Source organism: Lepisma saccharinum, chromosome 27, assembly GCF_977018435.1.
Source record: "Lepisma saccharinum chromosome 27, izLepSacc3.1, whole genome shotgun sequence".
Taxonomy (NCBI): domain Eukaryota; kingdom Metazoa; phylum Arthropoda; class Insecta; order Zygentoma; family Lepismatidae; genus Lepisma; species Lepisma saccharinum.
This window is the reverse complement of record NC_139255.1, coordinates 17,428,099-17,500,187: the sequence shown is the minus strand read 5'-3', so window position 1 is coordinate 17,500,187 and position 72,089 is coordinate 17,428,099. Positions and strand designations below refer to the sequence as shown.

General features: G+C 35.8%; 1 protein-coding gene across 1 annotated transcript; it reads left to right on the top strand.

The window, feature by feature from the left end:
• Positions 1 to 30,124: 30,124 nt before the first annotated feature.
• Positions 30,125 to 60,854, top strand: LOC145980175 (protein CFDP2-like). Its single transcript, XM_083113210.1, has 2 exons — positions 30,125 to 31,102; positions 60,723 to 60,854. Exons 1-2 carry the CDS (start codon positions 30,125 to 30,127, stop codon positions 60,852 to 60,854), a joined length of 1,110 nt encoding a protein of 369 aa, XP_082969336.1.
• The last annotated feature ends 11,235 nt before the right edge of the window (positions 60,855 to 72,089 follow it).

Here is a 72,089-nt window from a genome sequence, read left to right as displayed (position 1 = left end):
CACTTAGGACGCCACTGATGCAACATGTTGTTGGGCAAACATGAATATCAACCACAGATAACTCTTGTTGCAAGTGCTAACTTTCACTCCAGCGGCGGCATGTAAATCTGTTACACTCAGGGTTCGGGTGTTAAGAGCATTCACCGAAGGTTCCAGATGTATTGGGCAGATAACACTAGTCTAACAAAAAAAAAGTTTGAAGGACTTTTATATCTAATTTTTATTCTAACAAAATATAATATATATAAATAAAACCAAGAACAACTCTTTTAAGACTTACAGTAAGATGGTACTCAAAAACATTACTCTTTCTGACTATTATCCGTAACTGGTTAACAATTTCAACAGACTTTTGCCTACATCAAAACTATTACCTGAATATACAAATAACAACATTTCTGTATATATGCAGGTGGGATAACCAAAAACACATAACAGATAACATCCTGCAACATAGCTATCAATACCAGTATAATAAGTCCCTACTTAATTACTTTTAAGCAGAAGTTAAGCTATACCTTTATTAATAGTGGTATTAAGATGAAATGTTAATAGGTAACCTTGGAAACGCGGTTTTTTCCCAACGTCGGAGAGACGGGGTGCCACGAGGGATAGGTTCTATGAAGCGAATTTCCCAACATCGATACGACGGGGTATCGCAGTTACTGTCCCAACGTCCAGAAGACGGGGTTATAAATGAAATCATAGCTGCTTCTCTCGCTAACAAGAGGAGTGGATTCTTTCACCCGAAGGTGCAGTAGTTTTCTCTCAGCCGAAGGTGGAGGCCAACGGAGCTGCTAGCCAAGATCTCGCCTTTATAAAGGTTCGGCGACGCTAACGTGACCGAGTGTAAGAATCGCAAACTACAAAAAGTATATCCAACCCAAAATATTAACGATAAACCATATTAAATTTGAATTACTCATATAATATAGGAACTAATGAACATGCAGGTGGATCCGTCTTGACTTGTGATGAGCCGGGGTCGTTACAACTTCAAGAAATGTGTACCCCCCGACACACACTAAAAGAGGCATTAGCCTGCAGCGCGATTTCCCGAAGCTAAACTTTATCTTATTCCATTGTTTCACACTCATTTTAAACAATTTTCATGTCCTCAAAAATGTTACCAAGAGCAAATATCAAGTGAACTAAATAGTGCACAAGAAGTTTTGTTTTCAGCTATCAGACAATATGTTCTTTCAACAGCAGTATCTTGCGTCTGTCAAATTATTTGAGAGGGGTACAAGGGGTACAACTCAAATCTGCTGTTTAGGAGGGTACTATACCCCTCCAAAAATTTAGGGGGTATAATATACCCCTGTACCCCCCCCCCCCCCCCGTTCCTGCACCGCTGCCGGCTCATACCGGCCCAATTCTGTCACTGGAACTAACTCGTATAACGTTGGCCCTAACTTACCCAGGGGTGTTGCCTGCCACCACCTCTTTCTCCGATTTTTTGAACTGTGAATATTTTTATAAAAAAATCAAAATAAATTACATTGTTTCGTAGAGTTATCCGAATATTTCTGTATTGCAGAAAATCATAAAGGTGACGTTCATAGATAAAATGCAAATGGTGCTCCTATAAGTCCCCACTATAGCTCTCGCCACGTAAACAGTCCAGTCAAGGTCGAATCTTCCCTTGCCTCCTCCATGGTTGCCACACTTCTTCTAAGCTGCTCAGTCGACACTTCGCGCCTTGTACTTATGTAGTTGATTTTGTCGGTTGAAATTGTTGCTTATTGGCATGACAAGAGCTCTAGGATGTGTGTTCCAACATGCCACTCGTTGATTGATCGATTGATTGATTGATGTGGTATACTTTACTTCGCATTTCTTCCACCTTTAACTAATAGTGAAGATGAGAATATGTGATGAAATTGAATTGAAGAAGGGATACTCACAAATAGCACACATGTCCAGGCCAGAATTCGTCTAAAATCTACTTCTCGTTGTACAGTTAGTATTTCAGGATGTGTCCCATTTATATTACCGGTGATTGTAAAACTGGTTGGCAGAGGTTTTGGGGGACAAGATTGCCATAAGCAATATTTTATGTGTGTAAGTACCTATGAAATGTGTCCCTCCTGCTCATAATGGTTTTAGGGAAAGCTATTAAATTAAGTAAAACAGCCAAAAATCTGGGCGTAATGTTCAATCAGCATTTCTCATGGTCAGATCACGTAAATTTAACTAGTAAAAGAGCCTTACCCGTTAGCATTAAAATCAAACTGGTGCAAGCACTTGTTTTTCCACATTTCGATTACTGCGATTCTGTCTATTCCGACCTACCAGATGATCTCGCTCAACGTCTTCAACGAGTACAAAACACCTGCGTCCGCTTTATTTTCGATCTGAAATATAGGGACCATTTATCCGTTTTCTTTACAAAGCTAAAATTAATTGATCGGCGAAAGGTACACAACCTCACCCTTCTCTATAGGGCAATCAGTTCAAAGGAACCGGCTTATCTCTCGAGCAGATTCTCAATGCTTTCCGAATCACACAGCCTTGACACCAGATAGAGAGGGAGAACTCAACTACTCATCCCCCTTCATAACTCAAATTTTTATTCAAAATCTTTCACCGTTTCTACTTCTCGTCTTTGGAACTCATCTTCAGCATATGTCTTTAAGACACAATTAAAACATTTTTTTGTTGGGCACAGATAGTTAGCACATTATATTTTAGTGATAAATTGAATACAGTTAAGCGCAGAAAAACGCTGAAAACCCTTATTCACCTTAATATTTTAAATCCCTGACTACTGTCATGAATTGGTTTGGTTTGAGTTGGTGTTTTAAGTCCACTTTATGCACAGTAAGGCTAATCGGGACTGGACCTACAGTTTAAAGTGGGATCCGAACCACTTGTGCCTCCACCAGGTATCGAACCCGGGACCCCTTGATTACAAGGCAATGACGATACCACTGCGCCATGGGGGAGGCCCTACTGTCATGAATATGTGATTGTGTGTGTGTATGTGTATGTGTGTGTTTTGTTGTATGCTCGTGAGTATAGGTTAGGTTTTTATTCCCGTATGTATTTTTTTCTCTTATCCTCTTTTTTGTAGTTTTATATTTTCTTTCTTTATTTTAATATTTACCTTTCTATGTAATGGTTTAAATGCTGTTTTCTAATTTTCATATTATAAAATTTCGATGTAAACATGGTTAAGTGGTAGAAAAGGCTACAAAGCCTTAACTTCGCCATGATAAACAAGACGGAATAAATAAATAAATAAATAAACGTGGAGACGATGACGATGTTCACGTTAGCTTCAATTTCACTGCGTTTTTCACTTCACAATCCATTTGAGGGTCCACTACCACAGACAAATTACGTATATACGGGATCTACTGGGCTTCGAGCGCATACCGATCGTTTGCCTATTCGAGCGTTATTCGCTCAAGCGAAGAAACTCTCAATTCCGTAAGCCATCCGTGCATGTGTGGCCGCGGTGGCTCAGTCGGTAACGCGTCTGACTACCATGCTCAAGGTCCCGGGTTCGATCCCCGGCCGGTTCAAATCCGGGAACTTTTCTAACGGTGAAAGCGGCCCCGGCGCCCACCCAGCGTCGAATAACATGGGTACCTGGGGGAAACCCTGGGGGGTAAAGGCGGTCAGGGGCGTGATGCTGATCACATCACCCCCACTCACGACCGGATCAAGAAAGTGTGGGGCGTTACCCCCACCCCCCCTATACGCCTTCATGGCGTGGTGCTATGCACAGGGGAACACTTTACCTTTTATCCGTGCAAACTATTAGACGATCGAGCAAAAAAGCATCAAAGCAGGACTCTACTCCTCACCTTTTCCTGTGCATATCCCTTTACAACATAGCAATTGTAACCTTTGTCAAGGGGCATTTTACACCCCTTTTAAAAGAACCAGGATACTTTGTAGGGTGCAAAATAGCCATACGTGCCGACTTACCCCCTTCCCAAAAATAATTCATGCATTCATTCACACCTTACAACGTAGCTATCACCGATCGAGAGACATAGTGGGAATGTTTATAATCTCATTGAAAGAATTTAATTAAATACGCTTCATACTTTGTACGTTTAGATTTAGTGGTGACTTTCAACCAGAAAGGTTTCAAAGAGAAGACGTATAGTTGTGCCCCTCCCCGAGTTCTGCTTGTTATTCACTTTGGCTGCCGAGCAGAGCGGCGCCCGGTAACCGGTCAGGCAAGAAACGAGGCTTGAGTGGAGAGAAATTGGGGATGAGATTGGAAGCTGATGTGAACAACAGAAGTAAGGTGAACCACGCCGTGTGCACACAAACAGTTTCAACTCTCCAACAGAGTCCTTCAAAGCAAGGTACTTTAATTAAGGCTATGCTTGTAGGCAGGCACGCATCTAGAAATATATTTCAGGGGGTCTGAATCAAGTGTTTCAAAATAATAATAATAATAATAATAATAATAATAATAATAATAATAATAATAATAATTTTAAATTAAAATAATTATTATTGCATTAAATTAATATAAATAGCATTAATTAAATAAATATTAAAATTAATTAATGTTATTTTTATTACATAAAAAAAGATGGTATAAGGATAGTGATATAATAGCAGGTATTCATTATCTTATGTGTAGTTATGGTCAGCAAAATTTGTAAGAAAAACCCTTGCAAGGAAATTAATGTAAAATAGATAAAGGTTTGAATATTTATTAAATATATAAAAGGATGTTAGATCCAGGTGACGAAAAGTGAAGTTCCTGGTAATTTTTTATGCATATTGTTATAAGTATTAAAAAACTTGCATAAATCTTATTTGGTATACTGTCATTCAAAGTTGTATGACACCAATATGCCTTACAATAAGTTCGGCGGAAATAAATAACCCTCGATTTAACAACAATTATATTTTTATTATTTAATTTTAATTACTACTTTGTAACTTCATAATTTTTCATTATTTAAATATTGTAGTTAGTTAGTAAATCTTTCGGCGGGGGGGGGGTCTGGACCACTTGGACCCCACTTTCTTTGTGGGCTACTTGTTCATTCATGTTCATTGTTCCCTTCAGCGTGCATACATGCAGGGTTATACAATTACGCGTAAAAGGTTTTCTACATGACACGTAAATTACGCGTAAAATACGTACGAAACGTGAAGTGCGTAAACAACTTGAATCAAATTAAAAGAAAACATATTTTCTGCGATGTTTATTGTTAAGTATGATAGTTGGCAGTTTTAGAAAACAAAAGAGGCTTAAACAACTTTCCTTACGAATTGTATGGGTTCTTATATTATATTATATTATATTGTACAAACTGCCAAATTCGCATTCACATCATAATTAGCCTATGCAAGCGTAAAGGAAAAAGGAATTCTAAGCTGTTACTAAAACTTTGACATTCAATCCAAATAAATTGTCATACAAGTACTAATGCGAAACGTATACATTAACGGGTTTCTCAATTTTTAAAAACACTGTATGTGAAAAAACAGTTCTATTCTTAAAAATCTGTAAATCAAGATGAGGGCATGAGAAGGTCGCACACAATCTTCGGAAAATAATGATTTTGTGCTTAAATATGTAAGAATTTTCATGTTTAAAATATAACATAATTAATGTAGTTCTTATATTGCCAATTTACGAGAGAAAATTATTTACATCTGCGTAAAAAAACTAGTTTTCTACGCGATGTAAATTACTAGTAAATTACGTGTAATTTACGTAAAGAAACGTAACGAGTACATAAATTACCTTGCCAATCTTGCATACATTTTACAAAAAAAAATCGATTTTACGAAAGACGCAATATCCTGGTGCCATGCTCTAATTTACACATTTCGTTTATATCAAAAGATTAAGATGCTATCTTGCAAACTTTCACGTTAGTAGATGTTGACCCCGCCAGTGGCTGTTTGTGCCCTCGGGCGTTTAATATTCGCAATTCATTTGCACGTACTTATAACTAATTTGCACGTACTTAGAACTAATTCGCACGTACTTAGAATTCATTAGCAAGTACTTAGAGTACTTTACATTTATGTATTTGCATGTTTATAACTTTTTATGAATATATAATTATTTATTTTATGAAAAATATGTATATAGAAGGTAATTAGAGGTACTAAACGCTATGCATATCTTTTTATATTCATTACTGCAAAGTATGTAATGTATAAATCGATAATAATTAATGTTTATAGTATTGAAAATAAGTTTTCTATGGTTTATGAACCGCTATGAACGCTGGTAATGGTACGAAAGAAGACGGTCCCGGTACTCGAACCCGCGATATGTAATGTTATTAATTAGTACTATGTAATAATGTATGTTATTATTGTATGAAACACGGTGGTGCAACACGCTAGACAGAAGATGGTGAACTCCGCGCTCCGCGCTGAGGGTAGACGAGAAAGGAATTTGGGAGATATGCGGTCAAGGTCAAATGACGTCACAACGTCAGGACAAAGAAGGAACCCGATTGACCAATCAGAGAACGCGTCGGTAGATTTTCAGAACCGGTTTTTTCAAGGTTAACCAGTACGCAAGAACAGGAGAAAGGTATGCAATGCCGTAGGGCAGGGGAGGGATTCAACCAGACAACAAAGGATGTCTGGAAATACGCAGCAAGGGTCAAATCTCTGAAGCTATGCGGTTTCCGCCGCCAATTAATATTCCGCTCAGGTTTGCCTCCAAGGCACAGGACGCTTTAGCGCAGGGTTTTCTTTATCTGTACTATGAAGAAGGGAGAGCTATTAGGGACGGGGCCTACAGTTTTCACCATTTGCTTTTATCACGGGGTAACGAACCTAGGACCTTTTGATTATTGATTTAGGTAGTAAATGTATGTTACTGTGTGCTATTTAACTTAATTTTGAGTTTATTTTTTACCAAACTTTGACTTTATGTCAAATCTTTTACAAGTTTTTATGTATTTTTACAAAAATAACACTATTTATACTATTCAGGAAACATTTTTCATTAAATCTTGGACACACAAAGTGTGTCTTGTCAACTTTTAACTTATTATTTTACCAAAATAACACTATTTATACTATTCAGGCAACATTTTTTCATTAATTTTGGATTCACAAAGACATTTTCTCAACTTTTAACTTATTATTTTACAACTTTATGTTAATTTTTTACCAAAATAACACTATTTATACTATTCAGGCAACATTTTTTCATTAATTTTGGATTCACAAAGACATTTTTTTTCAACTTTTAACTTATTATTTTACAACTTTATGTTAATTTTTTACCAAAATAACACTATTTATACTATTCAGGCAACATTTTTTCATTAATTTTGGATTCACAAAGACATTTTTTTCAACTTTTAACTTATTATTTTACAACTTTATGTTAATTTTTTACCAAAATAACACTATTTATACTATTCAGGCAACATTTTTTCATTAATTTTGGATTCACCAAGACATTTTCTCAACTTTTAACTTATTATTTTACAACTTTATGTTAATTTTTTACCAAAATAACACTATTTATACTATTCATGCAACATTTTTTCATTAATTTTGGATTCACAAAGACATTTTTTCAACTTTTAACTTATTATTTTACAATTTTTATGTTAATTTTTACCAAAATAACACTATTTATACTATTCAGGCAACATTTTTTCATTAATTTTGGATTCACAAAGACATTTTTTCAATTTTTAACTTATTATTTTACAATTTTATGTTAATTTTTTATCAAAATAACATTATTTATACTATTCAGGCAACATTTTTTATTAAATTTTGGACTCAGAAAGATATTTTTACAACTTTTTAACTTATTATTTTACAAGTTTATACCTATTTTTAACCTAAATAACACTATTTACACTATTCAGGAAAGACTTTTAGTGACATTTTCGGCACACAAAGTGTGTGTTCTCAACTTTTATTTGTTTATTTCTCAAGTTTAGCCTAATATTTACTCAAATAGCACGATTTGATCGTGTCTTTTATTACATTTTGGACACACACACACACACACACACACACACACACAGAGAGAGAGAGAGAGAGAGAGAGAGAGAGAGAGAGAGAGATTTCCAAGTTTACAGGATTATTCTCCAAGTTTACTCAAATAACACAATTTAAATGTGTTGTGAATTAGATTTTGTACACACGACGTGTGTTTTGTCAACTTTAACCCTTTCATTTTAAGTTTATTTTACCAAAGTAAGACGGCTTAGTCTATTCAAGAAAGTTTTCAATTATATTTTGGATGCAAAAGTATATTTTGTCAAGTTCTACCCTTTTATTTTACAAGTTTAGGCTTATTTTTACTCAAATAACACAATTTCATCTATTTAGGCAACATTTTGTTTCTTATATTTTACTCACAAAGACATTTTTTCAATTTTTAATGTATTATTTCACAAGTTTATGTAATTTTTTATTCTAATAACACAATTTTAACTATTCAGGCAACATTTTTTATTGCGATTTGGATTTACAAAGAGATTTTTTTAAAATTTTTGTATTAAATTTTCTATTTATTGTATTTCACATTCACTAATTTTTAAAGTTTTACTTTTTATTTTTATCTAAAAACTAAAGAAAAAAGTATTTTTAACTAAAAGTTATTTTATAGTTTTCGGTTTTCAGATTTCCACAATGCTATTTTTGGTTCTGTATTTCTATATTAGGATATTACAGTTCTAAGGTGTGTATAATATTTCAAAGTATTTTCAGGGTGTATTTGTTAATGCATTTGGATGATAACTATTAGGATTTTGGACGAACTAATGTTAAGAATATTTCAACCAATCAGAAAACGCGTCGGTTTTATTTCAACCAATCAGAGTAGGCGTCAGTTTGCTTATGAGGTATAAAAACTGCGTAAAAGCAAGCAGAAGCTATTTTGAGGAGTATTTCTGAAGCATTGCGTCAGAGAAGACATCAAGTTGTGATTATTGTCTGAGATTTGAAGACAAAGAACTCAAAAGAAGCTATAATTAAGGTAAGTGAATTGTTACATATATGTATGGTGCTTTTAAATAATGCGTAAATGCAAATATTGAAACGAAGAAAACGTCAATGCAAACCAAAAAGAATATGCGCAATGTGAACAAGTACTACAACTATTTTTCTATTTTTCAGGTGCTTCTAATTTTGTATGTGTGACTGAAAGGGACCATTAGTAAAAGATGGCGTCTTCAACCTCCACAAACAAGGCTAACCACACTGCGGTGAGTACCTCGCAAGAGATTTTACCACTGGAATGTATATTTCTCCACTAGTTTTTGAAATAATATATAAATCCAGAAAACAAAGAAACGAAAAAAGTAAATACAGAAATGAATATGCGTAATATAAACAAGTACTACAACTATGTTTCTATTTTTCAGGTGTTGTTATTTGTGTACCTGTGAGTGGAAGGATCTATTACTGGAAATAACGCCAACAAAGTAACTAACAAGGACATGAGTCAAATAATTGCATCATGTCCATGTTTTTTCAATTATATCTATAAGGACTGTGTGTTGGAGACTTTGAAGAGGTATACACCTGGCAAGTATATTATATGCTGGGGATGTTATTCTAATCAAGGCAACCAATTAGCCCACGATTGTGTAGTTAACCATTTCTACGAGTGTGAGTGCGTATGCTGTAAAGATGAAGATTTACTCTCTGAACGTTATTTTATTTGCCAAGGAGAACGCTGTTTGAATAAATGCCAACGATGTTTTAAGTGGATGTGCGAGAGAATCCAGTATTATTTACAGGACTTGGATAACACAAAACATATTTTTGATTTTTATATTACTAACCATGAGGATGTTGCGGATGCTTTGACGGCACACGAGGTACAGACAGAATACAAAGCTTTTTATAGTGTATTATGTGAAATTTCAAACAATATCGAACTAGTGAAAACTCTTATAGATCCTATACGCTCAGCAGAGCTTACTTATGGTAGCACAGGATTTTTGTGAGAGTTGAATAGAGACTGACTAATAACACCGAAAATGGTGCAATACATTATTGATGTACAAGGATATATTTATAACAGAAAATTTATATTGCGTGAGATTTGTGTGAGTTCTACAAATTTGGACACTGTGTATTATGCGCTTGTGAGTGTTCCCGATTATTTCAAAGAGAACAAAGAATCGCGCTGGGTTAAAGACAATCTCCATGCATTAATGTATGATATTCCTTGTGGATGTGAAATATACTATGTCCGGAGGGCAGTTAGGAACTTGAACTGTCAAGGTGGTACATTTTTCTGCAAAGGAAAATCCCAAATTATCAAAGATTTGTTTAATATTGATAACATTGTTGATTTACAAACTGTAAACTGTCCATCCCTTAAGAATTTGTATATGTTTCAAGGAGGATTGTGCAAGTATCATTCTGATACTTCTCCCCCAGCTGAACAAGGTTGCGCATTCAGAAATGTTCAAAGACTTGTATGTTGGTACAATAATAAAAATATTAATGTGTAATGTATTTAGTGCAAATAATAAAGATTTGTGAAAAAGAAATGTTTTCTATGTTGTTATTTAGTTTTAAAGCCTTTATTCAAGGTATTTTCAAGTATTACTGGTTTTTTGGCTGCATCAACACATGGGTTATTTCTATTTGGTTTATTATACGAGGCTACAATCACTATATGTCTATGAGGACTAAAATCCACTGATTGAACCTTAAAGCTTAGGTTTACTATGTATATTGATTAAACACAGGACAACACGAATCTTACAGAGGATTGTAGGAGGCATAGGCCCACACACCAGCGCCTTATTAGCCTGCAAGAACAACTTGTATGTTGAATTGTGACTGTTTAGCAATAATATTTATAAAGTTTAAATCATTTTCATTAGATTATATATATATATATATTTTGGATTCAAATAAAACACTCAAGTTAAGTTTTTAAGTTTATTTTTATTTAATATACAAATATAGAATATATCAAATTTACATATATGAAAAGTACTCTACCAAAGAGCAAAAGTCACATAGGGATTACGATTTAGCCGATGCTGAAATTCTTCCATGAGGGATTTGTAGTAAGAGAGAAATTTTTGCCACTGTTTAAAGTTGAGGGTGACTCCACCAGAGATGCTGGTGATTTCCACTTTTATATTTTCTCCACTGCCCTCGAAGGTGAAGTAAGGTTCTCCTATAATGTCTATAGATCTGAATCTGTCTTTTTGTGTGGGGAATCTGTTTTTGTAAGTGTCGAAGATCACATCTGATTTGTAGACGCATGATGGGTACTCTTCTTTATTTAGGACAATGTATTTTTTTCATGTTTCAAAATCAATTCAGTGTCTGCGAAAGTACCTCGAATAATGATATCCATGTTGGCATCGATGATGAATCTGGTTTCTGGTTTTATGTTGTTCATTTGGTGTGTGCCTCTGATAGACTGCATTTTGGTTTGGTATCAATAAAAAGTTTTAAAAATATGCAACTAGTGCTACAAAAGGAACGGAAATTATCGACAATTTCTGGATTATAACTAAAATTCAGTTTGCCTTTTACATATCCAATATTTACATACCAACACTAACTAGACTTCGATTTATATAAATGTAGCAGGAACTATATTTCTGAGAATCAAACTATATTAGGATTATATGTTAAACTTATACAAAACCAGATTATTCTATGTAAGTATATTTATATTGACTGGATTATTTAACAGATCAAACAGAAAGAAGGCAAATTCCACTAAACGTAGGTGATTGCATGAAAATAACTAGGTCAAGGAGTGACCAACAGTGAGCTGAGGTTATATATAGAGGGTCGCTCTTCATAATTCTTACCTTCGCTGGATCGGCGAAGGAACGCACTTGTGGGCGGTAGAACCTGAATGGGCTCCACCAAGACATCGGAGACTCGAAGCAGATGTCTTGGTGGATGAACCGAAGTAGGGTCATAGGCGCTAGGGTCAATTTGGTTATTTCTTCTTGTATGAGGAACCAATTTGGCCAACTCCCCTCATTAACTTACATTGCTTATAACTAATTAAATTTGAAGAAAAATTATAATCTCTTAGACTGTAAACATATTTTATATTTAGGCTGCACAAGATCCAATGATAAAATTAAAAAATGGTAATCACCCAGACAGGGACTCGAACCCTGGACAGATAGGTTAAAACCCATCTGAGCACAAGGTATTCTTTTTTTGAAAAGTTAGTTATGTTAAGAAATATCGTTTGAGAACTCTTTTGGTCTGGGTCGACAGAGAAGGAGACAGCATTTCCAAATTTTTACAGACTGGGTGTATTTTTCCACTATAGAGGTTTTTACTATATGTAATTCGAAACGCTAGAGTTCAGTTAGCTTTCAAAATTGAAGTTACATAGTACAATATGTTGAAGTTTTTGTGTTTGGCACGCATAATAAGTTACACTATATCTAATTACGGACATATAATACTAAAACTTTGCTAGTAGTTGATGAGATGACAGTAAATTTGAGAGTTTTAGCATTATTTGTCCTGAAATGGATATAAGTGTAACTTGTTAAGTGTGCCAAACACAAAAACTTCAACATATTGTACTATGTAACTTCAATTTTGAAAGCTAACTGAACTCTAGCGTTTCGAATTACATATAGTAAAAACCTCTATAGTGGAAAAATACACCCAGTCTGTAAAAATTTGGAAATGCTGTCTCCTTCTCTGTCGACCCAGACCAAAAGAGTTCTCAAACGATATTTCTTAACATAACTAACTTTTCAAAAAAAGAATACCTTGTGCTCAGATGGGTTTTAACCTATCTGTCCAGGGTTCGAGTCCCTGTCTGGGTGATTACCATTTTTTAATTTTATCATTGGATCTTGTGCAGCCTAAATATAAAATATGTTTACAGTCTAAGAGATTATAATTTTTCTTCAAATTTAATTAGTTATAAGCAATGTAAGTTAATGAGGGGAGTTGGCCAAATTGGTTCCTCATACAAGAAGAAATAACCAAATTGACCCTAGCGCCTATGACCCTACTTGGGTTCATCCACCAAGACATCTGCTTCGAGTCTCCGATGTCTTGGTGGAGCCCATTCAGGTTCTACCGCCCACAAGTGCGTTCCTTCGCCGATCCAGCGAAGGTAAGAATTATGAAGAGCGACCCTCTATATATAACCTCAGCTCACTGTTGGTCACTCCTTGACCTAGTTATTTTCATGCAATCACCTACGTTTAGTGGAATTTGCCTTCTTTCTGTTTGATCTGTTAAATAATCCAGTCAATATAAATATACTTACATAGAATAATCTGGTTTTGTATAAGTTTAACATATAATCCTAATATAGTTTGATTCTCAGAAATATAGTTCCTGCTACATTTATATAAATCGAAGTCTAGTTAGTGTTGGTATGTAAATATTGGATATGTAAAAGGCAAACTGAATTTTAGTTATAATCCAGAAATTGTCGATAATTTCCGTTCCTTTTGTAGCACTAGTTGCATATTTTTAAAACTTTTTATTGATACCAAACCAAAATGCAGTCTATCAGAGGCACACACCAAATGAACAACATAAAACCAGAAACCAGATTCATCATCGATGCCAACATGGATATCATTATTCGAGGTACTTTCGCAGACACTGAATTGATTTTGAAACATGAAAAAAATACATTGTCCTAAATAAAGAAGAGTACCCATCATGCGTCTACAAATCAGATGTGATCTTCGACACTTACAAAAACAGATTCCCCACACAAAAAGACAGATTCAGATCTATAGACATTATAGGAGAACCTTACTTCACCTTCGAGGGCAGTGGAGAAAATATAAAAGTGGAAATCACCAGCATCTCTGGTGGAGTCACCCTCAACTTTAAACAGTGGCAAAAATTTCTCTCTTACTACAAATCCCTCATGGAAGAATTTCAGCATCGGCTAAATCGTAATCCCTATGTGACTTTTGCTCTTTGGTAGAGTACTTTTCATATATGTAAATTTGATATATTCTATATTTGTATATTAAATAAAAATAAACTTAAAAAACTTAACTTGAGTGTTTTATTTGAATCCAAAATATATATATATATATAATCTAATGAAAATGATTTAAACTTTATAAATATTATTGCTAAACAGTCACAATTCAACATACAAGTTGTTCTTGCAGGCTAATAAGGCGCTGGTGTGTGGGCCTATGCCTCCTACAATCCTCTGTAAGATTCGTGTTGTCCTGTGTTTAATCAATATACATAGTAAACCTAAGCTTTAAGGTTCAATCAGTGGATTTTAGTCCTCATAGACATATAGTGATTGTAGCCTCGTATAATAAACCAAATAGAAATAACCCATGTGTTGATGCAGCCAAAAAACCAGTAATACTTGAAAATACCTTGAATAAAGGCTTTAAAACTAAATAACAACATAGAAAACATTTCTTTTTCACAAATCTTTATTATTTGCACTAAATACATTACACATTAATATTTTTATTATTGTACCAACATACAAGTCTTTGAACATTTCTGAATGCGCAACCTTGTTCAGCTGGGGGAGAAGTATCAGAATGATACTTGCACAATCCTCCTTGAAACATATACAAATTCTTAAGGGATGGACAGTTTACAGTTTGTAAATCAACAATGTTATCAATATTAAACAAATCTTTGATAATTTGGGATTTTCCTTTGCAGAAAAATGTACCACCTTGACAGTTCAAGTTCCTAACTGCCCTCCGGACATAGTATATTTCACATCCACAAGGAATATCATACATTAATGCATGGAGATTGTCTTTAACCCAGCGCGATTCTTTGTTCTCTTTGAAATAATCGGGAACACTCACAAGCGCATAATACACAGTGTCCAAATTTGTAGAACTCACACAAATCTCACGCAATATAAATTTTCTGTTATAAATATATCCTTGTACATCAATAATGTATTGCACCATTTTCGGTGTTATTAGTCAGTCTCTATTCAACTCTCACAAAAATCCTGTGCTACCATAAGTAAGCTCTGCTGAGCGTATAGGATCTATAAGAGTTTTCACTAGTTCGATATTGTTTGAAATTTCACATAATACACTATAAAAAGCTTTGTATTCTGTCTGTACCTCGTGTGCCGTCAAAGCATCCGCAACATCCTCATGGTTAGTAATATAAAAATCAAAAATATGTTTTGTGTTATCCAAGTCCTGTAAATAATACTGGATTCTCTCGCACATCCACTTAAAACATCGTTGGCATTTATTCAAACAGCGTTCTCCTTGGCAAATAAAATAACGTTCAGAGAGTAAATCTTCATCTTTACAGCATACGCACTCACACTCGTAGAAATGGTTAACTACACAATCGTGGGCTAATTGGTTGCCTTGATTAGAATAACATCCCCAGCATATAATATACTTGCCAGGTGTATACCTCTTCAAAGTCTCCAACACACAGTCCTTATAGATATAATTGAAAAAACATGGACATGATGCAATTATTTGACTCATGTCCTTGTTAGTTACTTTGTTGGCGTTATTTCCAGTAATAGATCCTTCCACTCACAGGTACACAAATAACAACACCTGAAAAATAGAAACATAGTTGTAGTACTTGTTTATATTACGCATATTCATTTCTGTATTTACTTTTTTCGTTTCTTTGTTTTCTGGATTTATATATTATTTCAAAAACTAGTGGAGAAATATACATTCCAGTGGTAAAATCTCTTGCGAGGTACTCACCGCAGTGTGGTTAGCCTTGTTTGTGGAGGTTGAAGACGCCATCTTTTACTAATGGTCCCTTTCAGTCACACATACAAAATTAGAAGCACCTGAAAAATAGAAAAATAGTTGTAGTACTTGTTCACATTGCGCATATTCTTTTTGGTTTGCATTGACGTTTTCTTCGTTTCAATATTTGCATTTACGCATTATTTAAAAGCACCATACATATATGTAACAATTCACTTACCTTAATTATAGCTTCTTTTGAGTTCTTTGTCTTCAAATCTCAGACAATAATCACAACTTGATGTCTTCTCTGACGCAATGCTTCAGAAATACTCCTCAAAATAGCTTCTGCTTGCTTTTACGCAGTTTTTATACCTCATAAGCAAACTGACGCCTACTCTGATTGGTTGAAATAAAACCGACGCGTTTTCTGATTGGTTGAAATATTCTTAACATTAGTTCGTCCAAAATCCTAATAGTTATCATCCAAATGCATTAACAAATACACCCTGAAAATACTTTGAAATATTATACACACCTTAGAACTGTAATATCCTAATATAGAAATACAGAACCAAAAATAGCATTGTGGAAATCTGAAAACCGAAAACTATAAAATAACTTTTAGTTAAAAATACTTTTTTCTTTAGTTTTTAGATAAAAATAAAAAGTAAAACTTTAAAAATTAGTGAATGTGAAATACAATAAATAGAAAATTTAATACAAAAATTTTAAAAAAATCTCTTTGTAAATCCAAATCGCAATAAAAAATGTTGCCTGAATAGTTAAAATTGTGTTATTAGAATAAAAAATTACATAAACTTGTGAAATAATACATTAAAAATTGAAAAAATGTCTTTGTGAGTAAAATATAAGAAACAAAATGTTGCCTAAATAGATGAAATTGTGTTATTTGAGTAAAAATAAGCCTAAACTTGTAAAATAAAAGGGTAGAACTTGACAAAATATACTTTTGCATCCAAAATATAATTGAAAACTTTCTTGAATAGACTAAGCCGTCTTACTTTGGTAAAATAAACTTAAAATGAAAGGGTTAAAGTTGACAAAACACACGTCGTGTGTACAAAATCTAATTCACAACACATTTAAATTGTGTTATTTGAGTAAACTTGGAGAATAATCCTGTAAACTTGGAAATCTCTCTCTCTCTCTCTCTCTCTCTCTCTCTCTCTCTCTCTCTCTCTCTCTCTCTCTCTCTCTCTCTCTCTCTGTGTGTGTGTGTGTGTGTGTGTGTGTGTGTGTGTCCAAAATGTAATAAAAGACACGATCAAATCGTGCTATTTGAGTAAATATTAGGCTAAACTTGAGAAATAAACAAATAAAAGTTGAGAACACACACTTTGTGTGCCGAAAATGTCACTAAAAGTCTTTCCTGAATAGTGTAAATAGTGTTATTTAGGTTAAAAATAGGTATAAACTTGTAAAATAATAAGTTAAAAAGTTGTAAAAATATCTTTCTGAGTCCAAAATTTAATAAAAAATGTTGCCTGAATAGTATAAATAATGTTATTTTGATAAAAAATTAACATAAAATTGTAAAATAATAAGTTAAAAATTGAAAAAATGTCTTTGTGAATCCAAAATTAATGAAAAAATGTTGCCTGAATAGTATAAATAGTGTTATTTTGGTAAAAATTAACATAAAAATTGTAAAATAATAAGTTAAAAGTTGAAAAAATGTCTTTGTGAATCCAAAATTAATGAAAAAATGTTGCATGAATAGTATAAATAGTGTTATTTTGGTAAAAAATTAACATAAAGTTGTAAAATAATAAGTTAAAAGTTGAGAAAATGTCTTGGTGAATCCAAAATTAATGAAAAAATGTTGCCTGAATAGTATAAATAGTGTTATTTTGGTAAAAAAAATTAACATAAAGTTGTAAAATAATAAGTTAAAAGTTGAAAAAAATGTCTTTGTGAATCCAAAATTAATGAAAAAATGTTGCCTGAATAGTATAAATAGTGTTATTTTGGTAAAAAATTAACATAAAGTTGTAAAATAATAAGTTAAAAGTTGAAAAAAAATGTCTTTGTGAATCCAAAATTAATGAAAAAATGTTGCCTGAATAGTATAAATAGTGTTATTTTGGTAAAAAATTAACATAAAGTTGTAAAATAATAAGTTAAAAGTTGAGAAAATGTCTTTGTGAATCCAAAATTAATGAAAAAATGTTGCCTGAATAGTATAAATAGTGTTATTTTGGTAAAATAATAAGTTAAAAGTTGACAAGACACACTTTGTGTGTCCAAGATTTAATGAAAAATGTTTCCTGAATAGTATAAATAGTGTTATTTTTGTAAAAATACATAAAAACTTGTAAAAGATTTGACATAAAGTCAAAGTTTGGTAAAAAATAAACTCAAAATTAAGTTAAATAGCACACAGTAACATACATTTACTACCTAAATCAATAATCAAAAGGTCCTAGGTTCGTTACCCCGTGATAAAAGCAAATGGTGAAAACTGTAGGCCCCGTCCCTAATAGCTCTCCCTTCTTCATAGTACAGATAAAGAAAACCCTGCGCTAAAGCGTCCTGTGCCTTGGAGGCAAACCTGAGCGGAATATTAATTGGCGGCGGAAACCGCATAGCTTCAGAGATTTGACCCTTGCTGCGTATTTCCAGACATCCTTTGTTGTCTGGTTGAATCCCTCCCCTGCCCTACGGCATTGCATACCTTTCTCCTGTTCTTGCGTACTGGTTAACCTTGAAAAAACCGGTTCTGAAAATCTACCGACGCGTTCTCTGATTGGTCAATCGGGTTCCTTCTTTGTCCTGACGTTGTGACGTCATTTGACCTTGACCGCATATCTCCCAAATTCCTTTCTCGTCTACCCTCAGCGCGGAGCGCGGAGTTCACCATCTTCTGTCTAGCGTGTTGCACCACCGTGTTTCATACAATAATAACATACATTATTACATAGTACTAATTAATAACATTACATATCGCGGGTTCGAGTACCGGGACCGTCTTCTTTCGTACCATTACCAGCGTTCATAGCGGTTCATAAACCATAGAAAACTTATTTTCAATACTATAAACATTAATTATTATCGATTTATACATTACATACTTTGCAGTAATGAATATAAAAAGATATGCATAGCGTTTAGTACCTCTAATTACCTTCTATATACATATTTTTCATAAAATAAATAATTATATATTCATAAAAAGTTATAAACATGCAAATACATAAATGTAAAGTACTCTAAGTACTTGCTAATGAATTCTAAGTACGTGCGAATTAGTTCTAAGTACGTGCAAATTAGTTATAAGTACGTGCAAATGAATTGCGAATATTAAACGCCCGAGGGCACAAACAGCCACTGGCGGGGTCAACATCTACTCACGTTAATACCCGAAACTGCTATAAAGAGATAACGATCTAATTTAATGTATATGGGTGGGATATTACCATAGAACTCGTTTCTTTAATTACTCTTCTTCCAATAAATTTCTTTCATGCCTCGTATACGACGTAGTTATCAATAATAGTTAGTTTCAACTTGCACTTGGAACTTCAATTAACTTTCTTACAACAATGATGTTCCAGTTGAGGCAAGGTTAACCTGGGTTTAATTGTCAGAGACAGAACGAGGATAATCTTAATCTAGCTTTACAAGAAAATTACTTAACTGAGGGGGTGGGGGTCAGAGGACCACACATTTTATGTCACTAAAATTAAAGAAACAATTTGGTTATTGAATCACTTCTTCCTTCGTTGTTTTATAGAAGCAGTTATGTGACAATTATAATGTGACACATTATGTGACAGATTTGATGTGAGAGGTGAAACGCGAATCGGAATTTGAGAGAAATTATTGGATTATTATTACTTGATAAGAAGTAAAAACAACAAGTATCTTCAGTTTCTTTAAACACTTTTCATTCGAATAGAGAAAGTTAAATATTCAATAATTGTTTAATAAAATTTTTTAACTTCACATACAAGGTTAATCACTAGGGGGCGGATCTTTGCATATTTGCATGTCTTTTTCCTTAAGGAAAAATCTTATGCTCTCAACGGATTTATCCATTTCACTTAATTTGGATTACTCTGGTAGAGTTTTATAGTGCATATATAGATGGATGTTTGGGACGTTAGTGCATAATTTATCTTAAAACGTGCATATAATTTGCATATATATTGGGAGTAATCATCACGTAATTGTTTGTTTCAAGTTCGTCTGCTTCATTTCCCCCGTTCTTTGTGTCAGCATTAAAAAATAGCCTACTCCATATGATCATGGCACTAGTTGGGTGAAGGACGTTTCAAAACTACTCTTACAGCGTTTCAGGTGGTCTGGTTGCAAAGATAGAGAAAACCCACCCTTTCATCAACCAACTCATTTTCAGAGATGTGTCACATTTCCAAATTCCAGCGACAACACTGGGTTCGCCCTATTTGAGTGACATTGATGTGACATCTTGAAACATCTGAGTGTGTAAGAAGTAACAGCATATTGCTCCAACGGTGGGTAGAAGGTAACGATACGATAACACCTGCATAGTTATTTATTGTCAAGTATGCTCTAAACATGTAATATATTTCAGGTATTTAGAGTAGTTTATGGCAGTTTTAATGGAAATTTGCCGGAATGCAAAAATTTAACATACTCAAACAGAGCTTTCATTTTCGATAACAGAAAACATTTGTTGCCTGCGTAGGCCTGGACACTGTGATTTTCATAAACTTATGTTAATTTTTGCGGACAATGCTGCTGTATAACCTAGTGAAGGATCATTCTGTTATTTGAGTACAAAATAAGAAGTAGTAGAAATTATAGGAATGATGGTCAGATGATGAAAATATGCACTATGAGCATATTTTATTCTTAAATTGGACGTAATGAAATATGTACAATAACTTTTTGCGATTATATCTGTGAATGGATTGCTGCTAAATATTCAAGCAACATACTGGTGAGGATTAAACATGATTTTTAGGTGATTTTCTTCACGAAAGTAGTACTGGTTTGAAGTACTAATTTTACTATTAAAGTAAGGAGAAAGGAGGAAAATGGCAGTCCTATAGAAACTAATATACAGGGTTTGTCCGGAAAGTAATAGGACTGATTTTTTTCGCCGCGACTGTACTTCGGAGCGCGCGCGCACTGACTGTATTCGGTAGAGGGGGTTCCTACCTAACCTACAAGCGGCTAGTCAGTTGTCTTTGAGCACCCGGAGAGTCAGGACAGGCTTTTTCGCGCGACGTGTTTCTGTGAGTGGTGCAAGCCGAAAATGCAGCGTTCGTTAGAGCAGAGGTACGCGATTAAATTCTGTGTGAAACTCGGTAAATCTGCGACAGAGACGTTTGATATGATCAAGCAGGCTTACCCAGATGATACTTTAGCAAGAAGTGGTCGGGAAGAGGCCGGGAAGAGGTCGCCGATGAAGACCGTGCTGGAAGACCTTCGACTTGACAAACACCGACAATGTGACTCGTGTGCGCGAAGTTTTGAACTCAGACCGTCTACTGAGTATTCGCTTAAATGCCCAGATGTTAAATTTACCTAAATCTGTGGTTCATGACATTGTGACGGAGCATTTGAACATGCGTAAGGTGTGCGCGAAGATGGTCCCAAAAGTGCTTACTGACGACCAAGTTGCGGCGAGTGGAAGTGTGCCAAGAAAATTTGAACATGTGTGAAAGTGACCCCCAATTTTTGGATAACGTTATCACAGGTGACGAGTCATGGATCTTGGAGTATGATCCCGAGACAAAGAGGCAATCTTTTGAGACGACAGAGGGGATCCAAGCATCTTGCACCACGGCTCTAAAGGCTATTCCGGAGAATGCCTTCCGAGACGCCTTCAATGATTGGAAATCGCGCTGGCAGCGCTGTATCGACGCAGAAGGAGACTACTTTGAAAGTTTTTAAAGAATTGTAACGATTGGCTCAATAATTATTTTTTTTTAAATCGACTCAGTCCTATTACTTTCCGGACAAACCCTGTAGCGTCCGTGGTATTTGTGTACTTATTGATATAGGGGAGACCGGGGTAATTAGAACATGGGGTTATTGGAACATGTTAATGTAGAATAATTTAAAACGAAAAGACTGGTGTAATAACATTTCATACCTATGTACCTACACTAAACCTACATGCAGAAAATTTGTTATTGGAATAACTACACAAAAGTAAGTTTTATTTTACTTTTATTATACACCTGCAAAAATGATGTGACGCATGCTTGGTGTTTCTCTGCTTCTGCATATACTGGATGTGAATGAAAGAACCCTTTCAAAATTTTCTTCACCCCTATAATAAAACATAAGGGCACACATCATTTCATGTGAGTTTGGTTGTCTATGGGCAATTTGCCTGGTTTTTATAAGCAAAGTTCTTATTACCCCAAAAATTTCTGCAAATGGGTTATTAGAACATTGCGTAATTTCTTGATTTTGCTTGGGTATACTAGATTGTACATGTAACTATTAGAAGTTTTTTCTTTACTACATTGTAGAATGGCCTGTAACCTTTCAAATAAATCATAGAACACTGATTTTCATTCACACATATTTGCTTCACAGCTGGGAAATTGAACTTTATGAAAAAAAATACGTTAACTTGGGATTTTATTTAAACAAACATTGATAACTCCAGAAGAAGTAGAGCTATTGTGTTCAAATTTGCAGGGTAAATGGGACATTTGTATATGATGTTCGTATTACCCCAACAGCAATCTAAAGCTATTCAGTTGAAATTTCTAACTTATGTTCCATTAACCCCAAATGGGGTAATTGGAACAATTTTATGGTGTCATGACAATTTTTTTTTTTTTGACGAGTATTTGCAATGCAGGTATGGTCATTATTTTTTTCAAAAATATACAAAAGATGTCCTTTTAAATGGTAGAAATTTTTAAAAAATCCATCAGTAACTTTCTGAGTAATTTACAGTGGAACTTCTACAGGCTGTTTCCTGTTCTAATTACCCCGGTCTCCCCTATTTAATGCCTTTTTTACAGGCGTATAACACGGTCCCTGGTTTCCATAAGGAAAATTGTGACAATTATATCTCGTATATAACGTGCAGCACAATTTATGTTTAGGGGTGTAAGGGGCGGTCTTCTTCTAAGGCGCCCAAAAGTCAACCTCACTTCCACGTAGTGCACCCTGGACTAAAGACTAACGAGGCTCTGGCGACTGGCATTATGACCAGTATAATTTTGTGTGTGTTGTCCTGTTTATTGTCCTTGTGTGTGCTGAGTGCCCGTTTACAGCCTCAGCTTTTAACAGAAGTCAGAACATTTTAAGATTTTTAGTTATGCAACGTTAGAGTTGTTCTTTGTAATGATAAGGGGCTGGCCCCCGTATAATGTGACGGGAGCAAAATAGCCTAAGTGCTGACGCTCCCAAAATTTTAAATTCAAATTCAAAAAAAATTCAAAACAATTTATGTTTAAAAAATTATGCTCTTCTTATTCTTTGGTCTAAAGCTGTTGTTATGTGGACAAAGACGAAATATCATTGTGCATTATTTTCCATTCAATCTCACGCGTTTGTTCGAATCCCATATTACGGGATTGTTTGAAATCCCAAATTTCAAACGCGGAAACATTTTTTTTGTGAAACTATAATAATAGTTTGGGTTTTCGAAGGATTAATTACTAGCCCATGATTAGCTGACCAAGTACTGATTTTGTTCAGATCATAATTTATATCGCGAATTGAATTTTCAATATTCTTTGGAGGAAAGGACAAATACATCTGAACATCATCTGCATAGATGTGATATTTACAGTGTTCGAGTGCGTCAGGAATATGGTTAATGTACAGAGAGAAGAGGAGTGGACCGAGGACGGTTCCCTGGGGAACACCGGCGCTGATTGATAGCCACGACGATTTCTCACCAGAGTTGAAGACACATTGTTGGCGTTCATTAATATACGAACGGAACCAAGGTACGGTTGGGTCAGAGAAGTTGTACAGGAGTAGTGTATATGCTATGTATTAACTCACCCCCCCCCCCTCCAAATGTAACTATTTTATACTGATCTCTTCAAGTGTAATTTAATCAAAAATAAAAAAGTAGCTGTTTTTCTAAGTGTAAAAAGTGAAAATTTGATTTATGCAAAAGTTCAACATTCAATTTTTATAGAGTAAAATCGTAAGATTTAGATAACTTTCTCTTATTTTTTAAAATTTCACTTTTTTAAAAATTCCAAGTGTAAATAAATAACTATTTCTTTTAAAAATGTTATTTATTTGTTTTGAATATGGTTCAATTTCAAAATCCTCTTTCTATTGCAGATCTTTCTAAGCAAATTAAATATTAACAGAAATGTTGGCAAGGATTCTCATGTAAGCTAGTTTTTACTGAGACAAATCAATAGTCTTGTCACGAGAATTCTTTGCATTCCAAACATTCCTGAGTGTGTGCGTGTGTGTGGAGATCGATGCACTTATGGGAGTGTTTGAGCATTGACCTGTTAAGAATGTCACATCAATAATACTGGCTCGGGAATGTCATGACCCCTACAGGGGGAGTCATGTGACTTGTGCTGATTGGTTGGCTAAGGAGAATTTCCCGACTAGTAAATTGAGCTTATAAATAGAGGTTTGCTATCTTAAATTATTATTTGTGAATTAGAGACTGTAAGCAGAGGTTTGTTAATAATTAATTACCTAAAATTATATAGTTTTGAGAAGAAACATATAAAAAGTAAATATTTATTGCAGTGTATAGTATATTTTTTATAAAATTTTCTCTTTTTCTACAGATTTTTAATAATATAAATTTATAATTATTTTAATTAAATATATTAACCTAATTTTTTATATATATATAAAACATAATTATAAAAAATTAATAACAAACAAATTAAATTAAACCAAAAACAAGAAATTTTACATCATGTTGAATATGATACAACAGATGTAAATAATGAAGCATTAGATATTCCAAATTTTCTAGCTAATCTTAAATCCAAAATTAAAAATGAAATCTGTAAAAAACTTACAGAATTTTCCCTCAAAATATATTTCATTTTATCATCAATGTATAAAAATTCTCGTAATGAAAAAGAAAAGAAATTCCATCCTACCCATGTGTTAATTTTACACTATGATGACATTCTTAAATTAGATGATATTTATGATAAAATTTGTGAAGAACTTAAGTTAAAACAACAAGAGTTCCAAGGGAGAGGTCCGGGTTGGTCACTTTGTGACAAACCATAAACTTGAATTGAAAATAGCAATCCACCCTTGGGGGTGGATCTAGTTATATTAAACTGCCTGAACAGATCAGAAGCAAATTGACTGTATTGAATATTAAAAATAATGATAATAAATGTTTTCTCTGGTGCATCGTAGCATATTTTCATCCAGTTAAAAAAAAATACCGTGTTTCCCAATACAAAAATTTTGAAACAAAATTTTAAAAAGTCATGTCAGGAATAAAATATCCAGTACACATCTCAGCTATCGAGCAGTTTGAAATACAATATAAACAATATAATAATCAATCGATAGCTGTGCATGTTTACTGTTATAATGAAAATCATGATATTAATATACTCAGACACCATTCACTACCATATGGTGCACATATTATTAGCTTATTATATGTTAAAAGGGAAACAAGAAACACTATTGTCTCATACAGAATCTCCCAAAATTAGTACATAAACAAATAACACCACATCGTCATAAAATTACTATATGTGATAGATGCCTGTCAATATTTTATGGAAGGAGTAACAAATCATTCGAACAGCAATTAGAGGAACATGTTGAAAAATGTTATCTTTATCCTCATGTAAATTACAAATTTCCATCCAAAAATATAAAATTTTGTAATTATAATTCATTAATACAACATCCATTTGTAATTTATGCTGATTTTGAAACAATACAGAAACCAATGGCAACATGTATCCCAGATTCGAATGTATCAAGCACAACAAATATAGCTAAGCATGAAGCCTGTCGCTTTGGACTAAAATTAGTAAAAACGTATGAAAAAATAACAGTCCACCTCCATATATTTATCGAGGCAAAGATGCACCTCAAATATTTATTCAAACACTTCGAGAGTGGGGAAAAAATCTTGCTCCAATGTCACATAATGAAAAACCAATGAAGGATCTTACACCACAACAAAAATGGGAACATGATAATAGTTTAAGTTGCAAATACTGTAATAGATATTTTATTTCTGATAGTGAAAAAAGAAACACCACAACAATTTTAATGGAGAATATATTCATACAATTTGTAATTCATGTACTTTGAAAATACAGAAACCTAACTTCATTCCAGTATTCATTCACAATTTGCAAAATTTTGATGTACATTTATTTATCAAAGAATTGGGGTATGATGCAGAGAATATGAATATTATACCACGCAGTAAAGATAAATATATTGCCATAGAGAAAACTATCAAATTAGAAAATGGAAAAAATCAACCTATACTCATCAGACTTGGTTACCTCAGCAGGTTTCATGTGAATAGTTCTGTGTACTGAATTATTATAATTATGAACTAGCTCGGGTGTACAGTTAATGAGATAGTTAAGTATAAATGAAATGTAGTAGCTGTCCAGGAAGTTAGGTGGCCAGGAGAAGGGAATTGTAAAACTAAAAATTATACTTTTTTCTATGGTGGTAATGAAAATCATAATTTTGGAACAGGCTTTTTCATAAATAATAGAATTATCTCGGCTCTTAAAACAGTAGAATTTATTAATGATAAGATATCATATGCAGTTTTACAAGGTAGGTGGTGTAAAATTATTTTAATAAACATACATGCACCAACGGTAGATTAAGATGATAATACTAAAGATGATTTTTATACAGAGTTAGAACAGGTCTTTGATAAATTTTCTCAGTATGATATGAAAATTCTGTTAGGTGACTGTAATGCACAGATTGGCAAAGAAGAGACATTTAAACCCACGATTGGTAAAGAAAGTCTTCATGAATTAAGTAATGATAATGGTATAAGATTGATTACTTTTGCAACCTCAAAGAATTTAATTGTGAAAAGTACTACTTTTAAACATAAAGATATCCATAAATATACCTGGTCTTCTCCAGATGGTAAAACTCATAATCAGATAGATCATATTCTCATTGATAAGAGAAGGCATACTAGTATAATTGACGTTCATACACATAGAGGTGCTTACTGTGCCAGTGACCATTATTTAGTAATTGCTAAATTAAGAGAAAGACTCTCAGTGATAAATCATAAGCAACAAAATCTAAAAGTTCTAAAATTTGATACAGGAAAGTTTACTGATGAAAGAATTAAGAAAGATTACCAAATTAAACTGTCAAATAGATTTGATGTTTTGCAGGATTTAAATGATGATGAAAATATAAATGAAACAGACGTAAATAAGAATTGGGAGCACATACGTAATGCAATAGAATCAGCAGCTAAAGAAAGTATAGGATACCATAAACCGAGAAAAAGTAAGCCATGGTTTGATAATGAATGTCATAATCTAATAGAAAAAAAAAATCAGGCTAGACTTAGGTGGTTAAGTAACTCTGATGATACAAATCTAAACAATTATAATAGAATAAAGCGAGAAGTTAACCGCACGTTTAGAAGTAAGAAAAGAGATTACTTGAAAACCAAAATTAACGAAATTGAAACAAACAGCAAAAAAAAAAATATATATCAGAGATTTATATAAAGGTGTAAATGAGTTTAGAAAGGGGTGGCAACCTAAAGTAAACTTGATAAAAGACTACTTTAATGACCTTTTAAATGTTCATGTAGGAGATAAATCAGAAGTAAATTAAGTACACACAGCAGAACCTTTAGTTCCAGAACCTAACTTGACTGAAGTTAGAGATGCTATTAAAAGGCTAAAGAATAACAAAGCACCTGGCATTGATTTAATACCAGCTGAGTTAATTAAATATGGTGGAAATTCATTAATATGTCAAATTCATAAATTAATTTGTTTAATATTGAATAAAGAAGAAATCCCCCAACAGTGGAAAGAATCCATAACTGTTCCAGTGTTTAAAAAAGGTGATAAAATGAACTGCAATAATTATCGTGAAATTTCACTACTCTCAACAACATATAAAATATTATCTAACATTCTTTTAACAAGACTAACCCCATATGCTAATGAAATTATAGGTGATTATCAATGTGGATTTAAACGTAACAGATCAACTACAGATCAGATTTTTCACATCAGGCAGACACTTGAAAAAAAGTGGGAATATAATCAAAATGTCCATCAGTTATTCATTGATTTCAAAAAAGCATATGATTCGGTCAAAAGAGATAAATTATATAATATATTAGTAGAGTTTGGAATACCTAAGAAGCTTGTTAGTATGGTAAAAATATGCACCAGTGAAACAGAAAGTAAATATTGGTGTGGGTATTAATATGTCTGACAAATTTACAATTCATGATGGGTTAAAACAAGGAGATGCATTATCTCCATTGCTCTTTAATTTTACCTTAGAATATGCTGTAAGGAAGGTAAAAGAAACTAAAGAAGGAATAAAATTAAGTGGTGTGACTCAGTTGTTAGCATATGCAGATGATGTAGACTTACTGGGGGATGATGTGAATACAATTAAGAATAATGCTAAAATATTTTTCAAGGCTGCTAAAGAGATAGGTTTGGAAGTTAACAAAGAGAGAACTAAATATATGCTTACAGGTCGAAACCAAGTGTTAGGTAATAATCAAAATCTAATTATTGATAACAACTCGTTTGAACCAGTTTCCAAATTCAAATACTTAGTAGTAATATTAACAAATGAAAATTATATTAAAGAGGATATAAAAAGTAGGCTTAATTCACGAAATGCATGTTACTTCTCTCTTCATAAACTTTTGTCTTCTCGTTTAATATCTAAGAAACTAAAAGTTAAAATATACAAAACAGTAATTTTGCCTGTAGTATTATATGGATGTGAGACTTGGTCCCTTACATTGAAAGAGGAACATCTTATTTGAAAATAAGATCCTTAGGAAAATCTTTGGACCTAAAAAGGATGAGGAGACAGGTGAGTGGAGAAGGTTACATAATTTAGAACTACATAATTTGTATTCATGTCCAGATATTATTAGAATAATTAAATCAAGAAGAATTAGGTGGGCAGGCCATGTGGCACGAATGGGAGAGGAAAGAGGAGTTTACAGGATTCTTGTTGGGAAACCTGATGGTAAGAGACCTGTAGGAAGGCCAAGACGAAGATGGAGGGACAATGTTGAGATGGACCTAAAGGAAATCGGTAGGGATGGAAAAGAGTATATAGAACTTGCTCAAGATAGGGAAAGATGGAAGGCCTGTGTTGCTGCAGCCATGAACCTTCGGGTTTAAGAAGGCTAGGGAGTTAGTTAGTTAGTTACTAGCTCGAGTAAAATTTGTACCCATTTATAGTTACCCTGTAGAGTAAATTGCCTCCACATTCGATTTTTTAAAGTTCGGTTGAATCGTTCCACTATACTGGTTTCAAATCACTGTATGTAGAATAATGTTTAATATTATGTTGATTCATTAATTTGGTAAATGTGGAATTATAGAATTCTTTTCCTCTATCTGTCTGTAAATATTTTGGTATCCTTCTTCTTCTCTTCCATTCCCTTATGCCGTTAAGCGTCGGGTACCTCGTTCTGTCCATCTCATCCACTCCGTCCGGTCTCGACTCATTCTTCTCATTTCGTTCTTAGTTTTTCCATATTTTAATCCTATCTTTTCTATTCTATCTTCCCATGTATTTCTTGGCCTGCCTCTTCCTACTCTACCCTCAACCCTCATCTCCATCACTTGCTTGGCTTTCCTATCTTCATTCATTCTATTTACATGTCCATACCACTTCAGCTGGCGTTCCTCTACTACGTCAGTCATTGTCTTCTTTTGTTTTACCTCTTCTCTTATTCTTTCATTTCTTATTCTGTCTCTTCGAGTTTTCCCCACTGTTCTTCTAAGATATTTCATCTCTATTGCTTGAAATTTACTTAGATGTTTGTCTTGGAGTGCTAAGCTTTCTGTGCCATAGCCCGGCCTCCTATGGGAGGGGCGAGCCTCAGCAACCGGGCGGGTCGCAGGTGGCGGATAGCGAACGGCCATCAGATATGGTGGTTAGCTGCGAATAAGGCAATGCCAAATAAGCAGTCCCGGACCGAGGCGGCAGTGCTAACAGGGTCTGGGGGTTTGGTTTGTGGCAGGACCATCCTCATTAAAACCCAGAAAAGCCCATTGACAGCACTGTGACATGGCGAGGAAGTGCCGCCATTAAATAAGCACTGCCCCTGCTGCCTTGCAGGGAGGGGAGGGATCCCCAAAGGCTAAGAGAAGGATACCCTGACAGAAAACCAAGGGTGGGGCAGACTCAAAAGGCACGGTAAAGCCAACTGCCCTAGGGGAGTAAACCCTAATTAAATCCACCCTGCGTTGGGCCAATCCCCCACGCAAGGGTATTAACGGATTCAGAGAAAAAACAGGAGCGTCGGAATGGACAGATCAACACAGCAACGACCGGACTGGAAAAGGAAAACTAGAATGGGAACATGGAACATTAAAACTATATTAGGAAAAGAAGTTGAATTAGTACAGGAAATGAAGATACGTAAGATAGACGTAATGGGAATTAGTGAAGTAAGAAAGAAAGGAAATGGCATACAAAGGCTTGAGGAGGGATATACCTTGAGATATTCAGGTGTTGGACAGGGAAGAAGAGCAAAAGAACGGGTAGGAATTGTAACAAGTCAGGAATATGAAACAAAGGTCAGTGGCTGGGAACCAGTTAACTCAAGAATAATTGTAGTTAAATTTGATATAGAATATAAAATATCATATATCCAAGTATATGCACCAACAGAAGATGCCTCTGTGCTTGATAAGGAAGAATTTTATGTACAACTCCAGAGGACAGTAGATAAAGAAGTAATGGAGGGACGGTATGTAATGATAGTGGGAGACTTAAATGCAAGAACAGGTAAAGATAAGAAGGTAGCCCATGGTAGTATGGGAAGCTACGGGGGAGAAAAGACATTGAATGAGAATGGCAAAAGATTACTGGAGTTTTGTGTAGAAAATCAGTTGCTTCTTGGAAACTCCTTCTTCCCACATAAGGAAGTACATAAAATAACCTTCCAGGCTGAAGGAAGAAATGCTAAAAGCATAATAGACTACATAATATATACCAGTAGTATTAGGAGAAACATAATGGATGTTAAAGTTATAAGAGGTGCTGAACTGGGTACAGACCATAGATTATTAATAGTGGACACACGCTTCACGAGACCACCAAAGCCCAGAATGAAAAAATACCAAACAATTAAGATAAATGAGTTACAGAAAAAAGAGAAGAAGGAAGAGTATAAAGAACAGGTAACAGCCAGACTGACAGAAGGACCAGATGTAGAACAACTAGAGATAGAAGAAATATGGAAGAGAATTAAAAAGGCACTCATAAAATCTGCAGAAGAAGTATGCGGAAAGAAAATAGTAGATACAAGAAAAAAGAAAACATCTTGGTGGAATGAAGAAGTGAAACAAAAAGTAAAAAACAAAAAGGAAGCATGGAAAAAATATATTATGTCTCAGACAGAAGAACATAGAAGGAAATACATTGAAAAAAGAAATGAAGTCAAGGAAATAGTGAAGGAAGCTAAAATAACATCCTGGGAAAAATTTGGAAATATGGTTGAAGAAAAAGCTAGAGAAAAGAATACAAGGCAATTTTGGAAAGTTGTAAAGAACTTGAGAGGAAAATATGGAAAAACAATAAGAACCATTAAAAATGGAGATAAATTGATCACAGAAAAAAAGGGTGTGTTGGATGTATGGCGGAAACACTATGGTGAAAAATTCCAGAAAGAAAATAATAACCCAGAGGAGGTAGGGGTGACATATGGACCATACATGGAGGTACAAGACTCAGATATAGAAGGGGAAATAAAGGAAGATGAAGTACAAATAGCAATAGAACTGATGAATACAGGAAAAGCAGCAGGATCAGATGGAATAAATCCAGAATTAATAAAGTATGGAGGTATGGAAGTAGTTAAGAATTTAACCAAGATGTTTCAAAGAATATGGAAGGAAAACAAAATACCAAATGAATGGAGGAAAAATATCATTATCCCACTACATAAGAAGGGCAGTAGCTATGACTGTAATAACTACAGAGCAATATGCCTCTCATCAGTCGCTTATAAATTATACACAAGGATACTAGAAAGACGTCTCAGAAAAGTGGTGGAGGAAGATATGGAGGAGGAGCAGGCAGCATTCCGCCCTAAAAGGCAAACACAAGATCATATATATACTATAAGAACGATTATGGAAAAAAGAATTGCCAAGAACAAGGACACATATCTAGCTTTTATAGACCTAAAAGCTGCTTTTGATTCAGTCCCTAGGCAATATGTATGGGAAGCATTGGAGGCAAAGAAAGTACCAGTAAGATTATTGAATGCAATAAAAATTGTATATAATAATCCTGTAGGAATAATTAGAGTAGATGGCGAATACTCAGGTGAATTTGACATTGAGAAAGGCATAAAACAAGGAGATAGCCTCAGTCCAATCCTATTTAACGTCTTTTTAGACGAAATTGCTAAAATATGCAAACGACGAACACACAGAACGAAGATAGGTATGTGGAGATTAAGGCCAGTATATATCCAAGCACTATTATATGCCGATGATATCGTACTGATATCAGATACACCTGAGAGACTTCAGCAAGCAGTGGAAGAATGGTATGAAGAACTTAAAAGGAAAGGCATAAAGATTAATATAGAAAAGAGTAAGATCATGCGGGTGACTAAAGAGGACAAGGAAAATGAAGCCCTGTATATAATATGCGAAGGGAAACAACTAGAGAAAGTAGAATCATATGAATACTTAGGAACTATCATAAGTAACAGTGGGAAAATTGATCAAGAGATAATGAATAGGACAAAGAAGGCAGCATCAGCATATTATCAAATGAGTAATACTTTGGTGGGAAAAAGAGAGATCAGTATAAAAACAAAAATGCAACTCTACAACTCAATTTTGGTATCCTACCCTCACTAAATATCGAATTTAAAGCCTCGGTAACACAAGTACCTGTCTTGGATTTTAGAGGAATAGCCTATGCATATTTACTGAATGTATCAATAACTGTGACCATATATTTGTAACCATGATTTATCTTATGTAAATTTTTTAAAGTTCCTGTGATCATTTCTATCAGATCAGCTTGAAACAAATCGTCTACACCTTTTGTTACCACACTCGATACTTTGTAGTTGCGACGAGCTGGTCTGTGTAATTCACTAACTATATCTTGTCTTGACATCGGGTCCTATAAGAAAATATGACATAAAATGGATTATTTTCAGGGTAAAATTGTTTCACTTCAAATAATAATTGGTCACCAGCTTCCACATGAAAACCAGATAATTGTTCATCCTCATGTATTTTATATTTCTTTACAGATTCATCCCAATATGCAATAGGTATCTGAAGTGCTCTATACACACCATCTTTTCTCTATATGGTGAAATTTGGTACTTCCACATGTTTTCCCTTCTTTACATAGAAAAATTTTAAAAACCTAATATTACCATCAAGAAAAAATTCATGAGACTGAGTGTATGGATACAATTTGTAAACATTACCTGCATTAACATAAGTCCAGTGCCCTCGTACATTTGCTACACTCTCAAGTCTAACTACCTCAACAGTGAAAAATTGACGTAATTCAAGATCGTCTAATCTGCTTAATACTGTTTCTTGATATTCGTTTATGGTGCGTACCACTTCATCGTAGCTGGGTTTGATTTTCACATCGACATTCAATTGTTTAAATTGTTCTTTGAGATCATGAAGTTGTGAGGCAAAACTTGATAAAGCAGATTCTTGACTTGTTTCGAGGGTAGTAATTTGTAGTTTAATGTTAGAAATAATCTCTTGTAAACTTTCTACAAGTTTCAATTTAGTGCTTTGGCTAGCAAGATCGTGTACCTGACTTCTGATTTCTTCAAACAATGCATGAAGTTCGTTAACTATCTGGTTGGTAGGCAAAGTAGTGATGAGGTCTTGAATTACAGCAATTTCCGCTTGAATGTTCTTGGTGTCCTCTGACTTGAATATTTGATTTACTGCTCTTTTTACAGATCTTAAGTCCTGGGAAGTGGGTAAATTAGCTACAGTGTGGTCAAAGCTTGTTTCACTCCGTAGCATCTGCAACATTGCTCAAAGCATTTTTAATTTGTTATATGTCATCTTGTGTAGGTGTAGATTGCTGTAATATTTGTAGTTTATTTTGAATATCATCTATGAGATGATGAAAATGGGATAGTTCAGATTCTGTATTTAGATTTTCTAATTTGGTAATCTGTTGTTGAATTATGTTTAAAGATTCGGTTATGCTTGGCAACTTGAATTCCAGAGTTTCCTGTACATTTGTCAATTCATTTCTCATGGTTGTCAAAGTATCTTCAATATGAGCTATGGTACCATGTATCTTCCCAAAATCTTCATAAGTCTCCAAATGTAATTTGATACTGGCAACACTGCGTGCGACGGCATTTAATTCGGAAGATGAAGGTAAATTATTGATAAAATCTTCCAACGTTCGTAGTTTGGCTTGAACTTCTGTTATGGCCCTGTGTAACTTATCTGTTTCTAATTCAGTTTTAATATTTTCTAGTGTAGGAATTTCGAATTATAGAAATTGCTCTCGTAATTCGAGAATACTAGCCTTCAGCTGTTCGTACTGCTCTTGCGTTTTGATATTTTGAATAATAGAAAGCAGTTCGGTACGAATAGTATTTGCTTGATTGTTTAATTCTTGTTTTAATTGCTCTGAGTGCTTAATTGAATTTGTCGGAATTTATTAAGTTCATTTTCAACTTGGCTATGCTCTCTTCAAAGTTTTGAACATTGTCAATTGAGGCTAAGTTGGAGTACGGATTTCAGTTCGCCATCAATTTTCACTATGGGATAAATTAATTCAGTTTGGAGATTTGTAATCTTAGCTTGTATATTTAAATTTAGTAAATTTTGTAAAATTAATAGATCAGCTTTTAGTTTCTTAAGACGCTCGTCTAATCTGACAATGTCGCTGGAATTATCTGGTATCTCTTGTCGCCTTCTATTTCCAAATGTATCCATTATTGTTTCAAAATTTTTAATTTGTTTAATTTTTGGTTTGGTATTTTTATATATTCATGAGAAGATAAATTATTCTTTTTTCGATGAAGAGAGGAATTAATTTATCATACTCCCCAATTATTTCAGCATACAGAAAATCACCTGATTCTACCTCGTATATTGTGTTGGGAATCATATTACTGTGTTTAATTCTATACAAATTTCGACCTATGTGTACAACTGCTGCATTGGATTGAGAGATACTTATTTGAATTTTATATGACGATAAATTATTGTTGAATACATGTAATTGTTTAATCGTATCCTCATCCACTTGATACCAGATACTATTAAGATGGATGATAAGCAGGCCTCTTAGTTTATGATGAATATTCCTAATGATATCCATGTTTACTGTAATTCTCTCTATTTGTTGAATATGTTTTTTTAAACCAAACACATTCATAGGTATAATTTCTTTTTGGTTATTTATTATCGAGTTTGGTATCAATTAATAGAGAACATCAAAAACAAAAGGAGGAAAAGAATCAATAGGGGTATACAAATATTGGAATACATTGCATGATTAACATTCTTTGCATGGCTAGTTCACACAAAATACACCAGACTGTCTCTCTCTGTAACATTCAAGCATGTGCATGTTTTATGTCTGTAACATAAAAATCTATTAACATAAAAATCTGAAAAAAATTAAAAACTCTTTACACATTGCATATAATATGTACGTTAAAAATAAAAACACTACAAAAACCTATAACCTTACTTAGATGTATTCACCAAATCATCTCCTTTAAGTCTCCGATGCTCTGGTGAACTCTGTTCAGGTTCTATCGTCCACAAGTGCGTTCCCTTACCAATCCAGCAAAGGTGAGAATAATACACAGCAACTTTCTATTTATACTCTTAGTCAGCAGAGGTCACATGACCACCACCCCGTAGAGGGAGAGGGGCAACATTCTTAACAGTTCAATGTCTTAATGTTCATACATAGCTGTAAGTCATCATTCTCCACACACACACACACACACACACACACACACTGGGAATGTTTGGAATGCAAAGAATTCTCGTAACAAGACTATTAATGGGAAATTCCCCTTAGCCAACCAATCAGCACAAGTCATATGACTCCCCCTGTGGGGGGGGGGTCATGACATTCCCGAGCCAGTAATATTGATGTGACATTTTTAACAGGTCAATGCTCACACGCTCCTATAAGTCCATCAATCTCCACACACACGCACACACTCAGGAATGTTTGGAATGCAAAGAATTCTCGTAACAAAACTATTGATTTGTTTTAGTAAAGAAAACTAGATTACATGAGAATTCTTGCCAACATTTCTGTTAATATTTAATTTGCTTAGAAAAATCTGCAATAGAAAGAGGATTTTGAAATTCAACCCTATTCAAAACAAATAAATAACTATTTTTTTTAAAAAAAATAGTTATTTATTTACACTTAGAATTTTTAAATGTGAAATTTTAAATAAAATAAGGGGAAATTATCTAAATCTTACGATTTTACTCTATAAAAATTGAATGTTGAACTTTTGCATGTTTTGCATGAGCCCTGTGCAGGTGCTATGGTTGCGCCGGAATCCCGATTGGAGGGGATTCGTTAGATTGTTTCGTGATTGGAAGTTATGCGTTTGGTTACTGACAACGTGACAAAATGTAATTTAGTCTGTCTTACCAATACCTGAATATATGAACATGAATAGATGATTATGGATTGAAACTACCAGGACTAATTATTACATATATATTTCAACGATTATTGTCGCAATGAAATTTCCGTTACAGGGCTCCCTCATTACGCAATTTGTCAACTCCGTATCTGCTGTCCTATCTACACTTACAAACTCCACATCAGCGCCGCTTGCACAATGACTTCAATTATCTATACAAAATTGTCAATGGCAAAATCCGCTGCAACACACTCCTTTAGGAATTCCACTTTCGAGTGTCTACGAACACAACACGTAACACAAACCTATTTTACACAGAAAAGCCAAGACTGGAAATTCAACAAAGAGCTCTCTTCTACAGACTTCCCATGCAATATAATGACCTTCCATCAAGTGTTGACATATTCGATACAGAGTACGAATTTCGGTCTTCCATTTAAAGAAATTGTAAATAGTAGAATGTTTAAATAGTGTCATCTTGACTTATTTTTGTTAATATTTTTGTGTTATTTTGTTATTTTTAACTTTTTCTATCCACTGTTGACAATTTCAGCGTAAAATGGCCACTTGCGCTCTATCTGAAATTATCTCAATAAATAAATAAATATTTGATATACTATATATTCGAGCGTGGGAGATTCGATCGAGTATGAGCAAGCGAAAGTGGTCCAATTCAGTACTCTAGTAAGGAGACACCAACAATTCCTCAGAAACAGATAATAATATTTGTTAAAACACTGTAATCGTCTCCCAACATGGATGATAAACTGTTGAGTAATTAAAAAGTGTGTCTGAGGGTAAAATCGACACATTCGACAAGAATATGCCGGACACTGAGAATAACTTACATACACGACACACTGGAATGTCCAGTCCTTTTTGCAAATGACCTTGTGTGAGACGACTGTGTCCAATCCGAAGTCGAGCTGAAAGAACCTCTTCTCAACAGGAGAGACGGTACGAGGAACGCCATGATGGTGCGAAGTTTGTTACCCGCCACTGCACCCCACTCTTCTTCCCAGACATAAAAAGGAAAAAAACGAAACGTATTATAAAGTTCCCTGGGTGGTAGAAAGTGGGCCAGCACTAGGAATGAACAATATCGGAAATTTGATATCGCGATATATCGTCAAGAAAATATTGTCACAGACGATATGATAGGATATTTTTATCCGGATCGTGATATCGGCGACAATATATCGTGACGATATATTGTCGGCACGATATATATCGCCAAAGTATCGTAACTATACATCGCCGACACGATAGAGTAGAGATGGGTAATACTTCGCGTCGGGTAAGATGCGAACCGTTTTTTTTTTTTTTTTTTTCAAGTAAAAATCCCACACGTTTGGCACCACTGGTCCACCATCCCTTCGCCCGAGATGGAACCTAGCCTTGGATGTTAGTGAAGACATGTTGGTAGTTCGTTGTGCTGAGAGAGGAAAGCGAGAAGAATTTTAAGTTGTTTACTATTTATTTTGATAATAAGTTTTCTTAGAATTTCTTCACTGTAAATGTAGAGAATATGTTAAAAATTGAAGCCATTAATCAAACCTGATACTGCATATTAATACGCCTAACTGAACATAGGAAGTTTTATTTCTCTTCATAATCGATATCATATCGTTGCGTAAAGTCCCGTGCTACTAATCTAGCTTTGTATCTATCTATGTCTCCATTTACATCTGTTTTTACTTTATATACCCATTTACTTTTTAACTACACTCTGGTCCTTTGGACGATCTACTAATTCCCAAACTTCATTTTTCAAGAGTGATTTATATTCATCATCAATCGCTCTCTTCCATTTGGAATTTTCTTTGCATGTTGTAGCATCTGCAAATCTTACAGGTTCTTTAAAACTCATAAAAGATGTATCGGACAAATCATAATCCCCTGTCCAAATTGGTAATTGCTTATTTCTAACAGGTCTACCCTTTTCTTGTTCTACATTTTGAAATAAGTTACTATCTACATTTGAACATTCAGCAGTTTCTGAATTTGTTACTTCTGATAATTCACTGGCATTACTATCTACAACATTCTGACTGTCATTGTTTTTAACTTGTGATCCATTAAATGGTATATGTACAGTCAGAGATAAAATTACATCGGAAGACATGTCAGTGTTGACATCTGTCCCATCGACACATGTTCCTGCAACATTTTCCAGGAATATAACCTTACCAGGATTTGAAGCATCAGCTAATCCATAACCTTTTGTAAACTCACAGTATCCTAGCATAATGTATGGTTTCGACTTACTATCCATCTTCTTTCGTTGATGGTCTGAGCCGCGCGTCAGGCTAAGTTTGCAGCAGGTTTTATGTATCAATCCGCGCGAGAACTGAGCTCAGAATCTTCCGTGCCAGTCTTGCCTCAACCGCCGAGCTGCTTACATCGCAGACACTGAGAAAATCCACAGTATTGCCAACCGCACAACACATCAAAACCCACATGCATGTCAAGCAGAATGTATTTGTGTTTCTCCTGAAACATAACATTTCAGAAGAACTTTCGGCGCATAAATTATTTAAAAAATGTGTTATTACTTAATATAAATGCGAAACATCTTCGAAACAGGAGAGCATGTGCATGGACGTCCGCAGGATTTTTTCCAGGGAGGGGCAAGGAAGGTATTTTTTCCCAGGGGGGCAAACAAGTCACATTTTCCCCCAAAAGAGTGTAGTTCCATAAAAAACATTGCTTAAATTTGAATTTATGGTGTTAATGCAATAATTAACACATATTATTGTGGCTAAAATGAAATTATATGTGTGAAATACATAATTTTTGGTTGACTTTCACTTTCCAGGGGGGCACGGCCCCCTTGCCCCCTCCCACCTTCCGGACGCCCATGAGCATGTGTGTATATTTCGAGCACGCAAAAATAAAAAATAAACAAAGATATAAGTAAACAACGACAGGCCCTCTTGAATTTAGCGACAATTTTTTTGTTTTTTGTTTATAAAAAAATACATTTATGAAAATTTTTGTTACTGTAAGACACATGCACTTCAAGTTATACCAGCAAAAAAAAACATGATTTGTTATTGGTGATATATACAATCAGGTGCATTGTCTGCTGCTATTACTGAGGTTTCAATTTATGAACCACTTCACTAAACCAGGATTCAAATCTTGGTCTGTCCATTTCTTGCTAATCATCCATCCTTTTCTTTGCACGGAACAGTAAATATGCGCTTCAACAAAGACTTCATTGATGTTAGTGGGTGAAACAATAAGCCTCCCCCTTCCCCTCTCCCTTTCTCGTCGGTTTCTTCACCACTGGCGGTGGTTTTGCACGGTGGTATATATAAAAAAAATTCAATGTAACTCCCAGAGTTAAAGCACGTCTGGTCCAAATAATAAACATGTTTCTTCTAACGGGGATATCTTTTAATACCGGGGACATTCTCTTGTCGTCAAACAACAAACAATCGTTTCCTCTTCCTAAACTCAAACCGCAAATCATTCTACACCCGGGATACAGTTCGTGCGCACACTGACGGCAAATCACCTCACGCCCGGTTTTACTTTGATCTTGTTTCTGTAAGGAGGATTATGCATTTTAAACAACTTGTTTGATTTGAAGAGCTTTTCCCTTCGGATGAAGCCCACAATAACCTCGCTGAACAGGAGACCTCGATTCAGCCATTCTCGCCGCTGTATAGCACGATTATTAATCACAATAAACATAGGGTTAAAATAGTGGGATGTGCAACACTGGTATCACGGATTCCACGCGCTCTGCAACGTATTCAGTCTTGCTCGACTCGCACTTGGGCTTCAGTGATTCCTCAGCGCAATACAAACTCCAGTTGGCGAATCTGCGGATCCAAGTTCGTCTGCACAGTGATTGCAACCGATCAAGTCCACACCTGCTAATGGATGTATTATTTTGTCTGTATTTTACAAATTAAATAACTGTTTTCTTGCAAGTATGCAGTTGTGTCGGAATAGAACCCGTCTCAGTGGAACTATATTCTGCGCGCACGTTAGGATCTACATATGGGAAAACCTGCTGCAAGGTTAACCTGACGCTTGGCTTAGTGTCAAAACATATGCTGTACAACCAAATACACGAAGATGACTTAAATTAACTTTATGTCCTGTCCACATTTCCTCTGGAGTAGCATCTTTAATTGCAACTTTAGGACAAACATTCTTCAGGTTTGAAGAAATTGCCTCAGCCCAATATCTCTTACTGAGATTAGCATCATGAAGCATCGTCCGGTCGAAATATCGCGAAACATTAACCATCTGCATCGGTAGACTTTCTATAGGTGCTCATAACGGGAGCCGGCCGTTGAAATATCAAGTAAGCTTATATGTTTGGATTCTAAATATACTTACATGGAAGATTATTAATAAAAACCACCAAATAAAGAAATAATTTTGTTCTGTTAAGTATGAAAATATGGTGATTGCTACGCCATCCCTTTCTACTACTCAGGCCAAGCTGTGCAGTGGCGCAGGAGAGGGGTATATTGTAACTCCACAAAATTGTAGAGGGGTACTTAGGTATAGTGCATCAAATTATGCAAAATTGTATGCTAGTTATCCTAGTTCTGGGTATGCTTTATGAGAATTCTCTAAACTGGGGCCGGCCCTCGTGGAGGAGTGGTTAGCACATCGCGCGCAACTCCAGGTGTCTGGGGTTCGAACCTAGCCTGGGCATGGATATTTGTGAGTAGTGTTGCCCACGAGACGGGACAGGCTTGTATATGAATGTGTTTATCATGTATATTTTAATGTTCTTTTAATGCACGAGTATTTAGTATTTCTCTTTTGCATTTACATTTAAATCACCAAATTTTGTATTTTAAATGTGTAACTTATGTAGCTTTACATGTATACGTACTTCTGTACTAAGGCTCGTCAGCTGTTTTTGAGCAGGATAATATCAGCATATATGTATATAATGTAGCAATATAACTTCCATTTTTCAAGGGGAGAAATTGTAAGTAACAAGCAAGCTATTCAAATGCCCATATGTGCAGTGAAAATCAGACGAAGTGAAAAAGAAAGGAAACAGCTGATTCTTGGAAAGAGACCACCAAAGAGTTGAAACAGGTTCCCCGAGCATTGACCAGCGAAGTCATAATTCTGCATTCACCTCCCAGCAAAACAATTTATCCATCAATAACCTGTGAGCTTGCAATGAATATAATTTCCTAGCCTGCTTCCATGTAAGGAATATTATCAGAATGAAATATTAAAGTACAAATACTTAACGCAATGCATATTTATGTGAAGGTATTTAATTGGCTAATTCCGAAAACAAATTGGTTTACATATGCTAGTGGACACAAATCTGCGTGAAAAATTGTTCAGGTTATATCCCTATATCGACAAAATATTTTATATTGAGATACAAAATTCGTTCCTATTGGAGTAACAACTATTTTTTTAAAAAAAAATATAATAACGGAGTTGCCTATGTGTCCGGTCTTTTGAATCACCCTTTATTTCTAAGAACTGAGATTTAAACATCGTATTCATGTACGTTGATTCAAGCAATATTGTGCTTCATTTCTGTTAGACTTTTACTTTTGAAGTATAGGAATTTCTTCTATCAGAATTTTTTTATCATACATTACCTAACCTACCTTACTAAACCCTAACCTTGTAATCAAGGGATCCCGGGTTCGATACCCGGTGGAGGCTCATAGTGATTCGAATCCCACTTTAAACTATAGGTCCAGTCACGATTAGCCTTACTGTCCATAAAGTGAACTTAAAGCACCAAATCTAACAAATCTAACCAACCCTAACTTAACCCAAATCTAACATAACTCCCGATCCCATTGGCGACCCATTTTTAAATTTTGTACACGTATTGAGTAATGACATGTAATTTTTTTTGACATAATAATAATAATAATTAAAAGACCCGTTTTTTGAGGAAATGGCTACCAAACTTTTCTTTGCACCACCTTCAATTATTTTCCTTTATCGTAGCATAGGAATGCTATATCCCATGTGAAAGAACCCTTCGAGATCTTTCCAACGCCGTCCGAATCACTTTTATTGGTTCCTTGATTGCCGAAATATTGCAATTTAAAGTTTACAAGATGGAAGAATTAGAAAATTATACAGCTTGCATCAATGTAATAACAACTTGCAACACATAAAATATGGATCTGCAACCTTGTATATCTTCCTGCCTCAAGTGGCCCATGCAGTATGCCAAGTTTTACATGAATCAAAGAAATGTAAGGATCTTGTTGGTTTAACATGGAATGACCAAGAAGCAATAATGAGGTTTCGAATATATTATTGTACAAGAAACGGAGCTAAACAATTAGAATAAAAGCTGTCAAAAACCATAGTGTATTTTTGAAGTGGAAAAAAGTAAATTCTCTTCAAACCATCATAAATATTTCGTGAACAGTTCGGGACAAGAACAAATGTGAAGAAGACGAAAGCAACGGTGATCGGAATGAAAACCGAGAAAGGCAAAAGTAAGGATCAGAGGCGAGAGAATGGAACAAGTAGACAGCTTTAAATATCTTGGATGCATCATCAGCAGTGATATGAAATGCAGCCAAGATATAAAAGTAAGAATAGCAATGGCGTAGGAAGTCTTCAATAGAAAGAAAAATATTTTCTTTGGATCTATGAACAAAAAAATGAGGAAAAGACTAATGAAATACTTTGTATGGTACTGAAACATGGACACTAAGAAGAAGTGAGGAAAAGCGAATGGAAGCTCTGGAATTGTAGCTATGGGGACGAATGGAACGGGTGAAATGGGCAGAAAAAATTTAGAAATGAAACCGTGCTAGACATATTCTACGCGCCCGATTCGGGACGCAGTCTGTAGCCCTCGTAAAAAGATTGTGGTCTATTGACTCTCACACTCACGGACTGTTCGGCCACGGGTTATTATATATATATATATATATATATATATATATATATATATATATATATATATATATATACATATACACCGGGTGTTTCATAAATAATTGAGGGAAAGTAAGAATTTATTGCAAGTAAACTATTGAACTTACGTTATTAAACCAGTCCACAAGGATCAAGGAAAGCAAACAGTTTGTGCGTGTATGTTTTGTCAAGCTGAGTTCGCATCCGCTGCCAGGCGACACTCAAATTACCCACATCGCTCACAGTGTTTTATGCAATGCTTTCGGTCCCCAAGATCGCCGGACCTTACACCGTGTTGCTTCTATTTGTGTGGTTTCATCAAAGGCAGGAGGGTATTCGCCCATCTGATTCAGCGTGATATCGCAGTCCTAAGGGAGCGTATCATTGCAGACCCAGAAACTATCGACTATCGATGCGAGTGTGGCAAGAACTAGACTATCGTGTCAATGTGTGCCGTGTCACCCGTAGTGCATACACTGAACATTTGTAGGTGTAAATACAACTTTTGAGTTCCTCGTTCGTTCTGGGCTGGTTTCATTAACGTAAGTTCAATACTTTACTTGAAATACATTTTGGAACAACTCAATTATTTATTAAACATCTGGCATATGTGTGTGTGCATATACGTAGCCTATATATACTAGGCGATTACCCTGCGTTGCCCGGGTGATTAATGAATTCTATCTATAGCGTATAATGTAACTAATTTTATTTACAGGTATTTAAAAGTATATGTACAGTATACAAAATATAAAGTAATATCTTTTACAAATTCACTATGATATAAATTTAACAACAACATGAACAACATTTTTAGTTCCACCTCCAAGAGCAAGAATAAATAAATAGAACTGCATTGGGAGTGTCACTATTCATCTTAGCGACCCCGAACACTATGGATTCCACACTCATATCGGTCGTTTTACATGTCATCCCCTTGACAACCCCACTCCACATCTCCTAGGGGTGCCACAGGTGTCTTGGAGTTGAACAGCATTGGGAGTGTCACTATTCATCTTAGCGACCCAGAAAGCTATGGATTCCACACACATATCTGTCGTTTTACATGTCACCTCCTTCCCACCCTCACCCTAACCCCAAGCTAGGTCTATGTGATCATAGGCATGCCGATAGCCACGCATTGAGTTTATGCGTTTTTAGTTGAGTCAATTCATGGACAAAGCGAAATCCTCGCCTTCGTCTCAAGTATATTCGCATTATAATTGCCATAAATAAAGAATAAAACCTTTCAGTTTTATCTACTGCAGCAATGTGGTTTTATTTCTCTGTGCTGTGAATATTGTCTTTGGCTAACACTATCCCTGTACCTGAGAGGAGTCTGTGTACTTCACCGAGTCTCATTGTTCACCGCTGAGTATTATTAAGTTATTATTAATAAATATAATAATACGTTTAATAGTATAATAATACAGGCTATGAACGTTTCAAGTGGCAGCTGAACGTGTTGGCCCGATTGTGTAGTGTACAAGGACAAGACAATTATTTAAAGTTGAGATTCATTGTGCAAGAGCACTGAACTTTCATAGTTGTAAAAAAACACAGAGCTATTTCGTTTCGGAATGGAAGAGGTGTATTCGCGTAGCCCAAATAAAAATCTTACTTCGAGTTCAGGACTTAATGTTCCCGATTGTTGTCGGGACATTGATAAAGAAAGAACCACATTTGTGTGCAAGAAATGTACAAAGCTTCTACATTAGGAATGTTGTGGCCTAGATATTCGAACTGAAAGCCTCGAAGCTACCGATTTGGTTTGTAGAGATTATGAATCATTGTCTACGAATATTACATCTGATCCATTAAATATGTTTGATGCTTTAAAAGCCATGATTGAAGGAATTAGCAAGCAGTAAGTTTAAAGTTTGGAAACATTACAGGCTGATATGTGTAAATAGTCTAAAGCACTGAAGGCTGATATTAGCAATGATATTAGCAAACAGTCTGAAGCACTGAAAGCTGATATCTGCAAACAGTCTGAAACATTGCAGGCTGATATGTGTAAACAGTCAGAACCACTGAAAGCTGATATCTGCAAACAGTCTGAAACACTGCAGGCTGATATTTGCAAAACAGTCTGAAGCCTTACAGGCTGATATTAAACAGCAAGCCAATTCCATTAACAACTTCAAGGCTGATATCTGTAGACAATCTGAAATATTAATTATTATTACGATTATTCGGTGGAATGCTTCAAATAATGAATCAATTGTTGTTTTAATTCCATTTTATGCACATAAAGGCTAATCGGAACTGAACTGACAGCTTAAAGTGGGATCCGAAACACTATGTGCCTCCACCACGTATCGAACCCGAGACCCATTTATCACAAGGTGACGACGATACCACTACGCCATCGGGGAGGCACAGCATGGCGACATGTTTTTGCCTCAACGCGAACAATGATTTCAGAAAATAAGTATTTTGAATATGAACCTGCAAGAAGAATTTAAATTCCTACATCTTGCCATAAACTCAAAAGACAAATCTTGCATTTTGTGCCAGACGTGGAGGAATTTTATGGACGGTTGGTGAAGAATAAAGTTGTTCTCCAAAAGATTGGTTCTTCTGATTCATACTTCTGGCACTTCTCAGCTTCAGTGTAATACTAACATCAAAGGGACTAGTCACACTATGTAAGTCTTACCGAGATTATAATAATTAGCCTAATACCTTTTCACAACCAGAGATCATATTTCATTCAAGGCCGCCCGCAGGATTTTTTTCTCAGTGGGATCAGAGTCATAGAAACGTTTATTATTATTATTATTATTATTATTATTATTATTATTATTATTATTATTATTATTAGTTACTACTACTACTTTACAAATCATAAAATTCAAATTGGATTGAAAATACTTTAGCGTTGTATGCAAGTTCAGACTCGAGTCTACTAGTCGAGATAGAAACAGGATTCGCCTTCTCTCCTGTCCTTTTTCTCTATGTACTCTTTCACAATGCAGAGATATCACTCAGAGTCATAGACCACTTAATCTACTGTCCTTCATGGTACCTCTAATCCATGTTTTTGAATGCCAGAGGGTACTGTAAAATAATAATAATAATAATAATAATAACGATAATAAAAATTGACAACAATAATAATAGTCGCTGAAACGTGCGGTCTGTAAGTCACAGAAAACAATGTTTTTTGTTATAAAATATCGCTACAATTTCACCATCCGAATTATATTTACTCTTTCCAGAAACATCAGGGGGGCTTTGATTTCATTTATGGTTTATAATGTATCACTTATGAGATCCATACTTTAATAAAAATATTAATAACTATTATTTTATAATTAGGCCTAACTGATTTTACACGGGGGAGTTAAACTAACCTCCTTGTGATGTCCCGTTTGTAGGTCAAAATATGATGGTCACCCTATGTATGAGTGTTTTGCTTCCTCCTCCCTTGAAAAAAATCCCTTGGGCACCATGCTATATGGTAAATGATCGTTGTATGTACATTTGTTGTAGTTTTTTAAATATGTAAGCAATTTCAATTAAATTTTCTGCACATGTACATTATAGAATAGGATTTCATATGTGCCATCTCAGAATTCAATGTAGTCACTGGCGGCATCCTTCAGCTTCCTCCAAGAAATGGGGGGAGTAGTTGTATTTGTGATATAACCAGCACCACTTACAAGTGTAGAAAAGGCGAGGCTATTTGATTGAACAATCAGATTTGCTTACACTTAAAACAATGCCAAGATGGGGCCTGTACCCCAATTCTTCAGGTGTGATATGCTCTGATTTTTAAGAAATTCTGAATTTCTAGTGTAGAAAAGGCGAGGGCTCAACAGATAGATTTACCCATACTTAAGACAATGGCAAGAGGGGCTTATACCCCAATTTTTCAGGTGTGGAGGTTCGGGTTTAAGTCCTCATAAAATATGAAGCCTCCCCTGATGGCAAAATGATAATATTGTTGTCTTGTAAACAAAAGGCTCGGGGTTCGAGTCCTGATAAAATATTTAAGATTGAAATACATGTGTCAAAATAATATGTCCACAAGTGAGATTTTGAGAATAATTACTGCTAGTTGATAGCCCCCAGATCTAAAACCCCCCTCCCTCCTCTGCTCAGACAGATTCGGCCATGTGTGTAAAAGCTATATCTGTGTGATTGTTGTTTATAAACTTGTCAAAAATATGGCTTTTTTGTATGAAAACATGCAATCCTGAATACAATTCTGGTTTTGTATTGTTCTGTTAATATAAACACAAGTGAGACTTACAGAATATTTATTGTACAGTTCAAAATCCAATTTTGAATTGTATTTAGTTGATATAGAGATGAGGTTTTAAACCTGGTGAAGTGTGTTGTACATCAGCAAAACTATCACCAAAACCTAGTTACTGCTGTTGTTTGGGTATAAAAGCACCAGCTCAGCCACTAACTGCTGAACCCAACTGATATTTTTTATTAAGTATAAAGTTTTGAATTGAAGCCCAGAAAATCTTATATAATAAACAACAAGAAAAAATGCCAAAACAAAAATATTGCAATCAGTGTAATAAAAATATATCTAGTTCTCATTGGGCTAGGCATTGCCGTATTTGTAACTCTAAGAAATACAGAAAAGCCACAAAAATGTGTCCAAGATGCCATAAAATATTAAGCAAGGCATATTACAAATGGCATAAGTGTAATTCTTATGTACAGTCATCAGCATTGCCCTCACAACCATCCACATCTGGTCTGAAAAGGAAGCATGAAGCACCTGTTAATGCTGGACCTGCAAAGCAGCCACGCTATGAACCCATCCGTAGCAGTTTTAACGGCCAATTAAGGGATCACCGGTTTGTATCAGAGCCAAGATGTGGTATTAATAATTTTTTGAACAGTAAAAAACCTGATATACAGGCAATTCTAAATGCACAAAATGGCTCTTATAAGCTGTCCCTCAAATTGTATACTCAATATAAGAAACCAAATGGCACAAAATTTACACAGCCCCACATAACAGAAACTGTATCGGTATATTCAAACGCAAATTTAGACAAAATAATAAGCAGATTGATGGATCAATTGAACATTAAACACTCTGAATTTGCAGCAAAAGAGTCTGGATGGAGCCTATGCGGATCCCCACACAAGTTATATGTTAATATTTCTGAATTCAGCCCATTACAAGGATCTACATATCTGCCATTACCTGATAATATTAAAAACAAACAAGCCGTGGTTAATATTGAAAATAATGATGATAAATGCTTTTTGTGGTGTATTTTAGCTGCTTTGTTTCCAGTTTCAAGGAACCCTCAGAGAATAACTTATTACAAGCAACATGAACATGATTTTGACGAGGCAATGGAGGGTTTGGAATATCCAATGTCTGTTCAGAATATTGATAAATTTGAAAAAAAGGCCAGGCACATCAATGGCAAACAATTATCTATTAATATATTTATTTGTTCCACTGGCAATTGCCCGATAGCACCTCTCAGAATCAGTACACTTGATGATGAATCTGCTATTCCGATTGATCTGCTCTTAATTGAAGGGGATGGCACATATCATTATACTCTGATACATAATCTTGAAGCTTTAGTCAGAACACAACTAGACAAATCTAATAGAATATTTAAGTTGTGCAGAAGATGCTTAACTGTATTTGATGGTAGAAAAATGGTGAATGGTGTTTGTGAAGAGAGTGCAGAAATTGCAAAAAACAAGTTAATTGAGCATCTGAAATACTGTGGCAACCATAAACCTGTTCATATGGTGATGCCCAATCCAAGTGAAAATTGCAAATTCAAAAAGTTTGAAGCCTTGTTGGAACACCCAGTATATATTGTCTGTGATTTTGAATCGAACCTCAAACCTCTTGCATTCTGCAATCCAGATCCCGAGGAATCTTCAAGTACACCATACCAGCTACATGAACCTTCCAGCTTTTGTTGTGTGGTTGTACAGGATGGTGTTGTTATTAAAGAATATTCATACATGGGACCAAATGCCATCAAAATATTTGCACATATAATAGAAAATGTGTGCCGTGACATAGCATCTAACATCTTATTAATATCAAAGCCCATGTTGCCTTTAACAGAGGAACAGATTGAAGATTTCAACAATGCAGAAAAATGCCCGGTATGTGATTGTGAATTTTCAGATACAAATATCAAGGTTCATCACCATTCTCATACAGATGGTAAATTCTTAATGGCCCTGTGTAAAAGCTGTAATATTCAGATCAAGAGACCAAGATTTATCCCCATATTTTGCCATGGAGCATCCAATTATGATTTCCATCATCTGATCAGGTACGAGGGGTTTGAGAAGCAGAATTTAAATATTTTAGCTGAAAATGATGAAAAATATATATCTATTAGCAAGATAATTAAAGTTGATGGTGTTCCTATTCACATAAGATTTCTTGATTCCTACAGATTTCTGTCGGCTAGCCTGCCTACACTGGCAAATCAATTATCTGATGATAAATTCAAAATCACACATGCCTCGTTTCCAAATCTGGACCTGAAATTAATTAGGCGGAAGGGTGTATATCCATATGACTATGTTACAGATTTTTCTAAATTTGATGAGTGTTCTCTGCCACCACAAGAAGAGTTTTACAGCAGAATCAGAGGATCTGGAATCACTGATGAAGATTATCACCATGCCAAGTTGATGTGGAACAATTTAAATTGCCAGACATTTGGTGATTATCACATGGCATATTTGAAACTTGATGTCACCCTCTTAGCTGATATATTGCAGGCATTCAGAAAATCTTCTACGCAAAATTATAAACTGGACCCATTATATTTTTTCAGTGCCCCGGGCCTAGCATGGGCTGCAACGTTTTTGAACACTAAAATGCAATTGGATCTGATCCCAGATCAAGATAAGTATCTGTTTATGGAACAATGTATAAGAGGAGGCATGGTGCAATGTTCCCATAGATATGCCAGAGCAAATAACAAGCATATTCCCAATTATGATCCAGCACGGCCATCAAATTATATACTGTATGTAGATGCAAACAGCCTCTATGGTTATGCCATGATGGATAAACTGCCATATGCAGGGCTTGAGTGGGTTGAAAATTTCAATATTGAAGATCTTAAGGATTTTGATGACAGTGACTATGGCCTCTTCTTAGAGGCTGATCTGATAATTCCTGATGATTTGCACAATAAATTTTCTGATCTGCCCCCAATTCCCGAGGTTCAGTGCTCACCTGGCTCTAAACAGAAGAAGCTCATGATGACTCTGGAGCCGAAACAGGGTTATGTCATATATTACAAAAACCTCCAGTTCCTGATGAAACATGGTGTTCAAGTGACCAAAATTGGAAAAGTCTTGAGGTTCAGGCACTCAGAATGGTTGAAACCATACATTGATACAAACACGGAGCTTCGAACATCTGCAAAGAGCCAATTTGATAAGGGCTTGTTTAAATTGATGGTGAATTCAGTGTATGGCAAAACTATTGAAAATGTCAGAAAACATACCGATGTTAAAATAATTACTGACCCCAGCCTGAGCAAAAAATTGGTTGCAAAGCCTAATTTCAATTACAGAAGAATTTATGATGAGCACATGGCACTTTTCAACATGAAGAAAACAAAGATTAAGTTTGATAAACCTATTTATGTAGGGGCTGTGATATTGGAATTGGCCAAATTACATATGTTAACATTGTATTATGATGTGTTGAAACCTTTTTATGGTGATAATATAAAATTGATGTACATGGATACGGATAGTTTTATTCTTGATATTAAAACAGAAGATGTTTATCAAGATATGTCACAGCCTGAATTGTTTCAATACTTTGATACCAGTGAACATACAATAATTCAACCCCACAACAAAAAGGTACCTGGCAAGTTAAAAGATGAAACATGTGGTGATGCTATTGTGGAATTTGCTGGGTTAAGTGCCAAGGTGTATAGTTTTAAAACATGTAGTGCTGTTGTCAAAAAGGCCAAGGGCATTGGCAGAGTGACTGTTGAAAAAGAGCTTAAATTTGAAAATTATGAAGATTGTCTCAAATCCCAAAGTTCAATCAGAACATCAGAAAATAGAATTCAGAGTGAGGATCACTTGCTGACTTCAAATGTTGTAAGAAAAGTGGCCCTGGACCCACATGATGATAAGAGATACATTTTATCATGTGGCATACATACTTTACCTTGGGGGCATTGTGATTTGAAAAATGGGAATCAATGCCCAATTACAGAGCATGATTTGAAATAAATAAACATGCCTATGAACTTATTTGGGTTCAAAAAACAGGCTATTATGGATCTGCCGACACCACAAGCCTCTCCTGATATGCTGTCTAAACTGAGTGGCTTGTTAATTATTCATCTGAACAGCATACTTACAGATGTTGATGATGAAACAGGCAAAACATTGTACATATTTAACAATAATTTAAATCATTACCAATTACCTGTAGGTGGTCAATTGCAATTTATTACAACCCCCGAGGGTGATGTCAAAATTTCAGTAGGGAGAAATATTTATAGAATCAAGCACTCAAACATGATTTCTGGCACTGTATATACTGTTTCTGCTGGTGACTGCTTATATATTGAGGTCCCTGGGTCATATGACAAGCTTATACCTTTTTTTATAGAATTAAGAATCAGATACTCTATAATAAATAACCACTAAAACAAAAATGCCTAATGATATATTTGGCCATACAAGACATGAAGATCACAGTGATGAGATTCTGATGCTTGATGTCAGAGTCAAGAAATTAAGAAGTGATTTGCAAACTTTACAAACCACACTGAATGCCAGTCTTCAACTAGAAATTACAAATTTACAATCACAATACATGGACCCTCTTCTTAAAATTGATTCTGAACTCAAATTATTGCTTCAGAAATATACTGATCTGGCCACATTAGATAATTTTCAAAGTTTAGAAGAAGCTGTAGCAGCTCTTCAAGCCAAATTTAAGACCCAGGCCACCAACTCTGAGCAATTGAAACAGCAATTGGAAGAGCAAATAAATAATGTCCAGACACAGCTCCAAACAATTGTCAAAAGCATAAAATCACAAGAAGATTTTGATCTAGTGATTTCCACTCTAAAGGAACAGATTCAGTCACTCCAGATACCTAACCTGGACCCTCTGAACAATGCCATAGCCGAGGTTAAAGAAAAAATTGAGATACTTGAAAATTTCATGAACAATTTACCATCTTCTGATGCTTTGAATGCAATAACTCGGAGTGTAGCAAATATTAAGCTGCAACTTGAAACATATGAAGATTTTGGAAAAATTCAAAGTTCCATAACCCATCTTGAAGGTACAATAGCAGCAGTGCAAAATGATTTGGCAAATGTACTAGAATCCCGATTGCCTGGAATTGTAGATACACTTGTCAGTGTCCAGCAACAAATCACAAAGCTTGAAAACCTCAACACCGAATCTGAACTATCTCATTTTCATCACTTGATAGATGATATCCAAACAAAACTTGAAATTTTACAACAATCCACACCCACTCAGGCAGATATAGCCCTGCTCCAAAATGCTATGCAAAATGTGGCTGATGCTTCTGAATTAAACAATGTAAAATTGGCACTTGAATTTTTGCAAAATACAGTATCAAATCTTCCTACATCACAGGAACTTAAAAATATTAAGAGAGCAGTGAATAGGATATTGAAATCAGAAGATATCAAGAATATCCAGACAGAGATCAAACAACTCACTCAGACAGTGGCCACTCTACCAACCAATCAACATATTAATGAACTGCATGCCCTGTTTGAGGATATCAGAAGACAGGTACATGATCTTACTGCTCAAAATTCAAAATTGGCAGTTGTTGAAAATTTGCAACAAATTGTAGCTAATATCAAGCAACAGCTAGGGACCATGGAATCCAATCAAGCAAATGCTCTGTCTGTTTTTGCCACCCAGCTTCAAGAGATTGTGCAACAATACAAGAAACTTGTTGTGGACATAAAAATCAAGCCAGGCCATGATGATGTTGTTAGGACCATCAATGAGCACCTTGAATCTGTAACAAGCAGATTGCTCACAGCAGAAAAAGAAATAACCGGCATAATTGAGAATCCAAAACATTCAGTAATTCTTGAATTGTACAGCATCCCCAACAAAGAATATGATTCACCATTTACACCAGGTGGCAAAATATATATGCTGTCCCCTGCACAATTTTATTACCAATTTTTTGTTGGGGGCACATTGAGACCAATCAAGATCAAATATTGGCTACAACCACAGGCACACCACTACCCCACCTTATCAATAACAAATGCTGATAACAAAGTAAAAATCACCAGTGTAGAGTTAGAGGATTTTACAGATCCCGATACATTAGAAACATCTTATGCTGAAGATGATGGCACTTTGGAATTTAAAATACAAATAGGGGACAAATTATATTTAGAAAATCCTGTAGTCTCAGCTGCTGAACACCCTATAGTTGCAATATTCTTGTTTTCATATTATGTCTAGACAAATTATTGTTGATGAATTACACAGACAAGCCCGACATAATTTTAAGAGACTCCCAGTAGTCACAAAGGGCATAGATGATTTATGGCAGAGCGACTTGATTGAGTTGTCAAGTGGACAGTTGAAAAACTTAGACAAAATCAACAAGGGCTACAAGTATCTACTCACTGTAATAGACACATTTTCAAAATTTGCCTGGGCTGTGCCACTCAAATCCAAGACTGGAAAATGTGTTACAGAAGCCATCAGGACAATCATCAATCAGAGTGGAAGATCACCGCGCTATTTGCAAACAGATAATGGCAAAGAATTTTATAATTCTGTGTTCCAACAATTTATTAAAAGCCAGGCAATAAAACATTATTCGAGTTACAGTGATCTCAAAGCCTCAATTGTAGAGAGATTCAACAGAACCTTAAAAAATCTTATGTATAAACAATTTACACTTCAAGGTAATTATAAATGGATTAATATTCTTCCAGAACTTCTACATAAATATAACAACTCGGTCCATTCCACAATCAACATGAAACCCTCTGAAGTAACTTCATCTGATGAGCAAAAATTGATCAGGACTGTTTATTATCCTAGATACCAGCCAACAACAAGAAGGGCCAAATACAGGGTGGGCGATCAAGTAAGAATCAGCAAATATAAGCACTTATTCAAAAGAGGCTTTACAAGAAACTGGAGCACTGAATTATTTACAGTGGTTCAAGTTAAACCCGGGACCCTTAACACATATATAATAAAAGACCACCGAGGAGAAATTCTCAAAGGCCGATTCTATGAACAAGAACTCAGCAAAACTAAGCAGCCTGACACATATCTCATAGAAAAAATCATCCGCAGAAAAGGCAACAAGTTATTTGTCAAATGGCTGGGTCATCCGGAACACAGCTGGATCGATGCAGACAAAATAATAATATGAGCACCTGGGATGTTATAAAAAGGCTGCCAGAACCTGAACAGCAGAATAAGAGAAATGGCAAATTGCTACCTGATAATATTAGGTGTCTTATTGTTGGGCCATCTGCTTGTGGTAAAACTACACTAATGGTTGATAATTTTTTATTGGCACCCAACTGGTTAGACTGGAAAAACAGGCACTTGTATATCTTCTCTAAGAGCTTGGAACAATTAAAATATCAGCAGCTGATGAAGCTATATGATGGATTGGATATTGCCACTTTTGAACCAGATGTTAAACCACTTCACGAATGTCTCGATAATTCTGTTGTTGTGTTTGATGACATTATACTGGATAATCAAAACAAGGTTAGAAATTTCTTTACACAGGGCCGACACAAAAACATTGATTGCTTCTAACTGGCACAGACTTTTTCTAAAATACCGAAGCAACTGATCCGAGACAACAGCAATTTTATATGTGTGTTTCATCAAGACCATACCAACCTCAAACACATACATGATGAATATGTAGGTGGGGACTTGAGCTACAATGATTTTTCCAAGTTTTGCAGCAAGTGCTGGAACCAGGACAGTTATGGGTTTGTCACAATTGATATGACAAGAACACCCAATAGTGGCAAATACAGAAATAAAATCAACGATTTTCTAGACGTTGAGACATAAATAAATAACCATGAAAAGGCCAATCATTGATGATCTTAAGTTAAGAGATTATCTTGTAAAAAGATTTAAGGGATGGAAATCAGAGAACCGAGGAATTTATGAAAAACACAAACAAACAGAACAGCCTGTAATTGATGCTATTAATAATTTAGGTAAGAATATCAAAACTGTTACAGAGCAGAATCAAAATTTGATCACAGAGCTTGTACCTGTAGCTGCAAGGAACATATTAGATTATCCATTCACCCCACTTTCCAGCATTCATACACCTAGTCCTGTTGCTCCTCGAAGAATTGAAGCTACTCAGGATCCTATTGAATTGGGTCTTCTTGCACAAAAATATTTAACCACACCTAAAGACAACAAAGATGAGGTGTTTGGCTTATATGCTGACACAGAGCTTGATGGCAGTATCATACATAGAATTGGCAATTTCAGAGTAACTTTTATGGGGGATGATCTGATTGTTTATTCAGAATCTCGTCTCGGAGAAAAAGGTGCTTTTGTTAAGTACCCCGGAACACCTGGGTTGTGGGAACTGATGACTCGGAAAAGGCCTGGCAGCTATACAGATCAAGATTATGATTATTACAAAGAAATATTAATAAAATCAGATGCTCTATACCAGAACAATGATCCCACACAAAAAAGAGTCAAGTCTAGCAGTGGGGCAAAATACAATAATTTAATCAAGCCCATATGGTCACAGATCAAGACAGGCAGTGGAATCAAACAATACAACACCCTGCCTAAAGAATTTGTCTGGGTTGATGATGTCAGGAAACTTGTAGATAGGTTATTGGTGATAGCTGGGGAGGAAAATGCTGGCAACCACAATTTTTACAATGAAAAGGTTGGAATTATGGACATGATAAGCACAAAATTGTCTAATTTTATAGTGAATGACCCTAAGGGGATTGGATATCTCATAAAAATTATGAATACTCTACCACCTAAATTTTGGAATATTTCTGAGGGTCGGGGCCTGGTTAATGACATTATAAACAAGCTGCCATTTGAACTACACATTCCAGGCTATCAGTATTGTGGTCCAGGCACAAAATTGGACCATAGATTAAACAGAGGGGACCCTGGTATAAATCCCCTAGATGCTGCTTGTAGAGACCATGACATAGCATACAACACAGATTCTGATCTTGACAAGAGACATGTTGCAGACAAGAAATTAGAAGAGGCTGCATTTGGCAGATTTGTAAGCAAAGATGCTTCTTTGAGTGAAAAAATAGCAGCATTGGGAACCACCATAGCTATGAGCACCAAACAAAAACTGGGGTGGGGGTTGTGAATATGTATATAATAAACCTAGGATGAAGGCCAAGGGTGTTATGTATCAAATACCTTATGCAGGTCTCAAATCTCTTAAAACTATTGATAGTCTTTTAACCAAAAAGCAGCGCAAGAAAAAAAGCTCTTGTCTTGCAAAGGGCCATGGTATGAAATTGTTGCTTAGTACCCCCCAATTAAAAAAATTACAGCAATCAAGAAAAAAATCACATGTGGGGGGTTTCATATTTACCATCCCGGCCATCTTAGCTGCTCTCGGGGCTGTGGGGAGCTTGGCTGGGGGATCAGCTGCCATAGCAAAAACAGTAATAGATGCCAAGAAAAATAAGGCAGAATTAGATGAGCAGAAGCGCCATAACCTCGCCATGGAGAAAAAAGGCAAAGGTGTTAAGAGAGCCATGAATAAGTTTAAAAAAAACAAGAGCCGCTTACAAACCAAGATATTGAAGCTTTAATCAAGCCACTGGGCATCAAAAATTTTAGAGGTGTGTACATGTCTGATTCTTTGCCAGAGCAACCACTCAACAAAGAGTGTGGCATTGTTAATTTGGATAAGTACAAAAATCAGGGCACTCACTGGATCTGTTATCTTAAATATTTAAACAATGAGGCATTTGTGTTTGATTCATTTGGAGGTGTTCCACCTGAAAATTTAGTAAAATATCTAAAATCAGCTAATCTTTATTACAATAATGCCCGTGTTCAAAATTTCAAAGATGTTAATTGCGGACATTTGTGTTTATCTGTTCTCAGATATATGTCTCAAATAAATAAACCATCAATTGAAAATTTTCAAAAGGCCTTGTGGTATCTGAAACATCATGGGGGTATTCCATCTCACCAGCCAAAATTCAATATTGAAACTCAAATTACATGATGACATAGTGTATCCCAAAACAATAGCTCTCAGAGCATTTTACGGCATGTACTTGATACCTAATATTACACACCACAACAACACAATTGCAGTAGGGGATCAAAAAATTGTCATCACTCCAGGGCAGTATAATCTGTCCACTCTAAATGCTCAATTACCCAGAGGTATAGTGTTAAGTGAAAATTCTGTCACTCACAGAGTAGAGATTGTATCTGCTACAGAGACAGTGGATCTGGGTACTATAGGAGAGCTGTTAGGATTTGAGAACAACACAAAACTTGAACCAGCAATCAAACACACTGCTATGAATATACCTAAATTCTTAGCCATAGAGACTCTGAATATTCACTGTAATGTGGCCGAGGGTATGATCACCAAATCAAATGGCATAGGCACTCACAAACAAACAGGCATCATTGCAACATTCAAACCTAATTCCGAATTCATGGAGCCAATCATCTACAATCCATCCCCAACATTATATTTTCCTGTGTGCCATAATAGAATAGATTATATTGAATTGATGGTCACTAATGAAAAAGAAGAATTAGTTGATTTTGCTGGAGCCACAACAACTGCAATCATAGAGATTAACATTTAAATAACAATACATACAATGGAAAATATTGAGAGTTATGAGCTACAATCATTCCCTCCAAACAGGAGGACATTTGCAAATTTAAATCAACCCAACACAGAAATCGAGGTTGATCTTGATGTAGGGGATGGATTTATACACCCCCACAGAGCAGATCTATACATCAAATTTGATGTTGTAAAGCTCGATGGAACAGATTATCCTGCAAATTCAAATATAAGACTTGTAGATAATTTTGTGCCGCATCTGTTCTCTGAAATTGAGATCAGAAAGCATGGTGTTGTTATAAACAGAGTGGATTATCCCGGCATTACCTCCACAGCTTTGGCCACATTAAAATTATCCAAAACAGAGGCTTCATACTACAAAATAGGTGGATTTGAAGCTGGTGATAAAATTATATCTAAGAACCACACAGTGCTGTTTCCTATGCGCCTGTTGCCAGGATTCTTCTCGGATTACAAAGAAATTATGTGGAAGGGTGGGTTAAGAATTACATTTAGAAGAGCTGCCAATGATAATAATGCTTTGATGAGGTACAGTGCGATAAACTCTACAGGAGAAGCTCTGCCTAATACCCTACCTGATGAAGGCAAGTGCATTATTCAGACTATGGAGCTAAGAATCCCGGTTGTTGAATATGAGGCCAGCTATGCTCTTAAATACAAAGCAGATATCCTAAAAAATCCACAGGTTCCTCTGCAATTTTATACATATCAATCTGTACAGAAGCCTGCATCTGGTTCTTATTATGAGTTTGATGCCACAAATTCATTCTCCAGTATACAATATGACATGCCGGATTTTGTGGTGGTACTGTTTCAGACTGGAAGACACAATAATCAGGAAAAAATTCAAGCAAATTTGATAACTGCAACATCAAGAACATATATCTTAAAAATGGCAGAAATGAGGTATTCCCTAGAGAAAATTATAATTTAGACATGTCCAAGGGTGATTTTCTCAAATTATATGAGGCTTTTTCGGCTTTCAAAAGGGTCACTACAGGCAATACGGATATGTATTACACACCAGATGAATTCAAAACACAGAGACCCATGTTTGTAATCAACACTTCGAAAAGGAAACAGGTTGTGGTGAATGACAGGACAAACATTAAAATTATCTGTGAATTCCACGAGGCATTACCCAATGACACCATATGTAGTGTTATTCTCATAGGAGAAAAATCATATGTTTATGATGTAAGAAATGAGAGAGTCACGGAGCAATTCTAGAGGTCCGACTCAAACACAGAAGCCCTTTGATTACAAAGCAATAATACCAACACTTTGCTGTCAGAGAGGCCCCAGACACTCTACCAGCTTTGAAACCTCAACTGTATTATCAGCTAGCAGTGAATATCTTATGTGCGGGCAGTTGTATATATTTCAATCTTATATCAGGACTCGAACCCAAAGCCCCTGATTACAATGCAACAATATTAACACTTCTCAATATGGAATATGCCCACATTTTACTAGGTTCTGAGACCTTAATACAGACAAAATTGGATTTTGAACTGCCATAATATTTTCTAAGTCTTTGCCTAGGCTCATATTATCAGAATAGAATTGCTTTCAGCATGAAGGGGGGGCAGTTCATTGCCACTGTGTGAAAATATGTATTTTTATCTCAATAATCTTTGTTACACTTTTACATGTTGCAGACATGTTACACTTTTTCCCCTGTCGCACAGAAAGATTAATGGCCCCTTCAGTGAATCGTACAGAAAAATCATTAATGCTCCCTTCTAGCGTGTAGATTTTATCTCTTGCGTGCCGGCAGGACATGGAGGCAATTAATTATGCCTACCCACTATTCTTCTATTGTATTGAGCAAGTGGTTATAAAACATGAGAAAATAAGAAAATTGAGAAATTCAGTTTTTGTACAATATATTGTTGTAAAACACTTTTTACCAGGTTTTCAGATCTGGGGGCTATCAACTAGCAGTAATTATTCTCAAAATCTCACTTGTGGACATATTATTTTGCCACATGTATTTCAATCTTAAATATTTTATCAGGACTCGAACCCCGAGCCTTTTGTTTACAAGACAACAATATTATCATTTTGCCATCAGGGGAGGCTTCATATTTTATGAGGACTTAAACCCGAACCTCCACACCTGAAAAATTGGGGTATAAGCCCCTCTTGCCATTGTCTTAAGTATGGGTAAATCTATCTGTTGAGCCCTCGCCTTTTCTACACTAGAAATTCAGAATTTCTTAAAAATCAGAGCATATCACACCTGTACCCCATACAGGCCCCATCTTGGCATTGTTTTAAGTGTAAGCAAATCTGATTGTTCAATCAAATAGCCTCGCCTTTTCTACACTTGTAAGTGGTGCTGGTTATATCACAAATACAACTACAAATTCTTGTAGGATTTCTTTCGGGACCTTTGTGATAACATCCCGAACACGTGCCTCCGATTGTTCCACAGTAGTACGAGGTTTTGTCTTGTATACTTCCATCTTTGCCCAGCCCCACAGGAAAAAGTCACAGGGCGTGAGGTCTGGACTTCTGGCAGGTCATCCGCGAGGTCCTCGGAAAGATTCCATCCCCGTTCGATGGAGGAAGCTGGTGGATGCCGCCGGTGCCTACACGGAAGTCTGATCTGGCACATACGTGTGTATGTAATCCTATTCCATAATATATATGTATAGAAAATGTAATTGAGGTTGCTTAAATATTAGAAAAACTACAGAAAATGTTCAATACCTAGTTACTTCGCACCCACCCACCCTGTATGTTGGACTACGATCATTATTAAATACAACAATTGCATTTCAATTTTACCGACAAACTATAATCACCATTCTGCACTTTCTCTCCTTGTATTCAACTCCCCGTAATTGTTTTTGTTCTTTTAAGGAAGTTTAATGTAGTAAGAAGTGCTACAATTTCAAGTTGCATTGCTGATAACAATATAAAGCAGTCATTGTCTTGTTGCAATATCCTTGGTTACGATATAACATATTTGAGTGTAACATATCCATAATTGTTATGAATGAACTTGAAAAGTGTCAATAGAAATAAATTGAGCAAAGTACAGTTAAGAAGTGACTAATTGTTGGCACATGCAGGCCTGCAGTGTAAATATTCCACTTGAAATAATGTAAGTACATACGGGACTGCAAAAAAGTTGGACAATTTTTATTTCTTAACTCCTGTTGTTGCTGAGTTTTTGTATTTTAATACTTTAAAAATGTTTAGAATTTTTGATATTGTAAAATAATCATGTTTTCCATCATACAAAATTAATAATTAATTGGAAAATCAATTTAGGCAAAAATTTTCTTATTACAAATATTTGTTCACCTCAAGAAAGATAATACATAAGCCCCCCCCCCCCCCCACACACACACATACACATATTCAATAATTGATGTAAAACCATTTATATCACCAACTGATTGCCCTTGGTTCTGTCAACGTAGATCCGTTCGCTATCTCTCTAGAGGTCTTAGAAGCGAGCAGAGAAAGCCTTTTCTGGGATTTGTCACAGCCTTTTGGATTCCTGGAATATCTTGACGTCACTTTCCTTCCATCGGCGACAGATCTCGCTTATATGGAGGATGCAGATGCGCCGATGCCTACAATCCAATTCGGCGACGCAGAATTGCCTCGCTCAAATGTCTTAAATGTAAGAGTTGTGGATCATCGTATGTTTCACATATTCAGCTGTATGTGATGTTGATGGTCCCATGGTCATGAATAGATTTCCACTGAACCCCTGCCCTCCCAAAATCTTTCGTGTCATTCACACACACAGCCTCTTGATAATGCCTGGTCGCCATAGGTTTGCTGTAACATTTTCTACGTTTCCGTAGGTCTTTTCCCTAGCTTAACACAAAACTTAATGTTAACTGTCTGCTTCAACTCCGCGTCAATTACGTTTCTGGTGTAACTCCAACTAAATGAGCCACCACGACCAATGACAGATTAAGGTGGATGCTATTGATCCTGCAGAATTAGGCCCATTCCTGAAATAGGCCCAAATAAAAAAACAAACTAGAATGAACCATTTTCTTTTGCTATATTAACTTGAAAATACATTTTAGAGTGAAATTTGGAGCCCCAATTTTGGACGCCTAGACACAGCATTACTTATACAGTTACTATTATTCTTTGCGCTGTGACGTTACTATAACGTCATTGTGTTTATTGTTCACTGAAGGTTTCAAATTAATGCTATCAGCATACAGCATCAGACCCAATTTCATCTTAATCCGGCCCTGACCAGGATTCATTGTTAGGAGCAGGCCTGCCACCTGTTGGTGGTTGAGCGGAACCACTTCCAAGAACATGTACAGGGTCTCCGAGAATGAATGGTGGGTTTTCATGAGGTTTCTGTGAAGTATGTATTATGTTTAATGGATTGAAAGTGGTTTTTTTTATTCAGTCACTCAAGAAGATTTTCATGTATTTTTATTTTCTGTCATTGTTACTGTCGTAATAATAAAGTTATGCTTGTTAAATTTAGTATTTTTGTTTCATATGTTTAACCTTTAAAACAATTGAAGGAGGGCCAACTAAAATTTAAAAAATATTATATTTCTATCGTGAAGAAACTCAAACGAATCCCACCCCCCTTTGATTACTTTTTGGCACGCACTTGGAGCACCGCCACTTTACTAATCATGCGCGAGAAGAGCTGAATCGTCGATTTCCAGAAAGTGGAGTCATCCCATTAGCCACAAGCAGTCCTGATCTCACTCCATTAGACTTCTTCCTCTGGGGCTATGTCAAAATGAGGTTCACAGTGAAAGAATTGATCTTGACCACCACAAGGAAAGAAAAAGACAAGCAATTGCAAGCGGTACTCCAGACGTTCTTGGTAGAGTGTGGACCAACACTGAATATCGCTGTGACGTGTCTCGTGCTGTTAATGGTGCGCATATTGAAACATACTAATGTTGTTCGTAATATTTTTGACTGACTGAATAAAACAAAAGCATTTTCAATCCATTACACGTAATACATCATTCACAAAGACCTAATGAAACAACAGCATTCATTCTCGAAGACCCTGTACATTCACGTATCATATATCTAAATAAAAAGCAATTCGCGTGTTTCAATACCGCAGTTAAAAGTTTAAAAAGTCAATCCTGTAACTTCGCTGACAAAGGTTATATCGTTACATAACTTGAAAATAAGTTTTGTTCAAAATCTCAAAAACACCATTTTTAATTTTTTTTAAAAAATATATATGATTTGAAAACATCAATTTGATTATTTGTGTGCAAAATTTCATAATGGGATGGCAATGGGTTCCTATGGAAATTAAAGTCTTTGTAATGTAATGTGTGCGAAATTTGCTAAATGTGTTGACCTCCATGGTATAACCACAACTATATGATGAGAGGTTGATCTTCAAGTCTTCATATTAGTCTATTTTATAATTTTTGGACTACAAATAACATGAAAATATGTAAATTTATCACTTTTAATATCAGGTAAGCAAATTGAGAAATGTACGAGGGGAAGTCATTAAATAACAGGAATCTTATTCTAAACTTCATGGGGATTTATGCACAACGGAAATTTGTGTTTCGGCACTCAAAAAGGCTCCTTAGCAACACACCATAAATGGGTCGTGACGATCGAGCAGCATGCGCCTGCGCAGTAGCTCTTACAGCATGGCCGCTCCACTATTGATTATCACCGTAAAAGAGCAACGAAGTGTTATTATTTTTTATGCTCAGAGTGAGTGAAACCTCCTGAAATCCATAGGCGTGCGCACGGGAGGGCAAGAGGAGGCAGTTGTCCCCTCTAATACTCTTGCTTAGGAATTTAGTGCGGAGGAATCTTTTCACCGTTATTAAACAATATTATGTTCTTTACATAATTTTCAAGATGACAAAAGTTCCCAGCAACTACGGAAGGTGCATTATTTCCTATGGAATTGAACTATCCAACTTCGTTCTCTAGCAAATTTCTTGTTACTAACACTCGTATACAGTTTATTCGTTAGTTTTGTTACCTATGTATTTGCAAGATAAATTGCCCATATATTTGAAATCGGTAGAAGAGATTGGGTGACAAAAGTGGGGAGAGGTCAAGGAACAGTTTACTTTTTCTTTGTAGACAAGGCTCAGCATTAAGAGGTTATAGATTGGGGGCAAAAGGTGAGGAAGCAACCGCCCCCTAATGGCCATCACTGTTGGAAATGAATAAATTTTGTGAAGTTGTTTTGAATCTACTGTATGAAACCATGTTCATATGTAAATTAGGGGAATACAGTGATTTTCAGTTGTTCCGGACACACTCTATATACGCCTCTGTTCCATATCCACAATACAATAAAACAGTAAGATGAAATGAGGTATTTCGTTCTCCAAATGAACTTTCATGAAGGCTTCCTTCCCCCCTAATAGAGGGCCTGAGCACGCCTGTGCTGAAATCTACAGCAGAATGAAGGTTCAGTACGAACACAATTGTTTAAGTCACGGGAGAGTGTACTAAATGAACAGATTCGCTGATCGATCTGCTGTTTCAGTTTCTCTGCCTTAGTGCCACGCAAACTGGCCTCCCACTCCGGTGTTCATCACTGACGTTTTGTCTTCCATCTTTAAATCTTTCCACACATTCAGACACTCTCCCCTGAATTAAACAATTGTCTCCATACTGAACCTTTATTCTGCTGTATTACAAAGTTTCACTCCCTCTAAGCACAAAAAACTAATAACACTTCGTTGCTCTTTTACGGTGAAAATCAACAGCGGAGCGGCCATGCTGTAAGAGCTACTGCGCAGGCGCACGCTGCTCGATCGTCACGACACAGTTATGGCATGTTGCTAAGGAGCCTTTTTGAGTGCCGAAACACAAATTTTCGTTGTGCATAAATCTCCATGAAGTTTAGAATAAGATTCCTGTTATTTAATGACTTCCCCTCGTACATTTCTCAATTTGCTTACCTGATATTAAAAGTGATAAATTTACATATTTTCATGTTATTTGTAGTCCAAAAATTATAAAATAGACTAATATGAAGACCTTGACATCAACCACTCAGCATATAGTTGAGGTTATAACATGGAAGTCAACAAATTTAGCAAATTTCGCACACATTACAATACAAAAATTTAATTTCCATAGGAACCCATTACCATCCCATTATGAAATTTTGCACACAAATAGTAAATTTATGTCTTCAAATCATATATATTTTTCAAAAAAATTAAAAATGGTGTTTTTGAGATTTTCAAAAAACTAATTTTCAAGTCCCAATCGGATTCTACGGGATTATGAGCTTGACCAATTAATTTTAAATAATATTGTAAAAATGTACTCTGAATTACTCTTCGATTACTTGTAATCTTTCCTGTGTCATCTGTTATCTCTGTTATTAGGTGACTTTTAACTTGTCTATTCTCTTGTAAAGTATGATATAAATTTGCCTCTTCATCATTATCCAAAGGTAACTTTTTGCTTTTAATTTTTACGATGTTTCTCTTTTTTCGGTGTAGAGAGAGTAATTTTGATTTCATCTCGTTAATGTAAGGCATTACCTTGTAATGCTAGACTTTGTAAATCGTGTAACACGGCATAATAGAAATTATATATGTTGTTACTATACATTTTACTAATATAACGAAATTTTGGTTTTACAATGAATTCCCACCAGTCTGTTAGGGTCTTAATGGGGTGATCTACGCCTAACTAGCTCTAGCCAAGTGTCTTTTATTAGCAGTTCATAATTTTTATCCGCCAATACTGAACAATTTAGCATCCAGTATCCTCTTCCCATACATGATTTGTTTTGTTCCAATTTTATTTTTAAAATTAAGGCACTATGATCACTGAAGCAAACGGAAAACACACTTACACTATGTACATTTTCTTTATAACCCTTCGCTATATAAAATCGGTCAACTTTACAACTTTGAGTTGTAAAATGTGTAAATCCTGGTTGGTCTCTATGTTTACAACTCCATGCATCTTGTAACTGCAAACCTTTTGTTAATTCATAGAGTGCCCGGGAAAAATTATAACCAGGTTGTTGATCTTGCCTATCTAGGACGGAATTGAAGTCACCTGCCACTAACGCATTTAATGTATGCGATGTTAATTCTGGACTTAGGATTGTAGAAAAAAAATGTTCTCGTTCATGCTTATTATGACTTCCTGAAGGAGCGTATACATTGCATAAAAACAAAGGACCTAATTCCGCACTTATTAGTCTTCCTGATGGGTGGAGGGTAACATTATGTAAATCAATTCTTTGATGCACCGCTATTGCTGTGCCTTGATATGTGGCAGTGAAATCATTATGAACATTGTACCTTGCAAGGATGAAAAATTGTCAATGCCTACCTCTTGTAGGAAGGCTATATCAATATCCGACTGTGTCAAACAATCATTTAACGCCATTAGTTTATTCTGACTTTGTAATTTGTTAAGGTTAATCGTTGCTAATGTGAATATATACATTATGGATGTAAGGATCTGATTTAAGCAATGCATTAATAATTGTTAGTACTTTACGCTTTGCAATTGTTCCACTTTTGACGCTGGGCAGACTCACTCATATCTCTTCGTCACTACCTGAGACAAGAACTGTACGCATTACTGTATCACTTGGTTTATGTATCCCTGCCCCTATTAGTTGTAAACTTTTTTCTTCTTTTCCTAAAAAAGGGGTCGGTTGAATAGGGTTTTCACTCTTGGACTTAAGCTGTACTTCTTCTGCTGTACTTACCACGTCATCCTTTTTTTGTTTCTTCGGACGTAAGGTCATATGGTCTGTAGCATTTTTCCTCGCTTTCCTGGCGGATTGTGAGCGGGGTTTTTTGGGGGTAGGTTCTGGAAATTTTGCTTCTGCGAACATCGAACTTGTTCAATGCTATTTTTTAAAATAATTTTTCAGAATATGTTTTTGAATTTCTTATCATTTTACAAACATTTGCATAAAAATTATCCATGTGTTATATTCGACGAAATGTCATGTACAGCGAAAGTTATACATTTTTACTTTAGGGAAAATGATCAAGAAACAAAACAAATAAATACTATTGGCAATGTTTTGTGAGTAATATTTATTTTACTTTTTTTTGTTCACAATGCATAGTTGTATTCTCCCAAAAACATGAAAAACAATAACATATTTCTCTACATTTCGCAAATCAAATAATATACGAATTTTTGCAATAAGTAAAATGCAATAAATAATTTTTCGGTTTAATAAAAAATAAAAATCGCAGGGTTAACAGAACGGGGAATCGAACACAGAATTTTACACCCTATAAAATGCCTTGTAGCATTTGCAATGAAGTGATGTAGATTCAAGTAATAAAATTTCATGTAAAATTGCACGTTATAAGATTGTTCAAATATATTAACTCAATTCAATGTGTCCACAATTTATTATACTCTCAGCCATTCGGCACATCTCGTTACAAAATCTCAGCATATCACTATTCACTAACTAATCGAATTGAATATTGATCCCTTCACAGTTCAGTGTGAAACAACAGTTTTGACTCATATCACATGAGACGCAAACTCAATTCATTTCTCTCATTCTATGTAGTTTGTATATTGAGCTCATGTAGAAATATGACATGTCCTTCCAGGACTTATGAACAGACTGTTGAAGTACACCATCCCGCCTGATAGATATGAATCTTGGAGGGAAGTGACGAGATTAATGGAAGTGCAAGAGAGAGAGATTGTGCTGTTACTGTGATTTCTTTTTGTGAGTTTCGTTATGATGTACAACTTTGGTTCTTTTTAAATTGCATAATCAAGATAAATAGATTCTGAATTCATATGTTAAAACGTAAGTTCTGTGTTTTTCTGTCTATTTACTGCAAATCTTAATGTTTTCCCGTGCCCTGGGAGGTATCACGCGTATACCAAAATATAGTCTCATGTTGCTCATTCTCAATTTGTATTGAGATAAATATATTCTTATGACTATTAATAATATCATATGGTTCACTCTGGCACGACCGTGTCAATAATTTGGCGCACAGAACGTGGGGCCACGAACACATTGTGCATTAGCTACGTTAATCTTTGGTAACGTGTTTTAGATTTGCAGTTGACTCAGAACGTTTGATGAGCAACAATGGAAAAGAAAATATTAAGAAGTGTAAGCAAAGCTTCATATGTTGATGAAAGCACAGTTCATGTGTTTTGCTGTGAGACTACATCAAGGCTTGATGATACGTTTGTTTGCGCTGAGTGTCACAATACTTTTCATTAGAATTGTGCAAAACTAAAGTCACCAAAGGAAACTAATTCTCCTGATGAATTAACATGTCTCGCATGCAAAGAAAAACGTTCAGTTCCTGTTGTTCCTGTTACTGCTGATTTGCTCGCGTCATTGCAGCGAATGCTGGAGGCTCAAGGTGGCCGCGGTGGCTCAGTCGGTAACGCGTCTGACTACCATGCTCAAGGTCCCGGGTTCGATCCCCGGCCGGTTCAAATCCGGGAACTTTTCTAACGGTGGAAGCGGCCCCGGCGCCTACCCAGCGTCGAATAACATGGGTACCTGGGGGAAACCCTGGGGGGTAAAGGCGGTCAGGGGCGTGATGCTGATCACATCACCCCCACTCACGACAGGATCAAGAAAGTGTGGGGCGTTACCCCCACACCCCCTATACGCCTTCATGGCGTGGTGCTATGCACAGGGGAACACTTTACCTTTTTTTTTTGCTGGAGGCAAATTCCAGCAACCTGGAAACTAGAATCCAGAAAAAATGACAGAAAATGCTAGCAGTCTGGAAGCTAAAATGGCAGAATATTCTAGTAATCTAGAACTTAAAATCCAGGAAAATTCTAGTAATCTAGAACTTAGAATCCAGGAAAGGATTACAGAAAATACTAGTAATCTAGAAATTAGAATCCAGGAGAGGATTACGGAAAATGCTAATAACCTAGAATCTAGAATGCGGGAACTTTCTGATAGCTTGGAGGCTAAGTTACATGAGAACTCTAGGAGGTTAGAGGATAAACTCCAGAAAAAGATGAATATCTTGGAGCACAGTTTACAACTAAAATTGGAAGAAAGTAGTAGAACTCTTGAGTGCCGGCTAGAAGCAAGGATGGAGGAGAAACTGTCCCATAGTTGTTCACAACTCGCTGCGTCCAATTCAGAGATGGGACGGAGGATCGAACAACTGACTCTGCAAATGTCTGAGGGACAGCAGAAATTGAACGAAAGTCTTGAAATTGAGATGATGAGCTTACGTCAAGCATGTCAGGCAAATTCTCAGCAGCTGGAATCTAAACTCCATGAAACAGTTGTTCTGTTGAGGGAAGAAGCTGAGCAGACCAAGGAGGACTTCCGAAAGGAAATCACTGAAACGCAGAGCGGTTTCAGAGAAGAAATGTCCAGATAGTTGGACAACCAGGTGACCAGTATGGCATATCAGCTGAGAGAAAACTTGAATTTGCGAGTTGTAGAGACGGTGGCAGAAAACCTTAAAAGCAGCACGGAGGGTCCTAGACAGAATGCTGAAGAGTGGGAAAATGATATGGAATCCAAACAAGGGAAGCTTTCTTCAGACATGCGTAATCTTTGTGACGAAGTGGCCCAAATTTCAACCACTTTAAGTAAGTTGCCACTCTCCGGTGAAGCAGACTGTCTCCTAGTCGTTCTGAGGTCTCTTCGGGGCAACGAAACCGTACACATGTAAACAAAAGACGCCACAGAGAGATCGTTTCCAGTTCTTCAGGCAGCGAGTCGACTTTCTCGGAAAAGATAAAAGAAAGAAAATCTCGAACCAATGCTATGCGTGGTGGGATGACTCCCCGGATGGCTGACCTGAATTCCATGCGGCAATTCGACGGAAATATTATAGCCACTTCGGCTGAGATTTATCTCAAAGAATTAGATACCAACCTTGAGATCCTTCAGATCCTGCATAGATACAGGCTGGAGATTATTCCTCGTTTGCTAACGGGCATGGCTTATCATTGGTTCTACTCTCATAAGAATGATTTCCACACATATTCAGATTTCCGTAGGGCGTTTAAGAGGCGTTTTGCGTCTTCAGAGGCAAAAGAAAGAGAGTTGGCATCTGTTAGGGCAAAACGGTACAACAAAAACAATGACAATAGTTTGGAAAAATATGTTTGGTCTGTATACTCTGCTTACAGAAACCTGAGTAGCCACTACACAGAGCAGGAGGTTGTAAACCTCATAATCGGCCAATTACCTTATAGAGTGAAGCAATTGTGTATGGCCCACGCTCCCGTAGCAGTTGATTTGCTTGCAGATTTTGTTAAGAGATACGAGCAAGTGGAAGAGCAGGATGCTTGGCGAACTGCGTGGAGGAAGGAGAATCCTACTCACCAGAACAACAGAGATATTCCAGGCAACTCGGCAAACAGAAACCCGAGGGTTCGTATGGTCCAGAGGCAGAATAATTACCGTGAAAATCGCTCTGCAGGTCCATATAGAAACGGCAATCGTTATCGGCAACAAAGCCAAAATAGGCAGACGTGAGTATGCTGCTGCCAGATACGAACCTTGTGAGAGACCACGAACTGAGAACCGTTTATCTTCACCGGAGCACAGTGAACCTTTGAGGGAAGGTCGTAGCTCTCCACGCTTGCAAGTGGCGAGCAGTGGTTTACGAACAGATGCTGCAGTGTCGTACCCTAGTAACGAGCAGCAACAGAGCGTCGAGCTGACCAGAAATTTTTGCTGGGAGAATGGAGCAAATCTCGACCAGGTGCGGGATTTTACCCCACGCCTGGCATAGAAACGTCCCCTTCTGATGTCGGGTGGTCTCGGATAGAACTGGGGCCTGCAGAAAATATTTCCCAGTCTGTAAATAATGATCTGAAGCTGGTGTTTGTAATAAATCATGAAGAGAGTGAGTTTCTTTACAAATTGTGTCAGGCTAGTCAGTCTAAAAACTTTGGAAGGGCGCCTGAGTTCAAGGTACGTGTAGCAAATGTTGATATAACTTGTATAGTGGACACTGCAGCTGAAATATCTGTTCTGAGTCTAGAGATTTGGAAGAAAATAAAGCAAAATTTGCCAGGGGCCATGTTACAAGCTACTCCAGAGGTGCGACTTATTGATTTCGCTGGAAAAAGTCGAACTCGAGTTGTAGGAAAACGCAGAATCGTGCTGGAAATTGCTGAGAACACCATACCTTTAGAAATTTTTGTTGTGAAGGATTTGCCTTCAGACTTATTATTGGGTTATTCGTTCCTGCAGAAATATGAAGCAGAGATCAATCTCAAGCATAAAAAGTTGTATCTAATGGTGGATGGAGAGCCAATTGAGCAAAAGCTAGATGATGATGATTTCGTTGATAAGCAAATGAGCGTCGGAGGATTGAAGCTAGCTACGGTAAATGGGCTACACCGCTAGAGGATATAAGGGAGAAGATTGACTCCAGTGAATTATTGGATAAGGAACAAAGAGCCGAATTGTTCGAGATATTTGTTGCACATAGTAAGGTGTTTTCAGAGAGGCCTGGCACTGATAAGAACTTAGTTTGTGATATTCATTTGTCCAGTACCGTTCCAGTGAGTCAAAAACCGTACCCGATTCCAGTGGCAAAAAGAGCAAAACTGGAGGCTGAACTGCAAAAATGGAAAGATTGGGAAATAATTGTGCCTTGTAACTCTTCGTACTTGAACCCGCTCATTATTGTGGACAAACCGGATGGGTCTGTACGTCCGTGTGTAGATTTTCGGTTGTAGAACAAGTTTGTTATTGTTCCTAGAAGTTCTGTTGAACCAATAGACGAAGCACTCCAGAAATTTAAAGGTGCCAAGTACTTCACTAGTTTTGATTTGGTATCCGGGTATCTGCAGATTCCTGTAAAGCAAGAATGCCAGTCATACACTGCATTTTCTTATAAAGGAAGACAGTGG

Excerpts from the sequence above, each read along its gene's own strand:
- LOC145980175 (XM_083113210.1), top strand. The coding sequence starts at position 30,125 with ATGGACAGATCAACACAGCAACGACCGGACTGGAAAAGGAAAACTAGA. Across the intron at positions 31,103-60,722 it reads TCATAAAATCTGCAGAAGAA|CCCCACAGGAAAAAGTCACA; the intron begins GTATGCGGAAAG and ends ATCTTTGCCCAG.